Below are 72,089 nucleotides of genomic sequence, written 5' to 3' on the forward strand. Positions count from 1 at the left end.
TCTCAGGGGATTGAACGCGCAGAGAAGAAAAAGGGAGAGTGTGTATTTCATAGATCCTGCATTAGCAAATGGCACAGCATTAGATGGTAAGGACCCACGGGACTGGGCCGTCAACACGGTCGTCCGTATCTTCGAAAACACGTCCCATGCAGAATCATTTCTCTGGCCATATCATGAATGGTGAGTCAAGTAAACAACCACGCATACACTGATTGTCTTTTAGATTTCGACATCATTCGTAAGTTCATGGCTTTCTTAATATGTAGCAATCACTGGATATTGGTATTCGTTGTTCCAAACAAGAACACAGTTTACTACATCGATTCTCTCAGAGAGTCAACAAACGCTCAGGATCTGACGCATGTTCAGCAATTCTTGGATAGGTATTGAATTCTATGATGTTGAAATTAATTTGCATTCATATCTAGTTCAATAATTGATGTTGTCAAAATTCATCATCATTTGCAGTGTGCTCGCATTGTGGAAAACTAAACCAGGGAACCTGTTCAAGAAGGAACAACCTCTGCAGCATCAGATCGTTTCTCCGGTAACACACCGAAATCCGTTATTTTCAGAAAATTTATCCAACAGTTTGCAAATACCTTTCCTTACGCTAGTCAAATGTTCAAGCTTCTGAATAAACCTCTTTCTATTTTGTCCAAAGAAAAAAATAATACATCTAACACCGTATAGGTTGTTCCTAACAGGACAAATACATGACTAATTTTGTACAAAAAATTTCAGTGTCCTCAGCAAGAAGCAAGGACCAACCTTTGTGGATACTATGTTTGCAGACACATGATCTCCATCTGCAAATCTGATGATAGTTGTGACGATCCTCGCGAATTAGTACCAGTAAGTCTATCTTAATTAATATCTTCTACTCCACTCATATGGCACATTCTGATCTTAAAAATACTGTAGCTCATCTTAAAACCGAGGACCCCTGAACCACTCCCGGCTGGTGAATTGCTTTCGGAGATTTATCAGCGACTTCTTCCTGGATCACTACATCAATCCCACTGGTGATAATGAAGATTTCAGCATGCGTTCTCCTGAAACATTGAGTAAGAGTTAGCCGCTAAACATATAACGCATGGATCCATTGTTTTCCATCTGATGAGGTCTTCGTATTTCGTACACTATGATTAATTATGTAATGCATATATGTGTGGAAAAATCATTGGAATTTAGCTACCATATGTTCAATCGCAATTGTTGCGAAATCTGATGAATGTTCTTCCTGTGAACACTATTTGTTCAATTGAATATTGTGGCGAATTTGCTTTTTGCGTGCTGATTCAAAATGGGATATTTTTGTTTGTTTGTTCAATTGAATATTGTGGCGAATTTTCTTTTTGCGTGCCGATTCAAAATGGGATATTTTTGTTTTAACCTGGCAATTGCTCCGCACACGGTTCAACTAAATGAGTGTGTGCGATCCACACCGGAAAGCATACGTCAATCGTAGCGGAACCGTCGGTGATACACAGTAGATCGCAAACGATTTGCAGCGCTACTATGTGTGCGTAGGGTCTCCGGAACCGTTTGTGATATCGTGTTATCGCACACGAGAACTGGGAGTAAACCGTGCCCAATGCAAAATACAATCCCAGTCGTAATTTTTTCAGGAAACGTGTGGGATCCCAAACGAAAAGCACACGTCACTCTTGCGGCAACCCTGGGTGATACCCAACAAATCACAAATGGTCTGCAGCACTTGTATGTGTGCGAAGGGGCTCCTGAACCGTTTGTGATAGAACATTATTGCAGACGGTAATTGTTCGCAAACGTGTGCGATGGAGTCTGGCATGGCAGACGGGTTACATAGAAAACTTGTGTGCGATGGGGCACAAATCGCATACAGTTCATATGTTGGCTCATGTGCCTTACATACTGTTTTCCAAGCGGTTCGTTATGACAGACCGTATGGTTTCACTACGGCATTAGAAACGCTTAATCACCGATACCACACGTGTGAAAGAATTTAGTGTGTGGTGCATCGCACACGATTACATTTTCGAAGGCCTCTAGATCACTGCTCCATATCCCCGACGGTTTCTGGGCCGTGTGGGAAGGACACCCTATCGCACACACTCACTTGGCGACGGTCCCAAATGTCGTCGCGGAAAGGGGTTAAAACCGTTTGTATAGCACCGACGCGTACCAGTGCCCTTTTTGGTAATTGATGACAACGTATAGATCAAAGCTTCAACAAATGATAATATGAATGAAATACATCGTCGCTTTGAGAAGTATGTGATAAGCAAGAGCTCCCCCTAAATTTGTGCACTATTTTAGATTTTCTTTTGAATGCAAATGCACAATCGATTAGGATCATGGGTCACTCTTCCATGTCACACACATCTTGGTGGAGCGCTCAAAATGATAAGAGTTAAATAACATGCACTCATCACCAAGGGTAAACATGATTGATCATACACGAATATCATAGATATCATCATGCAAGCATACATTAAAGCATAGTATGATCAAATACATGATCACAAGAGTATCTCAACACACATAACACAAATATTGTTGCATGAATCAAGCGAGCAAACGATCAAAGCAAATGATCAAAGTAGCAAGAGAGGCAACAAAAAAGCAAAATGCTCTCTCTCTCTCGAAGCCTAATGATCTATACACGTTCTCCCCCTTTGGCAACAAGTTACCAAAAAGTTTGAAAATGCATAGTGCTATGCGGCACTCTAGGCACGAGCTCCAGGAGCTCCTGAAGTGGTCTTCTGGCTGGTTGCTCCGGTGTGCGTACAAGTCGTGGAGAGGAGTCCGTCTGCAAAAGCTTCAGCTGATGTCTGTGGAGCTGGAGGAGTTGAAACTGGAGGTATAACTGAGGCAGTTGCTGCAGGTGCTAAAATGGTAGTCCTGGAGTCTCTGACAACTGGCACAACTGTAGACCTTTGTGCCCATGGCACTCTCTGAAAAGCATCAGTGGTTGGTCTGTCACTCCTGTCCTCAACTTCTTCCTAGAGCTTCTCCACAGTAGTTTGGATCTCTGTACCCTTCACATCTAGATCATGGAATTTGGTCTCAGTGATCCTCTGGAGTCTTTCTTGATTCTGAGTCAGGGTGGCCAAGCCTTTCTCAATCCTCACAGTAGCCTTAAGCAGATAACTGAGTTGATCTTGCTTGGTCTTGAGCAAAGGCTCTGGATTTTGACATGGTCTTGGAGCTTTCTTTGGCATACCAGGCTTTGTGGCAGCAGCAACATACTCCTTCTTGAGCATTTTCTTCTTTGAGGTGACCTCCTCCTCAACTACAAAATCCTCATCCTCGGATTATGAGGTTCTCTTCTTCCTTTGCCTAGTAGAAGCCTTAGGCAAGTTCCTTGGAGTACTTCTGCTACCATCTTCATAACTGATGTTGGAGGGACTAGTGCCCTCACTGAGATTCACTTGCTCTTTCAGACCTGTTCTGACTGTCACTGCCCTCAGACATCTCTGAAACTAACCATGTGAATAGATAGGTATAGGTAGAGTGCATGAGCATCACAAAGCACAACGATTTTGCAAAAATATTGAGACAAAAACTTAACTTTAGTTTTCTGCAGAAAGCATTTTGGAGCTACCGATATGAAAAACTCGGTGACACCGAAGCACAAACAGAGTCTAAACACACAGTTTCGGTCAGAACGAAATGCAGTTCGATGACTCGAGATGCTAGGGTTTCACAGAGTAAGTGATTTTGGTCACACCGATTAGTACGCTGCGGTCAGACCAAGATGTACTTGTGCAATGGCTTGAGCCAAATCGGTGAGACCGAGATCCTCTGATCGGTCGGTCTGAGATGAGTTCGGCGGAAACCTGACCCTAAGTTTTTGCATCAAATCTATTCTAATGGAACTTTGCGGTGGATAGATTGATCTCATTCGTGGTAAGAATAATGGCAATGATCTTTGTGCAAGAATCAGAAAAGGGAAAGCGCAAAGAGGTCGAGTTCGTACCCTAACTTGGCGACGAACTCGCTACGGCGACAACGGCGGTGAGATTTCCGTTGACGGCAACGAAGACTAGTGGCAGGAGGACACTGGCGACGACGGAGACGATCCGGAGACCAAGGGGGCGGCAGAGCTAGGAGGCGCGGATGAGTGGTATGGAGGAATTTCCAAAATTTCAACCCGCGGTATATATACCCAGTCACTATCGGTGTGACCGAGTGGAACGACTCGGTGGCACCGAGATGCAAAACTGCTAGCAGTTAAAGCAACTCGGTGTGACCGAATTGTTCAAATCGGTTGCACCGAGATGAAAACCTAGATCAACTTAATGAATACGGTGAGACCAAGTGTAATGAGTTGGTCTGGCCGAGATGCATTAAGAGGTATTGAAAGTTTAAGCCCTTGACGGATCGGTGGCTCCGAGTGCTCCTCACCCGGAGGGTCCGAATTCGACTTGTTCAAGCTTTGTGATGTAGCATGAATAGAGTTTGAGATGAGAAAAGCATAGATAGCTAGAGGGAGTACTTAGGCCTTCTTGTCCATCCATTTGGCAAAGAGAAAAACCAAACAATCAAAGCAACAAATGGATGTCCTCAAATGGAGAAAATTATGCAACCAACATGCTCACACAATAAGATAACAAATAAAATATGTGGCAAAGCATGCACAAACACTCTAGCATCTATCAAGCAATTGTCGATGACTAGGTGGTTAGTGGCCACCACTGCTAACCACTGCCCATCCACCAGAACGGAGTCACCAGACTCCAGTGGTTGGGGCAGTTATTGGCCCACTACAACTGCCGCGCGACATTCCTAGAGTAGCAGGGTCCCTGCCGGTACAACCACTTTGCCACTGTTTGGAGGACTGATGGTCTGAGGGAATCACCCCTGGGTAGTGGTTACACGAGAAGTACCAGCCAGGCCGGTACAACCGCTTCAGCAAGCGGTACAACCACCAGAAGAGGAAAACCAACACTTGGTAGATATGGAGGCTCTCTCCTTGAATGGAAGGATAATATATATGTGGGTGTAATATGAGTGTATATGTGCTTTTATTGACCCAGTACCTTCTGATGCGGACCCCCTCTTAATATTACGGATATCCTACGACCAAAGAAACAAAAGCATCGGAAAGGCCGCCTTCGATCTTCTCCATCCGGAGGGGTGCCTAATCGTCTTCTGCCACATATAGTACACCTTTGTAGCTTAGGCACACAATTAGTCCACAAATTGCATTGTCATCAACACCAAAACACATAAGGTGGGAAATGCACTTACAATAGGATTATGGGGTAGCTACCTGACGTCTTCAGCAAATGACATGGTCAAGATTGTGCTTCCAGCTTGAAGCAAGATGAACGTCAACATAAAGCTCAAGGGGAATGTTCAATGCAAAGATATATTATATAGGATTTCCTAGTTTTATCGGTCTCAAGGTGATTGGTGGGGGACTGGACTATATCTTTCATAGTCGTACTATCAAGAGAGGACGTTAGGGGGTGCATAGCTTTTCCACATCATTCGTAGAGTGCTCAAACCTTAGAATTATCAGCATCCTCCTTTTTAGTTGCTCCTAGGTGGTTCTATATGCGAGCACCTTGATTTGTTCAATAGCTTCAAAACAAGCCCAAGATCATCGAAATCGGAGTTTGTATGAGAAAGTTATGCATACATTAGTGTTGCTGTTCAGGATGCTCTTTGTAGCCCAGAAGTTCCGGAGCTACTTCCGGGAAACCTGAATTCCAGGTTTACCTTAGGATTTTACTTCCGAAGATGTCTAGAAACTTCTAGGTCGGTAGAAAGTTGGTTCCGTAACCTCCAGGACGAACCTCCAGAGATGTCACCATAGTTCTTATTTTAAGAGTGAACGCTTGCCACAAAGATTGTGTGTAATTATCAGAAAATAATTTCGTACATTTTTAAACATTGCAACGTTATGAAAAGTGGCATAGGTAGAATTCAAGTGTTAACACTAAGTAAGAATAGATATCAACCTACAAAAATACCAAGAAGCAAGTCTTTTAGTCACACATACCGATGTTCAACAACCTGACAAGTGATTTAATTTATTTTGGCAACTAGATAGCTAATAGCATAACAAGTGTGTGACGGTAATCTAGGAACTGCTAAGAAAAGATTTGTCAAAAACTGCCAACATGAGAGCTGGTTTTGAAGATCTCTTAATGTGAAATCTAACGTTGAAAATGGACCGTTAGTCGAGTTAACTAATTAGCAGATAAATTAACTTCAAATTCGAAAGGATCTTTTACTGATGGCATACCTATATGTCATCGTTGCATGCAATGAGAGATGGACGTGAGGAATGTCTGCTCGGTAGAGTAGCTCTCAACCATGCTCCGCACTCATCTTACGACTGTCGCTCCTGCTAGTGTTACTAAAAAGCCAAAAATAAATGGTTTGCATCGTCTCCCTCTTCCCTGCAACTTACTCATCCGATGGAACAACTAACAACAGGAGCCGTCGACCACCATGTGAAAGCCACTGGTACGTCTTAAACATATCTATAATTTTTTATTGTTTCATGCTATTATATTGTCTCTTTTATATATTTTTATAGCAATTTATATTATTTTGATGGATGAACCAATTAATTTAGTGCCATGTGCCACTTTCTATTTTCTACCTATAATTTTGACGGACGAACCTATTTGGCATCACGTTCGAGACAAGTAGACCGACTCCTGCCTGCATCTACTACTATTACTCCACCAATCGACCGCTATCCAGCATGCATCTATGGTATTAAGTTCATAAAAAGAGAGTGCCGCCAAGATGACATGATGTAGACAAAGTAAACTCAATCAGTATGAATAAACCCCATCGTTTTACCCTTAATTGCAACAATACAAATGCGAGTCTTGTCCCTTTCTTTCACTGGGATAGAGAGCACCGCAAGATTGAACCCATCACAAAGCACCTCTCCAACTGAAGATAAATCAATCTAGTTGGCCAAACCGAATAGATCAGAGAGAAATACAAAGCTATAACAATCACGCATAATAAAGTTCAGAAAAGACTCAATTACTTCTCATGAATATTCAAATCATAAACCAACAATTCATCGGATGCCAACAAACTCACCGCGAAAGAAGATTACATCGGATAGAACTCCAAGAACACCGAGGAGAACATGGTATTGAAGAACAAAGAGAGAGAGAGAGAGAGAGAGAGAGGAAGCCATAGGTGTGTGTTGAACTACTCACGCATCATCGGAAGGCAGCAAGGATGATGTAGAAACCCTCCATGATCGACTCCCCCTCCGGCAGAGTACATGAAAAGGCCTCCAGATGGGATCGTGGAAGAACAGAAGCTTGCGGCAGTGGAAAAAGTGTTTTGGGTGGATCTCTGTTGGTTTGGGAATATTTGGGAATTTATATGCATGGAATTAGGTCAAACGGAGCTGTGTGGGGCCCACAAGCTCAGGGGGCGCGCCCCTCGAGCTTGTGGCTCTCTCGTATCTCTTCTGGTCACCTCCCAAAGCTTCTAGTGTCCCTTCTGGTCCAGAAAAATTAATTCAAAGATTTTTTTTTGTTTGGACTTTGTTTGATTTTGATTTTTTGAGAAGCCAAAAAGAAGCAAAAAACAGGAACTAGCACCGGGTAGTGGGTTAATATGTTAGTCCCCAAAAATGATCTAAAATAGTATAAAAATTCATAGAAAGCATCCAAGATTGATAATATAATAGCATGGAACAATAGAAAAATTATAGATACGTTGGAGATGTGTCAACGGTCTACTTACACGGACGTAATGCCTATATGAGATAATAACATGAATGATCATTGTCATGAATATTGCAATCTTTTGAATGGCCCAACTATAATTTGTTTACCATGGTAATCCCTCCATCTGAAAAAGCTTGTCCCTCAAATGGACGTATCTAGCACCAAGTTAGTGCTAGATACGTCCATTTGAGGGACAAGCTTGGGAAACAAGCTTTTTCGGACGGAGGGAGTACTTTCTATTTTCGAAAGAGATGTCACGAGTGAACCTATGACCCCGGCTCTATTCTATATTTCTTGATTCTTCTACACAATTGCCACTATTTTCTGTTTTACTTGTTGCTATTATCTATCTCTATCACTTGTATTTTACCTTGTAACTAGCAAGACAAGGTGATTGACTCATTTCATATTGGGGACAAGTTTGTTTGTGTTTATTGTGTATGTGTTATTGACCTGTGAAACTTAGAAGCTCCTACTGGTTTGATAAACCTTAGTTCTTAACTAAGGAAAAACTTGCTACTTGCTACTTCCCCTTTCCTCTTAGGGGAATCCCAACAACTCCTGTGCGAGAAGCAAAACTTTTCTAGCGCCGTTGTCGGGAACTTTTCTACTACACAAAGAGGTACGCACACACCGTCACATTACTTTCTTGTTATCTAGTTTGCCTAGTTACTCTCATTTGCTTGCATCTTTGCTTGCTAAAAAAACTTAAAAAGTACCAAAAATACATCTTGTTGCTCTTTCTCCTTTGGTTGCAATCATGTCTACTCGTGAGAATACTAAGTTGTGTGATTTTTCTAGTACCAATAATAATAATTTTATTAGTACTCCTATTGCTCCTCCCGCCACTAGTGCGGAGTCTTATGAGAGTAAATTTTCTTTGTTGGATCTTGTTATGAAAGAACAAATTTCTAGAAATTATGATGAAGATGTCGTTGCCCGTCTTAATACCTTTGTTGAACTTTGTGATATGCAAAAAATTAAAGATGTGGACAATCATATTATGAAACTGAAATTATTTTCATTTTCCTCAAGAGATAGAGCTAAGGAATGGCTAGCATCTTTACCTAAAAATAGCGATGATTCTTGGTCTAAATGTAAAGATGCTTTTGTTGGTAAGTATTTTTCCTCCTACGAAAATTATATCTTTGAGGAATCAAATTATGAATTTTAAACAACTTGATCAATAGCATGTTGCCCAATCTTGGGAAAGAATGAAACTTATGCTAAAAGAATTCCCTACTCATGGATTAAGTATTTGGATGGTAGTACAAAATATCTATGCAGCAGTAAACTTTGCCTCTAGGAATATTCTAGATTCTGCTGCAGGTGGTACATTCATGGGGATATCTCTTGAAGAATACACTAAGCTTCCTGACAACATGACCACAAACTATTCCCAATGGCACACCGAGCGAGCTTCAAGTGATAAGAAGGTAAATTTTGTCGATGAAATTTCCTCTCTAAATGACAAACTAGATATGGTTATGTCCATGCTTGCTACAAAAAACACCACTATGGGTCCAAATGATATGCCACTGTCTAGTTTGATTGAGAAAAAAAATGTTGATGTGAATTTTATGTTTAGAAGTAATTTAAACAATATTGCCTATAGGGTGAACTTTGGTAATAATACTAGGTTGTATCGTGCTAATCCCTCAAATTCTTATGATAACTCTTCTACTTCTTATAATAATAATAATAATACACACTGAACTTGAGAGTACAATTAAAGATTTTATAAGTTCTCAAAAGGCTTTCGATACTATGATAATGTAAAAATTGAGTAATATTGATGCTATGAATAGAATAGTTGATAGGATTGTTCATGAGGTGGATATCTTCAAAATTAAAGCATTTTTGCCTAATAAAGATGAAATGCCTGAATCTTCTAAAGCTATTCGAGCTTCGATCAATTATACTGCTAAAATGATTGCTATTTTAAGAGCGAGAAGGAAGAGAGGTTGAATTGCACTATCATGCTAATAATGATGAGAATGTTAAAACTATAGGTGTGTCACTGATACGTCCATTTTGCATCATGATTTCCTGCTATTATTTATAATGTTTTTGGCCAATATAAGACTTTGTAGTGTCATTCTAATGCATTTTGTCTCTTAATTTGCAAGATCTGCATGAAGAGGGAGATGGACGACAGCTGGAATTCTGGGCCTGAAAAAGCTATGTCAGAGATACCTATTCTGCACATCTCCAAATGAGCTAAAATTTCACGGAGAATTGTTTTGGAATAAATAAAAATACTAGAAGAAATAAATAGCATAGGGGGCCACCCAGGTGCCCACGAGGCACCAGGGCGCGCCCTGGTGACTGGTGGGGCCTCTGGCCAACCTCCGGTGCCCATCTTCTGGTATATAAGCCCATTTGCCCTAGAAAGAATAAGGGGAGGACTTTTGGGACATTACGTCGTCGTCTCCAGGCGGAACTTCGACAGGAGCACTTTTGCTCTCCGATGAAGCGATTGCACCGGGGATACTTCCCTCTGGGAGGGGAAAAATTGAAGCCATCGTCATCACCAACAACCCTCTCATGGTGGGAGGAGCAATATTCATGAACATATTCACTAACACCATCTCATCTCAAACCCTAGTTCATCTCTTGTATTCAATCTTTGTATTAAAACCTCAGGTTGGTACCTGTGGGTTGCTAGTAGTGTTGATTACATCTTGTAGTTGATGCTAGTTAGTTTATTTGATGGAAGATTATATGTTCAAATCCATTATGCCATTCAATACCCCTCTAATCTTGGACATGAATATGATTTGTGAGTAGTTACTTTTGTTTTTGTGGGCATGGGAGAAGTCTTGTCACAAGTAATGATGTGAATTTGGTATTCTTTCGGTATTTTGATGATATGTATGTTGTTGTTTCCCTTACTGGTGTTATGTGAATGTGGACTACATGACACTTCACCATCTTTGGGCCTAAGGGAATGCATTGTGGAGTAGTAATTAGATGATGGGTTGTGATACGTCCATTTTGCATCATGTTTTCCTACTATTATTTATAGTGCTTTTATGCTTTATAACACTTTGTGGAGTAATTCTAATGTCTTTTCTCTCATAATATGCAAGGTTTACACAAAGAGGGAGAATATTGGCAGCTGGAATTCTGGACCTGAAAAAGCTATGTCAGAGATACCTATTCTGCACATCTCCAAATGAGCTGAAATTTTACGGAGAATTATTTTGGAATATATAATAAATATTGGAGAGAAGAACTACCAGAGGGGGGCAGCCAGGTGCCCACAAGGCACCACGGGGCTCCAGCCCCCCTATAGCGCCCTGGTGGGTAGTGGAGGCCCTGGCCCACTTCTGGTGCCCATCTTCTGGTACATAAGGTCTTTTGACCTAGAAAAAATAAGGAGAGGACTTTGGGGACGGAGCGTCGCCGTCTCGAGGTGGAACTTGGGCAGGAGCACTTTTGCCCTCCGGCGAAGCAATTCCGTCGTGGGAACTTCCCTCCGGGAGGGGGAAATCGGAGCCATCGTCATCACCAACAACCCTCTCATATTTGGGAGGCCAATCTTGATCATCATCTTCAACAACACCATCTCATCTCAAACCCTAGTTCATCTCTTGTGTTCAATCTTTGTACCGGAACCTCAAATTGGTACCTGTGGGTAACTAGTAGTGTTCATTACACCTCATGGCTGATTCTAGATGGTTTATTTGGTGGAAGATTATATGTTCAGATCCATTATGCTATTTAATATCCCTCTGATCTTGAGCATGAATATTATTTGTGAGTAGTTGCCCTTGTTCTTGAGGTCACGGGAGAAGTCATGTTGCAAGTAATCATGTGAATTTGCTATTCGTTCAACATTTTGATGATATGTATGTTGTGATTCCCTTAGTGGTGTTATGTGAACAACGACTACATGAAACTTCACCATCTTTGGGCCTAAGGGAATGCATTGTGGAGTAGTTATTAGATGATGGGTTGCTAGCGTGACAAAAGCTTAAACCCTAGTTTATGCGCTATTTCGTAAGGGGCTGATTTGGATCCATTTGTTTAATGCTATGGTTAGATTATTATCTTAATTCTTCTTTCGTAGTAGCGGATGCTTGAGAGGGGGTTAATCATAAGTGGGAGGCTTGTTCAAGTAAGGACAACACCCAAGCACCGGTCCACCCACATATCAAATTATCAAAGTAGCGAACGCGAATCAAATCAACATGATGTAAGTGACTAGATGAAATTCTCGTGTGCCCTCAAGAACGCTTTGCTTATTATAAGAGATCGTTTTGGCTTGTCCTTTGCTACAAAAAGGATTGGGCTATCTTTCTGCACTTTATTTACCATCACCGTTACTTGCTCGTTACAAATCATTTTACTATCAAACTACTTGTTACCGACAATTTCAGTGCTTGGAGAAATTACCTTGCTGAAAACCGCTTGGCATTTCCTTCTGCTCCTCGTTGGGTTCGACACTCTTAGTTATAGAAAGGACTACGGTTGATCCCCTATACTTGTGGATCATCAGTTGCTAGAGTGATGGAAGCTTAATGTTGGGGATGTGATTATGATTGATCTCTTCTACTGGCTAGACCCCTTGGCTTATATACCCGCCAAAGGGCCACCTAGGGTTACATGATGTAAGTGACTAGATGTGTCTTGATCACATCTTCGGTTGCCGCCATGATCTAGAGATGCGTATGGCGGCAACCGAAGATGTCCTTGGAGTACACGTCAAATCTTCGGCAGAGGCTGTCTTGATCACATCGAGGTGCGAGGCTTCTAGAGTCCTTAATAATGAGGGCCCATAACCCAACCCGAGGATTGTGGGCCAACTAGGTTGGTACGCCCTAATCCAGCACACTATTAGTGTTGGGAAACGTTGCATGGAAAATAAAAAATATACGCACACGCAAGATCTATCAAGGAGATGCATACCAACGAGAGGGGAGAGTGTGTCTACGTACCCTCGTAGACCATAAGCGGAAGCATTTAGTAACGCGGTTGATGTAGTCGAACTTCTTCGCGATCCAACCGATCAAGTACCGAATGTACGGCACCTCCGCGTTCAGCACATGTTCAGCTCGGTGACGTCATCGCCTTGTTGATCCAGTAAGACAGGCAAAGTAGTAGATGAGTTCCGGCAGCACGGCGGCATGGTGATGGTGGTGATGCAACTATCTCCACAGGGCTTCGCCGAGCACTACGAAAATATGACCAATGACGAACTAGAGGGAGAGGGGGGCCGCACACGGCTAGGGAATTGTGGTGTGTCTTGCCCCTCTCCCTCCTCTCATATATATAGGTGGAGGGGGAGGGGAGGCAGCCCCTAGGGCGCCCCAAGTGGCCGGCGGCTGCCCCAGGGCGCCTGCCCTGGCTGAACCCCCCTTCCATATTTGTGCATGGGGGTTAGGAAAGGGGGCTGGCTGCCTTTGGGGCGCCTCCCCCTTCCTTGCCTCCCTCTTTGGTGCATGGGCAAGGGGTGGAGGGGCGCACCAGCCCCCTTATGGGCTGGTGTGCTTCCCCCCTTTGGCCCAAAAGGCCCACCGCTTGCCGGTGGCCTCCCGGAACCCCTTCCGGAACTCCGATAAAATACTCGGTACTTCCGAAACCTTTCCGGTGACCAAATACTATCGTCTTATATATCAATCTTTACCTCCTGACCATTCCGGAGCTCCTCGTCATGTCCGTGATCTCATCCGGGACTCCAAACAACATTTGGTCATCAACTCACATAACTCATACAATACTATATCGTCAACGAACGTTAAGCGTGCGGACCCTACGGGTTCGAGAACTATGTAGACATGACCGAGACACCCCTCCGGTCAATAACCAATAGGGGAACCTGGATGCCCATATTGGTTCCTACATATTCTACAAAGATCTTTATCAGTCGAACCGTTATGACAACATACGTAATTCCCTTTGTCTGTCGGTATGTTACTTGCCCGAGATTCGATCTTCGGTATCTTCATACCTAGTTCAATCTCGTTACCGGCAGGTCTCTTTCTCATTCCGTAATACATCATCTCGTAACTAACTTCTTAGTCACTTTGCTTGCAAGCTTCTTGTGATGTGTATTACCGAGAGGGCCCAAAGATACCTCTCTGATACACGGATGACAAATCCTAATCTCGATCCAGGCCAACTCAACAGATACCTTCGAAGATGCCTGCAGAGCATATTTATGATCGCCCAGTTACGTTGTGGTGTTTGATAGCACACTAGTTATTCCTCCGGTATCAGGGAGTTGCATCATCTCATAGTCGAAGTAATATGTATTTGACATTAAGAAAGCAATAGCAATAAACTGAACGATCATATGCTAAGCTAATGGATGGGTCTTGTCCATCACATCATTCTCCTAATGATGTGATCCCGTTATCAAATGACAACTCATGTCTATGGTTAGGAAACCTTAATCATCTTTTAATCAACGAGCTAGTCTAGTAGAGGCTCACTAGGGACACGGTATTTGTTTATGTATCCACACACGTATTAAGTTTCCGGTCAATACAATTCTAGCATGAATAATAAACCTTTATCATGATTAAGGAAATATAATAATAACCATTTTATTATTGCCTCTACAGCATATTTCCATCACTTAAACCCTAGTTTATGCGCTATTCCGTAAGGGGCTGATTCGGATCCATATGTTTCATGCTATGGTTAGATTTATCTTAGTTCTTGTTTCGTAGTTGCGGATGCTTGCAAGAGGGGGTAATCATAAGTGGGAGGCTTGTTCAAGTAAGAACAGCACCCAAGCACCTGTCCACCCACATATCAAATCATCATAGTAACGAACGTGAATCAAACAAACATGATGAAATTGAGTAGATGAAATTCTCGTGTGGCCTCAAGAACGCTTTGCTTAGTATAAGAGACCGTTCCGGCCTGTCCTTTGCTACAAAAAGGATTGGGCTACCTTGCCGCACTTTTGTTACCATCACTATCTATTGCTCGTTACAAATTATCTTGCAATCAAACTATCTGTTACCGACAATTTCGGTGCCTGCAGAAAATACCTTGCTGAAAACCACTTGTCATTTCCTTCTGCTCCTCGTTGGGTTCGACACTCTTACTTATCGAAAAGACTATGATTGATCCCCTATACTTGTGGGTCATCAAGTCTCTCTTCTGGCGCCGCTACCGGGGAGTGAAGCGCCTTTGGTAAGTGGAATTTGGTAAGGAAACATTTATATTACATGCTGAAATTTCCTGCCACCTATTACTATGGAAAACAATCCTTTGAGGGGTTTGTTCGGGGTATCTTCACCTCGATCGGAAGCACAAAGAGTTTCTCCTAAACCTACTGCACCTACCGAAATTATTTATTATGAGATTCCTTCGGCTATGATAGAGAAACGGCTAGCTAATCCTTATGAAGCAGATGGAACACTACATCCTGATATGCAACTAGTCTATGTGGATGAAGATTGTGGATTATTTAAGCTTGCGGGTTTATCCGGAGATGAATTTAAGAAGAAGGTATTCCCTTTATCTTTGGGGGGAGGCATTGACATGGTATAGGCTATGCAATGATGTTGAATCTTGGGATTGGAATCGATTGAATTGGAATTTCATCAAAAGTTTATCCTATGTATTTGGTTCATCGCGATCAGAATTATATATATAATTTTTGGTCTCATGAAGGAGAAAGCATCGCTCAAGCTTGGGAGAGGCGTAAGTACATTATGTACACATGCCTGAATCATGAGCTCTCAAACGAAATTATCTTATAGAATTTTTATGCTTGGCTTTCTCATGATGATCAAACCATGCTCGATTCTTCTTCAACTAGTTCCTTTATGAAGAAAACTATTGAATTTAAATGGGATCTTCTAGAAACAATTAAATGCACCTCTGAAGATTGGTAACTTGACAAAGGTAAAGAGTCAGGTATTACACTTAAGTTTGATTGTGTTAAATCTTTTATGGACACCGATGCTTTTCATAAGTTTAGCACTAAATATGGACTTGACTCTGAGATAGTAGCCTCCTTTCAATCATTTGCTACTCATGTTGATCTCCCTAAGGAGAAGTTTTCTAAATATCATCCCCTATTAAAGAAAAGATTGAGGAACCCGTTAGAGTTAAAAATGAAACTATCATTTACAATGTTGATCCAGTTGTGCCTACAACTTATATTGAAAACCCACCTTTTCCTATTAGGATAAAGGAACATGCTAAAGTTTCAACTGTGGTTAACAAAAGTAATAATAGAGCACCTAGACCCTCTGAGCAAATTAAAGTTGAATCTGATGTTCCTATGGTTAAGGATCTCTTGGTCGGTAACATTGATGGGCATGTTATTTATTTCTGTGATGAAGCCACTAGAATTGCTAAACCCGACACTAAAGATAAGAATAAACCTGTTGTTGGCATGCCCGTTGTCTCGGTTAAAATAGGAGATCATTGTTATCATGGCTTATGTAATTTGGGCGCTAGTGTGAGTGCCATCCTGTTTACCTTATATCAAGAAATTATGAATGATATCGCATCTGTTGATATAGAGGACATTGATGTTACTATTAAGCATGCGAATAGAGATACTATTGCACTGCTTGGGATTGTTAGAGTTGTTGAAGTCTTGTGTGGAAAAATAAAATACCCTACTTATTTCCTAGTTCTTGGTTCTCCACAAGATGATTTTTGTCCCATTATATTTGGTAGACCTTTCTTGAACACTGTTAATGCGAAGATAGACTGCAATAAAGAAACTGTCAGTGTTAACTTTGGTGATATATCCCATGACTTGAATTTCTCTCAGTTTCGTAGACATGCTCATGATAAATAATTGCCAAGTAAAGATGAAATAATTGGTCTAGCCTCTATTGCCATACCTCCTACTGATCCATTAGAACAATATTTGCTAGACCATGAAAATGATATGCACATGAATGAAAGAAATGAAATAGATAAGACGTTCTTTGAACAACCACCCATTCTTAAACACAATTTGCCTGTTGAAGCTTTTGGAGGTCCTCCTCCACCTAAAGGTGGTCCTGTGTTTGAGTTGAAACAATTAGCTGGTACATTGAAATGTACTTATCGTGATGAAAAGAAGATATTTCATGTTGTTATCAGTGCTAACCTTACAGAGCATGAAGAAAATAGATTACTTAAAACTCTAAGGAAGCACCATGCCATTATTGGATATGCTCTCGATGATCTTAAGGGCATTAGTCCCACTCTATGTAAGCACAAGATTAATATGGAGCCTGATGCTAAACCAGTTGTCCATCATCAATGATAATTAAATCCGAAGATGAAGGAGGTGGTAAGAACTGAAATATTAAATCTTCTGGAAGCATGTATAATTTATCCCATAGCTGATAGTAGATGGGTAAGTCCTGTTCATTGTGTCCCTAAGATAGGAGGCATTACTTTTGTTCCTAATGATAAAAATGAGCTCATTCCACAAAGAATTGTAACTGGTCATAGCATGGTAATTGATTTTAGAAAATTAAACAAAGCTACTAGAAAAGATCATTACCCCTTGCCTTTTATTGATCAAATGTTAGAAAGACTATCTAAGCACACACACTTTGGCTTTCTTGATGGATATTCTGGTTTCTCTCAAATACCGATATCACAAGCCGATCAAGAGAAAACCACTTTCACTTGTCCTTTTGGAACTTATGCTTATATACATATGCCTTTTGGTCTATGCAATGCACATGCTACCTTTCAAAGATGCATGACTGCTATATTCACTGACTTTTGTGAAAATATTGTTGAGGTTTTCATAGATGATTTTTCCATTTACAGAACTTCTTTTGATGATTGCTTAAGCAACCTTGATCGAGTTCTGCAGAGATGTGAACAAACAGATCTTGTCTTGAATTGGGAGAAGTGCCACTTTATGGTGAATGAAGGTATTACCTTGGGGCATAAATTTCTGAATGAGGTATTGAAGTAGATAAAGCTAAAGTTGATGCAGTTGAGAAAATGCCATGTCCTAAAGATATTAAAGGTATAAGAAGTTTCCTTGGTCATGCTGGTTTCTATAGGAGGTTCATTAAAACTTCTCTAAAATTTCTAGGCCTCTTACTAAGCTCTTGCAAAAGGATGTTCCATTTGTTTTTGATGATGATTGTGTAGACGCCTTTGAAACAGTGAAGAAAGCCTTAACTTCTGCACCTATTGTTCAACCTCCTGATTGGAACTTACCATTTGAAATTATGTGTGATGCTAGTGATTATGCTGTTGGTGTTGTTTTAGGACAAAGAGTTGAGAAGAAATTAAATGTTATGCATTATGCTAGTAAAACTCTAGACAACACTCAAAGAAATTATGCTACTACCGAGAAAGAATTTTTGGCAGTTGTGTTTGCATGCGATAAATTCAGATGTTACATAGTTGATTCTAAAGTAATTGTTCACGTTGATCATGCTGCTATTAAATACCTTATGGAAAAGAAAGATGCTAAACCTAGACTCATTAGGTGGGTTCTATTGCTACAAGAATTTGATTTTCATATTACTGATAGAAAGGGAGTTGAGAATCCCGTAGCTGATAACTTCTGTAGTTTATACCACCTAGTTTTCCTGATGAGCAACTAGCTATCATAAATGCTTCTTGTAATACTCCTTGGTATGCAGACTATGCTAATTACATCGTTGCTAAATTTATACCACCTAGTTTTAGATACCACCAAAATAAAAAATCTTCTTTGATTTAAGACATCACTTCTGGGATGACCCAGATCTTTATGAAGGAGTAGATGGTATTATTAGACATTGTATACCTGATCATGAACAGGAACAAATCCTACGGATGTGTCATTCTGAGGCTTATGGAGGGCACCATGCTGGAGATAGAACAGCACATAAGGTATTACAATCTGGTTTTTATTGGCCTACTCTTTTCAAGGATGCTCGTAAGTTTGTTTTATCTTGTGATGAATGTCAAAGAATTGTTAATATCGGTAGATGTCAGGAAATGCCTATGAATTATTCACTTGTTATAGAACCATTTGATGTCTGGGGATTTGATTATGTGAGACCTTTTTCATCCTCTAATGGGTATACACATATTCTAGTTGTTGTTGATTACATTACTAAGTGGGTAGAAGTTGTTCCAACTAGTAATGTTGATCATAAAACTTCTATTAAAATGCTTAAAGAAGCTATTTTCCCGAGGTTTGGAGTCCCTAGTTATCTAATGACTGATGGTTGTTCACATTCTAACATGGTGATTTTCGTAAACTGCTTGCTAAATATGATGTTAGCCATAGAATTGCATTCCTTATCACCCTCAATCTAGCGGTCAAGTTGAATTGAGCAATAGAGAAATAGAGCTAATTTTGCAAAAGACCATTAATAGATCTTGAAACAATTGGTCTAAGAAATTAGATAATGCATTATGAGCATACAGAACTGCTTATAAGAATCCTATGGGTATGTCTCCATATAAAATGGTTTATGGAAAAGCATGGCACTTACCTACTGGGTTAGAACATAAAGCATATTGGGCAATCAAGGAACTTAATTATGATTTTAAACTTGCCAATGAAAAGAGCTTATTTGATATTAGCTCGCTAGATGAATGGAGAACCCAAGCTTATGAAAATGCCAAGTTTTTAAAGAAATTGTTAAAACATGGCATGATAAAGAATTAAAATGCGGGAATTCAATGTGGGTGAGTATGTTCTATTGTACAATTCTAGTTTTAGATTTTTTGCTCTAAATGGGAACGACCGTATATCATCAAGGATGTTTATCGTTCTGGAGCTATTAAGATCAATTACGCCGAAGACACTAATCCGAAGGTGGTCCATGGGTGAAGAATTAAGCATTATATCTCAGGTACACCTATTAATGTTGAAACTAACATTATTCAAACTATGACACCAGAGGAATACATAAGAGAAACCTTCCAGAACACTCCAGAGCACTGAAAAGGAAGAGGTACGTGATACGGTAAGTAAACCGACTCCAAAAATTCCATAAAAATATTTTCTGTCAGTTTTGGAATATTAGAAACAATACAAAAATAAGAAACAGTGGAGGGGGCCACCCAGGTGCCCACGAGGCACCAGGATGCGCCCACCCCCCAGGGCGCGCCCTGGTGGCTCGTGGGCCCCTCGTGAGCCTTCCCGACTCCATTTTCTTCCGGATTACTTGTTTTGCAAGATAAAAATTCATTATATATACCCTCGGACGTTTCGACCACCATATCACAGAAATATCCTTAGTTCTTGTTTCGTGTTGTTTTTCTGACAGATCTAGATCACCATGGCTCCACCAACCTCCTCCAAGGACAAGTTCTATGGGAAGGTCATCAACCCCTACCTACCGGAGGTGATGAAACACCCTCAAGACATCGAGATGCGTGAGGGGGTGCTTCACATCCGGGATGTTCAAGGGCCCAAGAAGACAGGGAGCATGGAGGCCAGGTTCGAAGCGGTGGAGCAGGAGACCTTCATGTGCCAAGGGATGGTGGAACATGGACCCAGCGCCAACTACTCCATGATCATGGAATTCACCCGTAATCACAAGGTGGATGGCCAGTCAATGGGGGAGATCGTGTTCACGCTCAACGAACGAATCGACTATCTCCAAGGCCGAATCTATGATCTTCAAAACCAAAATTTCGAGTATGAGGCAAGATTTTGAGGTGTGAGTTTAGCTGAGGGTTTCAGGACTCCAGAGACTCGTTCATCCTTTTATGATGGGGAACCTATGCCATGGAAGCTGGAGGACAAGCCCACCACTTCATCACCACCATCATCACCAAAGAAGGAAACTTGAGTACACGGGTATGGGCACTCCCCTTGGCTTTTGCCAAGCTTGGTGGAGGTACCCCGGTATCGTATCACCATCACTTTTATTATCTTTACCTATTTTTAGTTTGATTCTCAGCTATTTCGTGCTTTAGTTGAATAAAAGTTTATTATGATCTATTTTTGAGTGCTAGTTTCGTTATCTATCTATCTATGTAATCGAGTTGAGAGTTATATAATAAAGAGTAGTTTGAGATTTTGTTTCTTTACTTTTATGTTTCAACCTGAACAATGAAAATAATGGAAAGATCATATGCTAATCTCATGAGGAGTAATGACATCACATAAGAAAAGTATAAGTGGTAAAATTTATTGGAAGTTGACAAACATAGCATTGGTCAATGATGCAATTCATGATAGAATTAATAAGGGGAGAGAAGATTCACATATGAACATACTATCTTGGACATCTTTTATGATTGTGAAACCCCATTAAGTATTTTATGTCAAACCATTGACGTTGGAAAAGGAAGACCACGTAATTAGTTATGGTTGTTAATATTCACATAGAAGTTATTTTGTTGTATATCCTCCAACATGGGGTGCTTGCTCAATATCTTTGCCAGCCAAAAATTCAAACCAAGTAGAGATACTACTTGTGCATCCAAAAACCCTTAAACCTAGTTTCATGTCATAAGAGTCCACTATACCTACCTATGGATTGAATAAGATCCTTCAAGTTGTCATCGGTGCAAAAGGCAATAAAAATCGCTTCTAAATATGTATGATCTTTTATTGTAAGAGAAAATAAGCTTTGTACAATCTTGTGATGGTAAAGAAATAAAAGCGACGGACTGCATAATAAAGTTGTTATCACAAGGGGCAATATAAAGTGACGTTCCTTTGCATTAAGAGGTTGCACATCCAAAAATAAAAAGCGCTTGACTACCTCTATTTCCCTCTGCGAAGGGCCTATCTTTTACTTTTATGTATTTACTTTTCATGCAAGAGTCAAATAGTGTTCTCCTCTATTCCTTTTTATTTTTCTCTTTTGCAAGCATCATGTGGTGGGGAAAGATCTAGACTTATATATCCAGTTGAATATGAGTGATCATGAGTTATTAGTTTTGATATTACCCTCGAGGTAAATGAGTTGGGAGGTGAAATTATAAGCCCATATCTTTCTATGTGTCTGGCTGAAACTTTTGCTCCATATATATGTCGTGAGTGTGAGAAATCATAGAGGACTATATGATAGTTGAGTATGGGGACTTGCTAAACAAGAGCTCCTACATGAGACTCTTCCTGAAAAGATGAAGAATTGCAATTGCATTGTATACTAAGAACATAGTTTGTTAGTTTTCAGGAAAGTTTATGCTTTATACTTCGTTGTAGTGGTGAATTGTTACTCGCTCATGAGAAATTTTGTGATGATAATATATTGCTGCTATGATATGATTCATGATGCTACTATGTCCATATTTTGTTTTTATCGACACCTCTCTCTATAAACATGTGGACATGGTTATCGATATCGGCTTTCGCTTGAGGACAAGCGAGGTCTAAGCTTGGGGGAGTTCATACGTCCATTTTGCATCATGATTTCCTGCAACTATTTATAATGTTTTTGACCAATATAAGACTTTGTAGTGTCATTCTAATGCCCTTTACTCTCTCAATTTGCAAGATCTACTTGAAGAGGGAGATTGCCGGTAGTTGGAATTTTGGGCCTGAAAAAGCTATGTCAGAGATACCTATTCTGCACATCTCCAAATAAGCTGAAATTTCACGGAGAATTGTTTTGGAATAAATAAAAAATAATAGAAGAAACAAATAATAGAGGGGGCCACCTATGTGCCCACGAGGCACCAGGGCGCACCCACCCCCAGGGTGCGACCTGGTGGCTTGTGGGTCCCCTAGCCAGCCACCAGTGCCCATCTTCCGGTATATAAGCCCATTCGCCCTAGAAAAAAATAAGGGGAGGACTTTCGAGACGGAACGCCGCCGTCTCCAGGCGGAACTTGGGCAGGAGCACTTTTGCTCTCCAGCGGAGCAATTCCGGCATGGATACTTCCCTCCAGGAGGGGGAATCGAAGCCATCGTCATCACCAACAAGCCTCTCATCATGGGAGGACCAATCTTCATCAACATATTCACCAGCACCATCTCATCTGAAACCCTAGTTCATCTCTTGTATTCAATCTTTGTGTCAAAACCTCAGATTGGTACTTGTGGGTTGCTAGTAGTGTTGATTACATCTTTTAGTTGATGCTAGTTGGTTTATTTTCTGGAAGATTATATGTTCAGATCCATTATGCTATTCAATACCCCTCTGATCTTGGACATGAATATGATTTGTGAGTAGTTACTTTTGTTTTTGTGGACATGGAAGAAGTCTTATCATAACTAATCATGTGAATTTGGTATTCGTTCGGTATTTTGATGATATGTATGTTGTTGTTTCCCTTAGTGGTGTTATTTGAACGTCGACTACATGACACTTCACCATCTTTGGGTCTAAGGGAATGCATTGTGGAGTAGTAATTAGATGATGGTTGCTAGAGTGACAGAAGCTTAAAGCCTAGTTTAGGCGCTATTCCGTAAGGGGCTGATTTGGATCCATATGTTTCATGCTATGGTTAGATTTATCTTAATTCTTGTTTCGTAGTTGCGGGTGCTTGCGAGAGGGGTAATCATAAGTGGGGGGCTTGTTCAAGTAAGAACATCACCCAAGCACCGGTCCACCCACATATCAAATCATAAAAGTAACGAACACGAATCAAACAAACATGATGAAAGTAACTAGATGAAATTCCCGTGTATCTTCAAGAATGTTTTGCTTATTATAGGAGACCGTTCCGGCCTGTCCTTTGGTACAAAAAGGATTCGGCTACCTTGCTGCACTTTTGTTACCGTCACTGTCTCTTGCTCGTTACAAATTATCTTGCTATCAAATTACTTCTTACCAACAATTTCAGTGCCTGCAGAAAATACCTTGCTGAAAACCGCTTGTCATTTCCTTCTGCTCCTCGTTGGGTTCGACACTCTTACTTGTCGAAAGGACTACGATTGATACCTATACTTGTGGGTCATCAGTCACCCATAGAATCATTGTATAGAAATATTCAACGTGTTGAAAAATGATAAAGGAAGTGGTGAAGAGTCAACTTTAAGTATAAGGAGTCCCAATTGTTCGGAGGGTGAAAATCTTGATGCTAAAAAAAATAAAGTGGGTTTGAAGAGATGAACACTTTTGGTAGCATCACGCCCAATATTTTGGATTTCAAGGACTTTAATAAATGTTCTATGACTGATTATCTCTCCTTGTTGCAATCCATGATTAATTCACCCAGTGCCTATGATCATAACAACGCTTTTACTAAACATATCATAGAAGTGCTTATTAAAGCTAATGAAAAAAAATAAGCTTGAGGTTTCTATCCCTAGAAAATTAGATGATGGATGAGAACCAACTATTGAAGTTTAAGATCAATAATTATGAATGCAATGCTTTATTTGATTCAGGTGCAAGTGTGTCTACTATGCCTAAAGCACTATATGATGTTCTTGGTTTTGGTGCTATGTCTCAATGTTCATTAAATTTGCACCTTGCGGAAACCAGTATCTACCGGGGTCAAAATAAGTTGTCAATTTCCTATGATTTTTTTGGGCAACAAGAAACACACGAAGCTTGGGGACACCCCGAGAGAAGTTGCCAAGGGCCGACAGGAGTGCCCCGCGCGGCCAGGGGGAGTCGCGCCGCCTGCCTGTGTGGGGTACCCTTGCTCTGCCTTGACCTGATTCCACTATCATAAATCCCTATTAATATCGAAATTGTTCGTTGTGCCTACAGCCTACAGAAGAATTTTATCGCTGCTGCAAGTTCCTGTTCCATGAAGATCCCATCTCGAGGCCTTTTTCGGAGCTCCGCCGGATAGGGAAGCCATTGTCGGAGTCTTCTTCATCAACCTTACTGCCTCCATGATGATGTGTGAGTAGTTCCATCAGGACCTATGGGTCCATAGCAGTAGTTAGATCTCTCTCTCTCTCTCTCTCTCGATCTTCAATACAATGATCTTTTCGGAGATCCATCTGATGTAATTCCTGTAGAATGTTTGTTGGGATCCGATGAATTGAGGATTTGTGATTAGATTGTTCATTGAATTTATTTGAATCTCTAGAAGTTTCTTTGCTGCGTAATTTTATAGCTATTTATGCTTTACGATCTATGAGTCTTCTCTGGCCAAGATAGATGAGTAATTCTTCAGAGGGAGTGGTGCATAGTAGTTGGTTCAACCTTGTCTCTGAGCGTCCTCACATGATCTGGATCAATTCAATGTAATCCGTGATGTGTTTGTTGGGACATGATGAATTGTCATTGTATGATTAGATTGTTCATTCAAACCAATTGAATCATCTGAGATTTTATTTGTTGTATAATTAAATAGCTTTGTAAGCTCTCTGATCTATCCATCTTCTTTGGCCAAGTTCGATGGGAGTTTTTCAGATGGAGTGGTGCTTTGTAGTGGGTTCAATCTTGTGGCGATCTAGCCCAGCGACACTAAGGGCCAAGACACGTATTGCATTGTTGCAACGAAGTGTAAAACAATGGGATTTTGTCATATTGATTGACTTCTTTATGTCTACATTATGTCATCTTGATTATTGCGATATTTTGTTTCTTGCAAACTTAATACCTTCAGATGCATGCTTGATAGCGGTTTTGGGGTGGAGTATTGATAGTAGATGCAGTTGGATTAACGGTCTAGTTATCACGCATGTAATGCCCATATGAGATTATACCACGAATGATCATAGTCATAAATATTGCAACCAACTATAATTTGTTTACCATGTTACTTGATGTTTTCGAGAGAGATGTCACTAGTGAACCTATGGCCCCATGGTCTATTCTCTATTGCTTGATTCTTCTACACAGCTACCACAATTTTGCCGTTTTAACTTTTGCCATTATCTATCTCTATCACCTGTGGTTTACCTTGTAACTAGCAAGAAAAGGGGATTGACAACCCTTTGTCGTGTTGGCACAAATTTTGTTTGTGTTTTGTGTGTAGGTGTTGTTGACCTGTATAGCTTAGAAGCTCCTACTGGTTCGATAAACCTTGATTCTTAACTGAGGGAAAACTTGCTACTTGATGCCTCACCCTTCCTCTTGGGGGAATCCCAACGACTCCTACGGGAGTAGCAGCGACCATCTAGCGTCTTCTTCATGCCCCTTCTAGCTCTACTCCTCTACAACCTGGTCAACCCTACTAGCCAGTTGACCGCACGCTACAACCCGTTAGGTAACGGCGTGAAATCCTAGCGCCTGGCCGGAACGCTAGGGAGGCTACATGCGTCGGGCCGACACCACACATACGCCTGCGTCATGTGCCGCTAGGCAATCTGGTTGTATGACATGAGTTTCATTTGCTATGACCGTGTTATTGCATACATAGGAGGCGGATGAACACACGATTTAGAATAGATTCATATTTATAAATTGTGCATTGATGAGATGGCATACCTATGAGATATGTGTTAACAATGCGATTACCGAGTCGTTGTTTATCAATTGTTTATAATGATATTGATAAATTGACTGAGCACTGACATTTTACTACTAAAGCTAATGTATCTCCTCATCGCCCGACAACTTGCACCTAGAGAAGAAGAGCGTCATGTGGGAGGCCAAATGGCCGCTGACACGAAGAGCATGAGCACAACAAGCGAGTGATGCAGATAGATCGATATGTATCGTACTTCAATTCTTATGTTACACCTTTGTACATGTAATTAGTACCACGGGCTGGGCAACAGAACACCACCACGAACGATGTAGAGAGGTCGATCATGTGCATGGGTTGGGCTATGAAGAAGGGCACGTTTACTGGTATTTCCGTCACTGATTTTAGGAAATGCGGGCAGGAGCGAGGATCATTCGATGAGTTCGGAGCACAGATGTGAGAACCTTTGCGAAGCAGGTAAGCCATGTCCGAGAGAGTATGGAAGGAACTACCACATGAGAAGGCATCCATGCGAAGGTGCGATTTCTGGGTTTACATCATTTTATATGTCTATCTATGTTTTGGCTTTAGATTTGAAATTTTGTGATCATATATTGTGTGAATTTATTTTCAGATTTTTTTGAAAATAATTAATTGGTTCATACGGGAATTCGGTGCTCGAGACCGCACCTCCTGCTCAGAGACAAGGTTGTTGTGCTTGCCATCCCTAAAAATAAAAGGTTTTTAGGTGTTAAACATAAAGGGTTATTGAGCTTGAGAGCTCCTAACCAGCGCTTATAGCACCCTAATTGGAAGTTGGCTCGTGGTAGCTATCACCCAATGTCTTAGTCTGTTAGTTTTTTTCATATGCTCAAATGCTTCATCTCGGCTCGTTCTTGGTTGCTGGTTTAGAGGGAAAACTAGCTATGGTTTTTTCATTTACAAAAAAACTTTGTGAATTCCAAGAAAGTTCACGAACTCGAAAATACTTTGTGAATTCAAAAAAACTTTGAAAAGTTGACGTATTCAAAAAATTCAGAATTTCAATAAAAAATGCTACTTCAGAAAGTTCGTGAATTCAAAAAAAAAATGGAATTGGAAAATTTATCAAAATTTAAAATTGTTCACAGTATCCAGAAAATTTCGTTTAATTTAAAATTAAAAAGAAAGAGAAATATGAAAAGAAATTAAAATCAAACATAAAAACAGGAACAAAAATTAAAGAGTATATAAAACCGGTTGGAAGTTTCAAAAGCTGTCTGGAAGCCTCTAGGAGGTTCCTGAAACCTTGTGTGACGAAGGAAGTGAGGGGCGCACCTATACCTCGCTTAATGCCAACTGGAGCGAGCGCTCGCATCAGACATTGCACAATGGGCCGGCCCAGGTAGGATTCAACAGAGTTCGTCTTTACTTCAGTTTTTTCCATTGTTAGGTTTTTCTTTTGTATTTTATTCTTCTTTTCTAAAACATTGCAAATGCATTCATTTCAAAAGATAAAATCAAGAAAAATAAATAAAATCTTGAAATGGAAAAATGTAAACACAATGTAAAATAAATGTTAACTTAATTCGAAAAAAATGTTGAAAGCATATTAAGAAATGTTTGTAATATTTTAAAAGTGTTCACATGTTTCCGAAAACGTATGTGACACAATAAAAATATTAATGATTTGCAAAATATATAACATTGATAGAATACATCACAAATGTTTGTGCTATTTTGAAAATGTTCACGCTTTTAAAAAAAGTGACATTTAGAAAAATGTTAATCATTCATTTGGCCAATATTATACGTATATCAAATAAATGTTTCAGAGGTATGTGAAAATGTAAATTATATAGGAAAAACTAGATATCAAACATGTATTTAAAATAAATGTTAATCATTTATTAACAAATTTAAATGTGTGTAAAAATATTAATGATGTACATGATAAATGTAGAAATAATAAAAAATTCTGAATGAAAACTATAGCATGGAAATCCAATTTGGCTCTTGGGAGCATACACTCCTGCCAACCAAAAATGTTTTTGCAAATGTTAAAAAAAAATTAAAACAAATAGACATGTTCATTGTCACACCAAAACGCTCTTACAATCTTTAAGGAGGAAAGCTCAAGTATTTTGATCTGTGCAAAAAAAAATAAGTCAAACGACAAATGTTACACTTATTTTTTTCACCGACGAAGCACCGTCATCCCGTTTCACATGAAAATTGGCAAGCACACTTGTTACACTAACAAGAACATCTTAAAAAAATCAAAAAATTTAAATTTTGTTTACTATTTGTTTTGGATTTACTTGGGAACATATGCACCCCAGAGCCAAACGGCACTCCCATTAGGGAGCATATAGCATCCTTTACACATCATTGTTGTACAGACAGAGAGGCGGAGCCTACTTTGTAGAGTAGTTAATTCGAGGGGCAGACGGAGAGTGCCAAGTGAAGGAGTTCATTGATTGACAGTGTGTATAGCAGGAGTTAATGAAACGATATCATATTAGAACGTCAGAAATGACAAGTATGCAACAGAACTGATCTCGAGCCACCACGGAGTCATCTCTGGTGACAATCTCTTTTGGCTGGTTTTCACAAGTGGTTCATAATGCACTACTACACATTTTAGGCTGTCAAAACTAACATTTGGTAAAATCGTGTCAGTACTTTATATCTGTGTAATGCACGCCTAGTAAACAGATTCCCTGCGTTTCCTATAACTTCTCATGGACCGAATGGAGGCACGGATTTGCGTACACAAGAGACTCGCCAAATAAAAAAAACATGTTTTCCTACAATGAGAGGCATGGATTTGCTTCCTGCCTCTTGCAAAAGGGAGTAAAAAGCGTGATTTTTTCCTATCAAGAGAGGCTTGGATTTACTTCTCGTGGAGGCACGGATTTTCTTCTGTGGCCGTGCCTCTCGGAAAAGGGAAAAGTGTTTTCCTTTTTATTCTTCGATGAGAGGCACAGCCGTGCCTCTCGAAAAGGAAAAAATGTGCTCCCGGTTTGGTTTTCTTGTCCGTTTTTTCATGATTATTTTTGTCGAAACCTATCAAATGGGATCTACTTTTGAAGATCTCGACATGAGGAATCCAACGGTGAAAACGGTTCGAGATTTATACACACGTTTGAGAGATAAAACGTTTTGAATAAAAGAATTTACAGAAAAAAGAAAAACTCTCAGGCTTCAACCTGGGAAGGTGAGAGTGGCCTTTTTAAAAGAATACTTCTTAATTAGTGATTTTGATCTCGATATAGCTCTCGTGGGAAGAAGTACGTAGTACGGAGTAGTATATTTTTATATGGGCCGGGGCATTATGAAGGTGGTGTAAGCGCCATGTACGAAATGCCCTGTAACTGGCGCCTTAAGCTTGCTATAGATGAGCGGAGAATGGGCTTCAGTACGGGTTGGGGTTTGTGTTAAACCTTAGTTGGGCCTTTATTCGGACGCTGTGCGGGTTGGAAAGTAGAAAAGAACCCCTCGACGACAACAACAACAAAAAGAATAGAGAAAATTAGAAAAGAAGGGCAATATTCACCTTCGCGAAAGGCAATAACAAAACTATAAATGGCAGGGTCTACCTGAGTAGGTTAATAAAAAGTCCACCGATGGCAACACTAACCAAATCTCTTGGCTATGCGTTTGCAAGTCCTTCCCACGTAAAAACAAAAAACAAAATCTGTTCTTGCATCCGTTCCAGGTCCGTGAGCATGGTTGGATACAAATGGAAAGCCCCAAGATTAGAATAGTTACTGTTTCCAGGTCCCCGAGCAGCAGGGACACAAATCATAGAATTGCCACGTTTTTATATTAAGAAATGCGAGTAATCCAGGTTAGTCGGTGCGGTCAGCAGTTTGGGCGAGGAGAGACATCGGCGAGCGAGCAAGCAGGTACTACTACCTAGCAGCATAGCAGGGCACGTACCAGGAAGCAAAGAACAGGGGTGAAACTCAGGGGCTGTTTGGTTCCTAGCCACACTTTGTCATACCTAGCCTTAGGCAACTTTGACCAAGTTAGGTACGTGTTTGGTTCTAGTCACACCTAAGGCAAGAATTTTTTTATGAGCAATGAACCCCACATGTCATAGACACAAAAAATGTGGTAAGATCCCTTAGGCAAGCCAAAGTGTGGCTGACAATTTGAGCAACTCAACTAAAGCAAGTGTCGCAAGTGTGGCTAAAATCATGTGAAATCATATGACAAAGATAGTCACAATCCAAACAGCCCCTCAGTCACGCTGAGCGACGCATGTTTTACACGCATTTTGCCCACCCACCCTGCGACCGTCGAGGCCGTACCATGCGTAGCTCAGCAAACTGTTACGGGCTGCTAGGATCAGCGGCTAGACTCGGAGTCAAGAACCCACTGATGACAACGTACCTTATCATCAAAATAGCAACGTGCGGGTTCATTCATCGGCTCCCTTCGTGCTGGTAATTTAGCTCAATGATGGAGTCCTAGTATGACTAGCTTGCGATTCACTGATGCATCTCCTCTGGAACATACTCTTCTCTCACCCTCCTCTTTGTGCACGATGTCCATGAGCGATCGATCCATGCCGCTATACCCGACGACCCCCCCTCGCATGCGATCATCGTGCCCACAGTGAGCTCTGCCGGCAGACGGCGCCTAGGATTCTCGTTGCTCGCGGCATCGCCCGTGGTGACGCAACAAAGCACCCACTTCATTTCATTTCTGTTAGGTAGAGAAGTGGTAGTGATGGCCTCAAAAGCGTGCGGTCTTATCACCAGATGCTGCCGGCCGGCCGAGGTAGCAGTACGTATATAGTCTTTGGAATAAAGGCCAGCATCTCATCTCCTCCCTCAAGTTTCATGGTACGCAGCTACAGTGAGGATCGGCAAATTCCTATATTGTTTCTGTGCCAGGATCGCCCTGTGCGTAGGGCAGACCGTTTTTGTTTTGGGCGCGTGTGCGAGGAATATAGGGTACGTACTACTACCACTGCTGCTGCTGGGACTGCTGACGCCGAGAACAACAACCGATCTGGACCACGCCGTTCGTGGAATAAGATGAGAGGAATCGGAGGTCTCATTGGACGTCGCCCATTATTGTATGTAAACAGTTGTAGGGCCGACCGATCGCAAATGCCTCCGCTTATTACCACTATAGATCAGCAGCGCAGGGATGCCGATTCCCTAGCTGCTTTTCTGACAATTATTGTTGTGAACTTGCCGCCGGTGGCAACGTCGGAGCAGCCACACTACTGGACAGGAATCCATAATTGAGGCAACTTCCTCATTTACTCTCATGCAAGCTCCACTGTCCCCTACACCACACTCTTTTCTGTTTTTGAGGTAAATTACCTGATATTCTGACCTTTGTACTAAACGGTATGAAGTGCTGCACTTCCGTCCACTTGGGACACTGAGACCTCCCAATAATGCCGGGGAATGCTTCCACTAGTCTCTTGACAGACACCAAATCAACCAACTTAATTATAGTACGTACGATATACAAAACAGCAAGCAAGCAAGCTGCCAATGTGCCGTTGCCATGGCGTGCGTCGAGTTGAACGTAGTACGGGGCCAATAATTGGGCAAATTAACTAGTGCATCCAGCATGTTAAGTCAATAATATACCCACATGACGGCACGAGCTTAGCACAGAAGGTGCCATTGCCGTGGCGTGCGGCGAGTAGGTCCAAAAACGGCACTCCCAGCCCCAGCCCCAGCCCCGGGTCACGACAGATCGCAACCAAACGGTAAACAACAGCTCTCATCCCCCGAAGCATGCACAGAAGCTTGGCTGGAATCCTCCACATGCTCCCAAACTGTCGCATGCCCATAAGAAACTGGCAAAAAGGTAACGTCATGGCCGGAGTAACTTGACTGACTAGTGCCAGCATTAAGAATTGACACGAGCCACACGACTACGTAGACGGCATGTGCATGGATGCGTGGCTCCACAGTCGATCGTAATTCGTACCTAACGGCGCCGGCGTATGGATACATTGCTATATAATTTTGGGACACCTACGTACGTCCCACATGCATACACGAAAAATACTACTGTGCCACTAACCACACCGGCCAGTGACACACACCAACCACATCCTTATGCTATACTAAGACTAGTTTCTCGGGCCGGCTACAATCATGCAAGCAGCTAGTATTTTTCTCGAACAAAAAGTATAGTATTGCCGTAGTGGGCCGGTAACCCGTGCATCAATTGCTTATACGTCCCGAGGGCCCAACAAAATGGGACGAACATACTGTACATAATGCTCAGCCTGAGGACAAGAAGAGACAGAACGGTGGGTGGCTCCGTTCATCGTAAAATAATCCCCATGCGCTGCACGCATGATCGCGTTGCGTTGCGTCCGTCGCAATTCTGCATCAGCAAAAGTTGAGCGCATACATACATCGTGCCGTTACTGTTAGAGATGTTGCTTCATACGCTACTAAGTAGCACTGTGTGTGTGGAGACCGATCGAGCTGGCCTGATTCTTCAGGAAATTTAATACGGAGTAGTAGTAAGAACAAGACGCAAAATGCAGGCAAAAGCCAGGAATTCCGGGAAGAAAATACTCTGATTTACACCCAATGAAAAGATGGGAAAACGGATCTTACACGTGCAGAAACGCTACCAGAAAAAACCCTGCTGCTCGGCCTCGAGCTGCAGGGCAAAAAAGAACTGGCAGCAGCTAGCTAGCTAATGCACCCATCGTTTGTACCCTATTACAAGCTGAACCTCGCCTCAGCTGGAAAAAAGATGAAAGCGGGAAACCAAAGTTGCAGTCAGGTCTTGAAACCTTGACCGCAACCGCATGATATGATATCGCCTCCTAAAGCGACATCAATTTTATTTGACCTGTAAAGTAACAAATTAAACGAATTGGTTCCATCTTTAGCGAAGATGTTAGTGTAGATTGCCGAGGTTAGTAAGTTGTAACACTAGCATGCATATCGACCAAGAGATCCAGCAAGAGAATCTGGTCCATGCATGCATCCGGCCGGTTGTATCGTCGATCGTCAGTGCTCCCAGAGCAGCAACGGTTCCCCGAAGAAGAGATTGTCGTCGAGGTCATCCCACGGCGAACCGCAGTAGGACGGCGGTTCCGGCGACGCGAGCCCGAACTCAAGGAGGAAGTCCGGCACGTCGAGAAACGCGTAGTCGAGCCCAATGCCGCCATATTCGGGTCCTGCATTCTCGATCAACAGACAATCCGGCGATGGTGCCTGCTCGGGGGCTGCCGGCTCCGAAACCTCCTCAATCTCCTCCTCCTGCTCCTTCGCAGCAATGGTGTCGGGCGAGAGCGCGTCGACGGGCGACGGCGTGGCCGCGGCGAGCGCGGCGGCGGCCTGGACGTCCTTGGGCGCGGCCGAGGCCGCGCGGGGCAGCTCGTGCGCGAGGCCCGGGAAGTTGAGGTGCGCGGCGCGGCCCTTGATGGCGATGGCGGCGACGTCGTGCGCGCGCGCGGCCATCTCGGCGGTGTCGAAGGTGCCGAGCCAGATGCGGGACTTCTTGCGGGGCTCCCTGATCTCGGACACCCACTTGCCCCAGGTGCGCATGCGCACGCCGCGGTACGTCGGGTGCTTCAGGTCCCTGCGCGGCCGCTTCTTGCCCGCGGCGACAGCGCTGCTGTCGTCGGAGCTCGGAGACGACGCGTTCAGGGAGCCGGAGCTCGTGTTGCTACAGGTGCAGCAGCTGTTACCGGACACCTGAGGCACCACCAGCACTTGTTCCTGCTCCATTTGATCGATCGATCGACGTGACAACTGACAAGTGGTGGCGGCGGCGGCGACCAAGCTGGATGATTACGAGCTACGTGCTCAGCTATAGCTTGTTACTAAACCTTGGAGCTTCGAAGTGATGGAGCGAGTTGGGTGTTTGATGATGAGTGCGATGCGCGAGGCAGCGTTCATATAGTCGCCGCGCCCGTACGGATCTCCCTGCCCTCGCCGGAAGTCAATGTGGAAGCAGGATCGTCGGGGGCGCATTTGTTTTTGTCTCCCCGGCGAAATGTGAATGACATGCAGAATACTACACCAGGCTACGAGCGAGCGCATGTTGCGTGCGTGTGCTTACGCGTTTGTTTCTCGATCGCCGATGGTCAATAGCGACTACAGGGAGCCAGGCGTGCCATCACGCTGCTACATGCATTCTTTATCATTCTTCGCCTCCTACTACCACCCCATGGAAATGGAAATGGAGTGGCTTTTCCATTGTGCAAAATGTGTGTGCGTGTTTTGGTGTAGTATTCCCTTTCATTGGTAGGAGTAGGACGATCGAGCAGGAGTAGACTAATGATTAAAGTGGCGGGAAAATCTCCCCGCGCAGGCACCTGTCTGTCTGTCTGTCTGTCCCTAAAGCGAAAGTCCCACCCCCACCAAATTGGCCTCGTGCCAAGTATTAAAAACGCATCGAATCACTGTTCTTAGATCCAAAAGATTTCGATCTGCGCCTGCTTACTTATATTATCACAAATGCAAATTAACTAATGCATAGAGTTCAATAATGCAAACGAGTGCCTTGTCAACTAGCACAAGAGCAAGGCACAAGGCAGATGGCAGAGGAAAATGGGTTCGTTAGAGGGTAAAAGATGGAATGATATGCATTGAAAAAACGCACATAATGCAAAGCAAAGTAAAGTAAAGCGAAGCTGCCTAGCCGTGTGTGTTTTTCTATCATGTTCACGACATATCTGCATTTCTAAACTAATGCGGCTCTCCCTGCATAATGCTATCTGGAGGAATAGTTTAAGATGAACGCTGCGGTATTCCAGCGCGGGAGGATTAAGAAAACCTAATTGGGCGAGCTCGTGGCGCGCTTTTGAGATTCGGGCGTTTCCTTTGATCACACTTTGGAGCTTTATACATGGTTTCTTAAGTTGCCATGCATCTAACAACCAAAAATCCTCCGAACAAAAGCCTGAAATAAACTATCGTTTCCTTCTCTGAGCTCAACCTTTCATTAAGCTTTTTTTTCCGAAAGAAAGAAAAACATTTTGCTCCATGAACAACCATGACATATGTATAAATTATATGTGCTTCTATGTCTATACTTGAGCAACCCTGGGTGAATGTTTTGATGGAGACGTCCTAGAGAAGGCCCTGAGCATAACAGCAGCTGATTTGCTTCTCCTCCCACACACAAAAAAGGGAAAAGAGCTTTGTTTCTACTTGAGTAACTCTGCACCTTAATCATGGGAATACTCTGGATCTTAGTTATTAAGCCATATCAACACGTTAACTTGGTCAAAAGCACATGCTATCAAGCATCGACGAAAACTTTGCACGAAATCTATCCGAGATACTACGTTGAGTTATTAGCATCACCTAATACGCAGAGCGCGCATGAGGATTCATTCCGATGGATGGACGCGGCAATGGAAAACTGAAAGCACGTACTGCTACATCATTATAATCATCTACGGCATAATTACAACCAAGATCGTTCTTTTCTTATAGTATCATCAGCACCTTTTGTTGACGGCGGGGAGCTAGCTTCATATGGGACTTGCTTCAGTTCCAACTTGACCTTCCTGCTGCTCCGTGTCCCATCGCGCGCGTCCTCCAAAAGCCACCACGACGACCAGCAACACGCAAGGAACCTGGCACCTCGGCGATGTAAAGACTGGCAGTAGAGATCAACGGGGCACATTTCGGGCCTCTTTGACTCGTAGGATTTCTACAATGCAAGAATGGAAAAAACACAAGCATAGGATGACATGTCGTCGTTTTTTCTTTAAAACGGAGTCAAAAGATTCACCTTATCAATTAATTAAGCAAAAGGAATTGCTCGGTTAATTAATAGAAAACAAGCGAAAACCGATACAAACTGGCCACATATGAACTACTCACAGAGCATGCAGCCCCATAAGCTCACGGCCAGCCCGACAACCAAACCCAACCCACAATGACCACCAACCCTCCTCACACTGCTGCATCGCAAAGAAACCATCAACAAGTGAACCTCGGCCGAAGGCCACGGGCATCCCCAAATCCACGGAGACAGGTCAGGCCATAAGAACAACCCAACAGACTGATGAGTGGTAGTTGTCTTGGCAGATCCAGTGCTAGTTGCCTCCAAACGTGCGACCAACCTATGAAGCTCTATCTGGAAGAGAATCCCATCAACCTTGTCACGCGCAGACTCCACCTGTCCAACGGTCACGGTCAAGTGGGTGACCGCAACGTCGAAACCTCCACGGTCCACGAAGGCAAGCGGTTGGCTGGTCTTCAAAGGATCATACGTCAACATACTAACCGCATCTACATCATCAACCACTGATACCACCGACATGCCATCTTTAATACTACAAGATTGCATCGATGTCGGATGGAGCACAAGAAAATCATAAAATCGTCAAATGGGGTTCGAGTGGACACAAATTTTCCTATGAAATCTAGTACAAATGAATCATAAGGCAAATTCTATGAACTGCATTTCCGCAAATCAAACAGCAATTCATTTATTTTGGTCATGCCCGTTTACTATCTTGATTTGGCGCACTATCCACGTTACCTAAAAATTTACTACCACCAACGAGTATTTCAAATTTATTTGAAAACTGGTTAGGTGGTATTCACCATTATCAAAAAGGTCAAATCCGTATGGGAGTTTGTGTTTTTGAGCAATTTGGAATTGTTGGGATGAGTTTTCTTTATACTAGATCATCTATTCCTAATTTTTGCAGGTTATCTAGAGAGTTACGGTGTGAAGCCATATATGGTCATCACTATAGTGTGTGGATGCGCGGGCCCTTATGGCCTTTAGGTGCAACTAACTTAAAATGGTTGCACGGGGTTGAGTTGCCAAGCCATTCGTAGATTATATGGATTGGCTATGTAATCTCGTTTCTGCCAGATGCAGTCAATTTTTTTGTTCATGTTTGGTGCTCGGTACTTGAATTTAGTTTAGTTTCATAAAATGGTTGTTTGCATCGCATGATGCAGAGCCGGGGTACTCCCTCTTCTTGAAGAAAAAAAAAGAATCAAACAACACTCGTAGGGAAGATTTGTAAGGATGAGAAACCTCCAAAATTTTGGAACAAATAGTTGCTCTGCTATAACAATATCTATACTAGTCACAACGCCCAAAAAACATGAGTGCATATGAGAAATAGCAAACTTATCCTTGTATAGTATATGATTATGATATTATTAACTTAGAAAAAATGCATGTTTGTAAGACATTGACATATGATCTCCACAGGAAAAGCGGTTAAACTTTTATTTTAAAAATGTGTTAATATATTAAAAAATAAATTATACCTGGACTTTCCACCAAGACAATAACAAGAGCTAGTGAAGACATGATGAGGAACACAACAAATTATATTGAACAATGGACCTAAAAGTCATGCCAAAACCATCCGCGACAAACAACAACACAAACCACCGCCCTTGGCAACACATGAACTACGAGAGAGGTTCCTCAACAATAACACCTACAGAAAGGGAACAACACACGTGTGCCACTGATGTCGGATCCGACCACCGGAAAACATATCATGGGTTATCACCTAGAGATTAAATCTGGACATATTCCAAGCAATAATGCCCTCAAGAAGGAACCCTCGAGATTTTATTGGGAAACGTAGTAGAAAAAAATCGCGCCTACGACCACCCAAGATTAATATGAAGATGCATAACAGGTTGAGATCACGATCGTTATCGTCACCGAGTTGCAAGAGAAGAAGAACGTGTCTGTGTAGATTGTACTTGGAGTCCCTCGAACCGTCGATGAACAATCCCTCGTACCGCCCACGAAAAGTCCCACGAACCGAAAACCGAAAGCACAACCTCTCTACTTGGTTGCAAGCGTGCAACCTTCATGATTCGGCAGCGCTTCGCCGTCCAGAGCTAATCTTCGCCGAAGAATTAGAGGGAGAAGATTAGAACCACACAGGGCTTCTAATTATGAGGACAACAGGATTCTCCCTCCTAGCTCTAATTACTCAAATAGGACCAACTAAAACTATAACTAGAAGAACTAGAGGAGGCTCCAAAATTTGTATGACCAATAGAGCAAAAAAACCTAGTGTGTGTGTGTGTGTGTGTGTTGGAGGAGGAGGAAAGGGCAGCCACCAAAAGGGGGAAAGTCCCCCTTTGGGGCGCCAACCATGGGGGAGGAGTTGGATTCCTCCCCTAATCCAATTCACCCCCCCCCCCCCCCCACAAGGAACAACCAAGCAATCAAAACAAGCAAACAAAATTATTTTTGTGTTTTTGTAAAATTGTTTTAGAAGTGGGGGGGGTGGATGAAAACGATAGGAAAATGACAAATGAAAGTAAGAACAAGTAGATGTGATAGTTTATGCGAAGGAACTTGATTGGTTTTGGTGATGTCTCCCTGGCAACGGCACCAGAAATTCTTGCTACTACTTGTGAGCTATGTTGGGATTTCCTCGAAGAGGAGAGGATGAAGCAGTACAGTAGAGATAAGTATTCCCCTCAATCAACGTTATCAATCCAGTAGGAGAACCACGCAGAACCTCATTAGCAGTACCTGCACACACAAAAGCAAATACTTGCACCCAACGCGATCAAGGGGGTTGTCGATCCCCTCGACGGTTATTTGCAAGGATCAAATCTCGTAGCAGTAGATACAAAATAAAATAACGGTAATAACATTGCAGCAAAGTATTTTTGGATTTTATATATGATAAAAGTAGACCCGGGGCCTATAGTTTTCACTAGAGGCTTCTCTATTAAACAAAAAACATACGGTGGGTAAACAAATTACGGTTTGGCCATTGATAGAAAAGCGCATAGTTATGATGATATTCAAGGCAATGATCATGTATATGGGCATCATGTCCGAGACAAGTAGACCGACTCATGCCTGCATCTACTACTATTACTTCACCCATCGACCGCTATCCAATATGCATCTAGGGTATTAAGTTAATAAAAACAGAGTAACACCTTAAGCAAGATGACATGATGTAGATAAAATAAATTCAAGCAATATGAATAAACTCCATCATTTTATCCTTAATGGCAATGATACAAATACATGTCCTTTCCCTTTCTATCACTGGGATGGAGCTGAAGGAAATATGCCCTAGAGGCAATAATAAAGTTATCATTTATTTCCTTAGATCATGATAAATGTTTATTATTCATGTTAGAATTGTATTAACCGGAAACATAATACTTGTGTGAATACATAGACAAACAGAGTGTCACTAGTATGCTTCTACTTGACTAGCTCGTTGATCAAAGATGGTTATGTTTCCTAGCCATTGACATGAGTTGTCATTTGATTAACGGGATCGCATCATTAGGAGAATGATGTGATTGACTTGACCCATTCCGTTAGCTTAGCACTCGATCGTTTAGTATGTTGCTATTGCTTTCTTCATGACTTATACATGTTCCTATGACTATGAGATTATGCAACTCCCGTTTACCGGACGAACGCTTTGTGTGCGACCAAACGTCACAACGTAACTGGGTGATTATAAAGGTGCTCTACAGGTGTCTCCGAAGGTACTTGTTGGGTTGGCGTATTTCGAGATTAGGATTTGTCACTCCGATTGTCGGAGAGGTATCTCTGGGCCCTCTCGGTAATGCACATCACTTAAGCCTTGCAAGCATTGCAACTAATGAGTTTGTTGCGGGATGATGTATTACGGAACGAGTAAAGAGACTTGGCGGTAACGAGATTGAACTAGGTATTGAGATACCGACGATCGAATCTCGGGCAAGTAACATACCGATGACAAAGGGAACAACGTATGTTGTTATGCGGTCTGACCGATAAAGATCTTCGTAGAATATGTGGGAGCCAATATGAGCATCCAGGTTCCGCTATTGGTTATTGACCGGAGATGTGTCTCGGTCATGTCTACATAGTTCTCGAACCCGTAGGGCCCGCACGCTTAAAGTTTCGATGACGGTTATATTATGAGTTTATATGTTTTGATGTACCGAAGGTTGTTCGGAGTCCCGGATGTGATCACGGACATGACGAGGAGTCTCGAGATGGTCGAGACATGAAGATTGATATATTGGAAGCCTATATTTGGATATCAGAAGTGTTCCGGGTGAAATCGGAATTTTACCGGAGTACCGGGAGGTTACCGGAACCCCCCCGGGGGCTTAATGGGCCATAGTGGGCCTTAGTGGAAGAGAGGAGAGGCGGCCTGGGCAGGGCCGTGCGCCCCTCCCCCCTAGTCCGAATAGGACAAGGAGAGGGGGGCGGCGCCCCCCCTTTCCTTCCTCTCTCCCTCCTCTTTCCCCCTCCACTCCTAATCCAACAAGGAAAAGGGAGGGAGTCCTACTCCCGGTGGGAGTAGGACTCCTCCTGGCGCGCCCCCTCCTGGCCGGCCACACCTTCCCCCTTGAACCTTTATATACGGGGGCAGGGGGCACCCTAGAGACACAACAATTGATCGTTTGATCTTTTAGCCGTGTGCGGTGCCCCCCTCCACCATAGTCCACCTCGATAATACTGTAGCGGTGCTTAGGCGAAGCCCTACGTCGGTAGAACATCATCATCATCACCACGCCGTCGTGCTGACGAAACTCTCCCTCAACACTCGGCTGGATCGGAGTTCGGCGGACGTCATCGGGCTGAACGTGTGCTGAACTCGGAGGTGCCGTGCGTTCGGTACTTGATCGGTCGGATCGTGAAGACGTACGACTACATCAACCGCGTTGTGCTAACGCTTCCGCTTTCGGTCTACGAGGGTACGTGGACAACACTCTCCCCTCTCGTTGCTATGCATCACCATGATCTTGCGTGTGCGTAGGAAATTTTTGAAATTACTACGTTCCCCAACAGTGGCATCCGAGCCTGGTTTTATGCGTAGATGTTATATGCACGAGTAGAACACAAGTGAGTTGTGGTCGATATAAGTCATACTGCTTACCAGCATGTCATACTTTGGTTCGGCGGTATTGTTGGATGAAGCGGACCAGACCGACATTACGCGTACGCATACGCGAGACTGGTTCTACCGACGTGCTTTGCACACAGGTGGCTGGCGGGTGTCAGTTTCTCCAACTTTAGTTGAATCGAGTGTGGCTACGCCTGGTCCTTGCGAAGGTTAAAACAACACCAACTTGACAAACTATCGTTGTGGTTTTTGATGCGTAGGTAAGGACAGTTCTTGCTAAGCCCAGTAGCAGTCACGTAAAACTTGCAACAACAAAGTAGAGGACGTCTAACTTGTTTTTGCAGGGCATGTTGTGATGTGATATGGTCAAGACATGATGCTAAATTTTATTGTATGAGATGATCATTTTTTGTAACCGAGTTATCGGCAACTGGCAGGAGCCATATGGTTGTCGCTTTATTGTATGCAATGCAATCGCCCTGTAATGCTTTACTTTATCACTAAGCGGTAGCGATAGTCGAAGAAGCATAAGATTGGCGAGACGATAACGATGCTACGATGGAGATCAAGGTGTCGCGCCGGTGACGATGGTGATCATGACGGTGCTTCGGAGATGGAGATCACAAGCACAAGATGATGATGGCCATATCATATCACTTATATTGATTGCATGTGATGTTTATCTTTTATGCATCTTATCTTGCTTTGATTGACGGTAGCATTATAAGATGATCTCCCACTAAATTTCAAGATAAAAGTGTTCTCCCTGAGTATGCACCATTGCCAAAGTTCGTCGTGCCCAGACACCACGTGATGATCGGGTGTGATAAGCTCTACGTCCATCTACAACGGGTGCAAGCCAGTTTTGCACACGCAGAATACTCAGGTTAAACTTGACGAGCCTAGCATATGTAGATATGGCCTCGGAACACTGAGACCGAAAGGTCGAGCGTGAATCATATAGTAGATATGATCAACATAGTGATGTTCACCATTGAAAACTACTCCATTTCACGTGATGATCGGTTATGGTTTAGTTGATTTGGATCACGTGATCACTTAGATGATTAGAGAGATGTCTATCTAAGTGGGAGTTCTTAAGTAATATGATTAATTGAACTTAAATTTATCATGAACTTAGTACCTGATAGTATCTTGCTTGTCTATGTTGATTGTAGATAGATGGCCCGTGCTGTTGTTCCGTTGAATTTTAATGCGTTCCTTGAGAAAGCAAAGTTGAAAGATGATGGTAGCAATTACACGGACTGGGTCCGTAACTTGAGGATTATCCTCATTGCTGCACAGAAATTACGTCCTGGAAGCACCGCTGGGTGCCAGACCTGCTGCAGGAGCAACACCAGATGTTATGAATGTCTGGCAGAGCAAAGTTGATGACTACTCGATAGTTCAGTGTGCCATGCTTTACGGCTTAGAACCAGGTCTTCAACGACGTTTTGAACGTCATGGAGCATATGAGATGTTCCAGGAGTTGAAGTTAATATTTCAAGCAAATGCCCGGATTGAGAGATATGAAGTCTCCAATAAGTTCTACAGCTGCAAGATGGAAGAGAATAGTTCTGTCAGTGAGCATATACTCAAAATGTCTGGGTATAACAATCACTTGATTCAACTGGGAGTTAATCTTCCGGATGATAGCGTCATTGACAGAATTCTTCAATCACTGCCACCAAGCTACAAGAGCTTCGTGATGAACTATAACATGCAAGGGATGGATAAGACGATTCCCGAGCTCTTCGCAATGCTAAAGGCTGCGGAGGTAGAAATCAAAAAGGAGCATCAAGTGTTGATGGTCAATAAGACCACTAGTTTCAAGAAAAAGGGCAAAGGGAAGAAGAAGGGGAACTTCAAGAAGAACAGCAAGCAAGTTGCTGTTCAGGAGAAGAAACCCAAGTCTGGACCTAAGCCTGAGACTGAGTGCTTCTACTGCAAGCAGACTGGTCACTGGAAGCGGAACTGCCCCAAGTATTTGGCGGATAAGAAGGATGGAAAGGTGAACAAAGGTATATGTGATATACATGTTATTGATGTGTACCTTACTAGAGCTCGCAGTAGCACCTGGGTATTTGATACTGGTTCTGTTGCTAATATTTGCAACTCGAAACAGGGACTACGGATTAAGCGAACACTGGCCAAGGAGGAGGTGACGATGCGCGTGGGAAACGGTTCCAAAGTCGATGTGATCGCCGTCGGCATGATACCTCTACATCTACCTTCGCGGATTAGTATTAGACCTAAATAATTGTTATTTGGTGCCAGCGTTGAGCATGAACATATATCTGGATCTTGTTTGATGCGAGACGGTTATTCATTTAAATTAGAGAATAATGGTTGTTCTATTTATATGAGTAATATCTTTTATGGTCATGCACCCTTGAAAAGTGGTCTATTTTTGATGAATCTCGATAGTAGTGATACACATATTCATAATGTTGAAGCCAAAAGATGCAGAGTTGATAATGATAGTGCAGCTTATTTGTGGCACTGCCGTTTAGGTCATATCGGTGTAAAGCGCATGAAGAAACTCCATACTGATGGACTTTTGGAACCACTTAATTATGAATCACTTGGTACTTGCGAACCGTGCCTCATGAGCAAGATGACTAAAACGCCGTTCTCCGGAACTATGGAGAGAGCAACAGATTTGTTGGAAATCATACATACAGATATATGTGGTCCGATGAATATTGAGGCTCGTGGCGGATATCGTTATTTTCTCACCTTCACAGATGATTTGAGCAGATATGGGTATATCTACTTAATGAAACATAAGTCTAAAACTTGAAAAGTTCAAAGAATTTCAGAGTGAAGTTGAAAATCATCGTAACAAGAAAATAAAGTTTCTACGATCAGATCGTGGAGGAGAATATTTGAGTTACGAGTTTGGTCTACATTTGAAACAATGCGGAATAGTTTCGCAACTCACGCCACCCGGAACACCACAACGTAATGGTGTGTCCGAACGTCGTAATTGTACTTTACTAGATATGGTGCGATCTATGATGTCTCTTACTGATTTACCGCTATCGTTTTGGGGTTATGCTTTAGAGACGGCTGCATTCACGTTAAATAGGGCACCATCGAAATCCATTGAGACGACGCCTTATGAACTGTGGTTTGGCAAGAAACCAAAGTTGTCGTTTCTTAAAGTTTGGGGTTGCGATGCTTATGTGAAAAAAGCTTCAAACTGATAAGCTCGAACCCAAATCGGAGAAATGTGTCGTCATAGGATACCCAAAGGAGACTGTTGGGTACACCTTCTATCACAGATCTGAAGGCAAGGCATTCGTTGCTAAGAATGGATCCTTTCTAGAGAAGGAGTTTCTCTCGAAAGAAGTGAGTGGGAGGAAAGTAGAACTTGATGAGGTAACTGTACCTGCTCCCTTATTGGAAAATAGTTCATCACAGAAACCGGTTCCTGTGATGCCTACACCAATTAGTGAGGAAGTTAATGATGATGATCATGGAACTTCAGATCAAGTTGTTACTGAACCTCGTAGGTCAACCAGAGTAAGATTCGCACCAGAGTGGTACGGTAATCCTGTTCTGGAGGTTATGTTACTAGACCATGACGAACCTACGAACTATGAAGAAGCGATGGTGAGCCCAGATTCCGCAAAATGGCTTGAGGCCATGAAATCTGAGATGGGATCCATGTATGAGAACAAAGTGTGGACTTTGGTTGACTTGCTCGATGATCGGCAAGCCATTGAAAATAAATGGTTCTTCAAGAAGAAGACTGACGCTGACGGTAATGTTACTGTCTATAAAGCTCGACTTGTTGCGAAAGGTTTTCGACAAGTTCAAGGGATTGACTACGATGAGACCTTCTCACCCGTAGCGATGCTTAAGTCTGTCCGAAATCATGTTAGCAATTGCCGCATTTTATGATTATGAAATTTGGCAAATGGATGTCAAAACTGCATTCCTGAATTGATTTCTGGAAGAAGAGTTGTATATGATGCAACCGGAAGTTTTTGTTGATCCAAAGGGAGCTAACAAAGTGTGCAAGCTCCAGCGATCCATTTATGGACTGGTGCAAGCCTCTCGGAGTTGGAATAAACGCTTTGATAGTGTGATCAAAGCATTTGGTTTTGTACAGACTTTTGGAGAAGCCTGTATTTACAAGAAAGTGAGTGGGAGCTCTGTGGCATTTCTGATATTATATGTGGATGACATATTGCTGATTGGAAATGATATAGAATTTCTGGATAGCATAAAGGGATACTTGAATAAGAGTTTTTCAATGAAAGACCTCGGTGAAGCTGCGTATATATTGGGCATCAAGATCTATAGAGATAGATCAAGACGCTTAATTGGACTTTCACAAAGCACATACCTTGACAAAGTTTTTGAAGAAGTTCAAAATGAATCAAGCAAAGAAAGGGTTCTTGCCTGTGTTACAAGGTGTGAAGTTGAGTAAGACTCAATGCCCGACCACTGCAGAAGATAGAGAGAAGATGAAAGATGTTCCCTATGCTTCAGCCATAGGCTCTATCATGTATGCAATGCTGTGTACCAGACCTGATGTGTGCCTTGCTATAAGTTTAGCAGGGAGGTACCAAAGTAATCCAGGAGTGGATCACTGGATAGCGGTCAAGAACATCCTGAAATATCTGAAAAGGACTAAGGATATGTTTCTCGTTTATGGAGGTGACAAAGAACTAGTCGTAAATGCTTGCGTCGATGCAAGCTTTGACACTGAACCGGATGATTCTAAATCGCAAACCGGATACGTGTTTACATTGAACGGTGGAGCTGTCAGTTGGTGCAGTTCTAAACAAAGCGTTGTGGCGGGATCTACGTGTGAAGCGGAGTACATAGCTGCTTTGGAAGCAGCAAGTCAAGGAATCTGGATGAAGGAGTTCATATCCGATCTAGGTGTCATACCTAGTGCATCGGGTCCAATGAAAATCTTGAGTGACAATACTGGTGCAATTTCCTTGGCGAAGGAATCCAGATTTCACAAGAGAACCAAGCACATCAAGAGACGCTTCAATTCCATCCGGAATCTAGTCCAGGTGGGAGACATAGAAATTTGCAAGATACATACGGATCTGAGTGTTGCAGACCCGTTGACTAAGCCTCTTCCACGAGCAAAACATGATCAGCACCAAGGCTCCATGGGTGTTAGAATCATTACTATGTAATCTAGATTATTGACTCTAGTGCAAGTGGGAGACTGAAGGAAATATGCCCTAGAGGCAATAATAAATTTATTATTTATTTCCTTATATCATGATAAATGTTTATTATTCATGCTAGAATTGTATTAACCGGAAACATAATACTTGTGTGAATACATAGACAAACAGAGTGTCACTAGTATGCCTCTACTTGACTAGCTCGTTGAACAAAGATGGTCATGTTTCCTAGCCATTGACATGAGTTGTCATTTGATTAACGGGATCACATCATTAGGAGAATGATGTGATTGACTTGACCCATTCCGTTAGCTTAGCACTCGATCGTTTAATATGTTGCTATTGCTTTCTTCATGACTTATACATGTTCCTATGACTATGAGATTATGCAACTCCCGTTTACCGGAGGAACGCTTTGTGTGCGACCAAACTTCACAACGTAACTGGGTGATTATAAAGGTGCTCTACAGGTGTCTCCGAAGGTACTTGTTGGGTTGGTGTATTTCGAGATTAGGATTTGTCACTCCGATTGTCGGAGAGGTATCTCTGGGCCCTCTCGGTAATGCACATCACTTAAGCCTTGCAAGCATTGCAACTAATGATTTTGTTGCGGGATGATGTATTACGGAACGAGTAAAGAGACTTGCCGGTAACGAGATTGAACTAGGTATTGAGATACCGACGATCGAATCTCGGGCAAGTAACATACCGATGACAAAAGGAACAACGTATGTTGTTATGCGGTCTGACCGATAAAGATCTTCGTAGAATATGTGGGAGCCAATATGAGCATCCAGGTTCCGCTATTGGTTATTGACCGGAGACGTGTCTCGGTCATGTCTACATAGTTCTCGAACCCGTAGGGTCCGCACGCTTAAAGTTTCGATGACGGTTATATTATGAGTTTATATGTTTTGATGTACCGAAGGTTGTTCGGAGTCCCGGATGTGATCACGGACATGACGAGGAGTCTCGAGATGGTTGAGACATGAAGATTGATATATTGGAAGCCTATATTTGGATATCGGAAGTGTTCCGGGTGAAATCGGAATTTTACCGGAGTACCGGGAGGTTACCGGAACCCCCGGGGGCTTAATGGGCCTTAGTGGAAGAGAGGAGAGGCGGCCAGGGCAGGGCCGTGCGCCCCTCCCCCTAGTCCGAATAGGACAAGGAGAGGGGGGCGGCGCCCCCCTTTCCTTCCTCTCTCTCTCTCCTCTTTCCCCCTCCACTCCTAATCCAACAAGGAAAAGGGAGGGAGTCCTACTCCCGGTGGGAGTAGGACTCCTCCTGGCGCGCCCCCTCCTGGCCGGCCGCACCTCCCCCCTTGCTCCTTTATATACGGGGGCAGGGGGCACCCTAGAGACACAACAATTGATCGTTTGATCTTTTAGCCGTGTGCGGTGCCCCCCTCCACCATAGTCCACCTCGATAATACTGTAGCGGTGCTTAGGCGAAGCCCTGCGTCGGTAGAACAACATCATCGTCACCACGCCGACGTGCTGACGAAACTCTCCCTCAACACTCGACTGGATCGGAGTTCGAGGGACGTCATCGGGCTGAACGTGTGCTGAACTCGGAGGTGCCGTGTGTTCGGTACTTGATCGGTCGGATCGTGAAGACATACGACTACATCAACCGCGTTGTGCTAACGCTTCCGCTTTCGGTCTACGAGGGTACGTGGACAACACTCTCCCCTCTCGTTGCTATGCATCACCATGATCTTGCGTGTGCGTAGGAAATTTTTGAAATTACTACGTTCCCCAACAGGAGCACCTCTCCCATCGCAAGATAAATCAATATAGTTGGGCAAACCAAATGGATAGATCAAAGAGAAATATAAAGCTATAACAATCATGCATAAAAGAGTTCAAAGAAGACTCAAATAATATTCATGAATAATCTGATCATAAACCCACAATTTATCGGATCCCAACAAACACACCGCAAAAAAGAATTACATCGAATGGATCTCCAAGAACATCGAGGAGAACATTGTATTGAAGATCAGAGAGAGAGAGAGAGAGAAGAAGCCATCTAGCTAATAGATAGGGACACATAGGTCTATGGTAAACTACTCACGCATCATTGGAAGGGCAGCAAGGTTGATGTAGAAGCCGTCCGTGATCGATTCCCCCTCCGACAGAGTACCGAAGAAGGCCTCCAGATGGGACCGCGGAAGAACAGAGGCTTGCGGCGGTGGAAAAAGTGTTTCGGGTGGCTCTCTGATGTATTGGGAATATTTGAGAATTTATAGAGGCGGAATTAGGTTAAGAGGTGCCCACAAGCCTAGTGACTCTTCAGGTCTTCTCCCGAAACTTCTAGGGTCTCTCTGGGTCTAGAAAAAATTGTCAAAAAGTTTCGTAGCGTTTGGACTCTGTTTGGCACTGATTTCCTGAAAAACAAAAAACATGCAAAAAAAACAGCAACTAGCACTGGATGCTAGGCTAATAGGTTAGTCCCAAAAAAGATGTATAAATGCATGTAATTGCATATAAAACATCCAAGATTGATACTATAATAGCATGGAACAATCAAAAATTATAGATACGTTGGAGACGTATCAACTATGAGTTAGTACACAAAAGCAACGAACAATACTTACCATACCATGGGATCACTTGATCCCTCTCGGTAAATCATGTACTCTTTGTGTGTTGATAAACTTGATTCATTTTTTGACTTAGTCTTGATCAAGCTTGTATCATGTCTTCTCTGTGACCAATCTTTGGATAATTCCTTGAATAGCACCTTGGTCATCACATAATCTCCTTGAAACCAACAAATGGACTTCAATAAATGCCTATGGACAAACACTTCAAATATAACTCAAGCCAACCATTAGTCCATAAGGATTGTCATCAATTACCAAAACCAAACATGGGGCACCATGCTCTTTCAGCTGCAGTTGTGTGTTGGACCATCTGGAAAACCAGAAACAATGCATATTTTGGACACAAATTTCCTGATAAGCCTGTTGGAGTGCTTTATTACTTATCCAGTTTGTTAATGTTTGGAGATGTTTACAAAAGGGACAAGATGGAAGAAACTATGAGGCTGGGGCAAAATTGATCATGACTATAGTCCTGGAGGCATATGCTAGGATGTTTGGTTGGCCGCCTTTGACAATAAGGCTGGTAGGCTGAGGTGGTGTGGATGTTGATGCTCTTTCCTTCTCGATTTGTCATTGCTACTTGACTCCAGCCTTATTTTGGCCTTTGAGTTGATGTCTGCTTCACGGTATTTTAGGCCTTTCTCCTCTCTACGATGGCAGGTAGGGTCTTACTTGCTTATTTGTGCGAGGGAAGTGTAGTTGGCCATAGCTACCCTTTAGTTGTGTTTAGCTCTAGTCTGCTTTTGCTTTTCTTCCGTGATTTGGAATTTCTAACAGTGTGGTTGGTTTTTTTGTGTGTGAAAACCGACAAGGGAGTCCGTTCTTTAAAAGACGTGACGGGCCAGCACTCCAGCACCATAACAAGCATCGGCCTCCTCGGTAGGTATGCTTGGTTGGGAACGACGAGTCCGGATTACACTCCCTTACATTTGGGCCGGTCTAACCTCTTGTGGGTGTCACCCATACTCTGCAGGTCCTGGTTGTGGCACACTGAACTGTCGGCACACCAACCATCGCCATTTGTGTGATCTGCTACCATGTCTCGCGGCGTAAGCACTAGAAACTCGGCGGATTACCGTGTGGGCTTTGCCCGTGGGTGGCTAGGTAGTAACCGACCAAAAGGAGGTCGAGTAGGATCTAGATCTGGATGTCGCTTGTGTGCAGTTATCGATCATTGTACTAATTAATATTGATCTGTACAAGTGATATTAGAGAAAAAGTCCCAAAGCACACGAGTTTGGCTGGCTTATGCGGAAGTAGAAAGTGGTTAGCACGTCCTGCTCATTCCCAAAGCCCTAGTAAAGAGTGGTTAATATGTCCATGGCTTGTTAACTTCCATAGGAGCTAGCGGTCATTTTCCAGCATGAGCTATACTAGTCCTATCATGCATGTTTTCATGCCTGGTGCTTAATACGATTTCTTGATATTGCTAATATAGAAATGTTAGAAGGTTTTGATTGGAGTGGATCTATCACCAATGGAAAGCTAGCCACCCTTCCAACCTTGCTTTTTTCAATCTTTCCAATCATCGGATCCCATGAGAGTTACTAACCCTCTTACTGCCATCATGCAAGCCCAGGTATTGGAAAGGCAAATTACCAACATTCCAAGTAAAGATCTCACTATAAGCATCCTTCTTATCCACAACTTATCCAAGACAAAAATCTCACTGTTATGTAAGTTGATTTTAAGCCCAAACATACATAAGATCAACTTAAGATTCTTGGTGCTCCCAGAATCATCCTCAATCAGAAGGATGGTATCATCAACAAAATGTAGTGTGGGGAAAAATTTGACCGACACTATAGTCCTGGAGGCATATGCTAGGAGGTTTGGTCGAGCACCTTTGACAAGAAGGCTGAGGACCTGAGGTGGTGTGGATGTTGATGCTCTTTCCTTCTCGGCTTGTCGTGTGATACTTGACTTTAGTCTTATTTTGGCCTTTGAGTTGTTGTTTGTTTGACGGTATTTTAGGCCTTTCCTCTGTATGTTTCCTTCTTGTGGCAGGCAATGTCTTACTGCTTGATGTTTGCTTATTACTGCGAGGGTCAAGTGTAGCTGGCCATGTTTACCATTTAGTTGTGTTTAGCTTCGGGCTACATTTAGTTTTCTTCTGTATTTTGTATTTTGAAATGTGGATGGTTTCTTTAGTAGAAATTGGCGGGGGAGGCCGTTGTTTAAAAGAACTGTGACGGGCCAGCACTCAAGCACCATGGCAAGTATGGGTCTCCATGGTAAGGTGTTCTTGGCTGACAATGACGACGTCCAGATTAAGCTCCCGTACATCTAGGTCAGTCTTGACTTCTTGTCAGTGTCAGCCGCACTCTGCGAATCCTGATTGTGGCACACTGAATTGTCGACACACCAACCACAGTCATTTGTGTGCTCTGCTACCATGTCTCGTGGCAGAAGCACTAGAAACTCCGCCGACTGTCACGCGGGCTTTGCTAGGGGTGGCTAGGTAGCAACCGAACGAGAAGGCCGAGCAGGATCTTGATCTGGACGCCGCCTGTTTGCGGTTATGAATCCCTCTACTAATTAATATTGATGTGTGGAAGTGATATTAGAGCAAAAAGACATATAGAAGTACTAGGAATTGTCACAAGGTCCCAAAGTACACGAGTTTGGCGCGCTTATGCGGAAGTAAAAGAGTGGTTAGCACGTCCATACCCTCCTGGTCATCCACAAAGCCCCCAGGCGAAGTAAAGAGTGGTTAACACGTCCATGGCTTGTTAACTTCCATAGGGAGGAGATAGCGGTCATTTTCCAGCATGAGCTATACTAGTCCTATCATGCATGTTTTCATGGGGGATGGCTGGCGAAGAATAATTGAGTGGTGCTTAATTAGTGGCCCGAAAGCTATACTTGTACTGATCGTCAGCGATGGATCGATGCATCAATTGACAGGCTGAAATAATGCGAATATGGTTACCAGTGGCCACATGCGTTTCGAGTGAAACTAACACCTTGATGGGAGCGAGGCATCGTTGTCACATGCAAGAACAGCACGATCAGCGATCGTCATCTCCGTTGTGTGGTAGTGCCCGGTTACAATTATTCGTGGCTCTTTGAATCCAATAGACAATGACTTTGGCTCAATTATGGCCATCTGTAGATCGCCCTTCTCATAGGGCAGCCATCGCTTTTACGTGCCCTCCGCCTGGCCTTTATTTTGCCCCCACAACTGAGATTCGAGAGGTAAATCTTTTCACTCTTTGGTTGTCAGAAAAGGCATTGCTCAGTCGCGATTCCTGGTTGGTAAAATCGTCGTAAAGGCCGGAGAAGAAATCTCCGGACAAACTATCATCTATTTCTTTGCCATAGTTTGAGACTACTTATGCCATCATGTGTGTGTTCTTATATTGTTTAGTTTCTGTTAACTGACGACTCACAACAACAACAACAACAACAGTAGCTTCCTCCTTTCGCAAAAAAAAAAAAAAAAAAAAAAAAAAAAAAAAAAAAAAAAAACCAACAACAACATTAGCTTCCTTGGACCGTATCATCCAGCGGCATCAAATCAGTCACAATATGGTATATACCCCCATTCCATACTCGAGGCACGCACGAATCATAAATCAAGCAATAAATGTCGAGAGCAGGGCTATGTCGATCGATCGGCCGGTTGCACCAACATTCTGTTGAGTGCTAACTAACCGATTAGGTGCCACATTGGCCAGTCCGAATCCACGCAGATATCCCCATCCGGCAATTGAACGGGCAACGTACGTACGAGCCAGCCCGGTACCACCCTACCTACCGCCCCCACCGGAGCCGCCGGCCGGCCGGAGCGGTCGTCGACCGGTCCCGGCCGGACGGCGACAAGACCGCGGCGGCATCGGATCCTCCCGTCAGCATGCACCCCACGAATCAGCGACCCGATTCGAATTGATTAGTGCCGCTGATCGTACGTACGCGTTTGTTATTGTTAATCAGGGAAGGACGCAATCAGCCAGCCCGGCTTATTAGCGCTGCTTGCATGCGTCGTACGTCGCTAGCTGCGCGCGGCATGTATGCAAACCATATGCGGTGCAGTGCATGATCGCCTGGCCATGTGTTGGGCATGTGAGGCGGTCCGTCGACGCGGCCACTCAGGCCTCGGCTACGTGTACGTACGTACTTAAGATCCTTGATCACGTACCGATTTTATGTGGTGATTGATTCAACTATAACTAGTTCGGGGAAGGTAGATGGGGAGGCAACTGAACCTGGAGTTTATTATACCAGAAAAGAACAAGGAAATTGATTAAAACTAATCAAACTTGGCGCTGCTGGTGGAATACATGCATACGGCTTGCAATTGGGCTCGTATCATGTGGGAGCCGGTAACTGGCGTGCCTGTGCTGTGTACCTAACTCCTAACCTGGTTGTCATTGGCTTTGCGTTTTTAACTAACCTCCGCTGCTAGGAGACAAGGGAATGATGTGCGCTCAGGGTTGGAACTTTCTTTGATCCTTCCATCTCCTTTGTTTTTTCTCCTCTTTCCGCCTCTGGACTGGGCTCCCTTTATTGTAACCTAGGATAACGTGGGTCTTGTACCAAACCCAGCAAAGATATGACCTTCTACAGCTCAGTACTTCACCTACGGAGCAGTTAAATAAGCCGCAGGTAATTAAAAGGCCATGTTGGCATTGGAGTAGTGTGTAAGATTTCCCCCCTCCGTAATTCTAGAGATCCTCTCATAATGGCGACGTAAGAGCAGCAAGAGTGAAGTCAGAGCTCTGTGGAAATTAGGTTGTTTGTTCGTTAAAAGTGCACCTCTGCTGTTAGAGTGAGGCAGTATAACACGCTAACACAAGACTCCATTCCTCACTGCCAAACTCGTTTGTGAAACCAGCAAGGAAACAGTCCACAGTTCGCTCTGGTTTGATTTTCTTGCTTGTAGCTGTTTCACCGGCCATAAAACGACTTCCAACCGGCCGGCAACTCACCAGGCAACAGCATATGAATATCACCATCAAAATAAGAAAAATAATTGCAAACGCATCGAGCTCATTAACTTCTAACAGCTACCAGTAAACGGCGGCCCACCATGTAGATGCAGGAGTGTCCATCAACTGAGCAATCATCTAAAGCAATTGCAAACTTGTAGAGTAAACCTGCGTCTTCTTTTCCAGGGAAGTCCATCGTGTCTGGCAAAGCTTCTTTTGTTGATAGCAATAAAAAAAAAGCACACATGTTTCATGGACGAGTGAAGAAGACTCACAAACAGCTGACGATAACTTTTTTCCAATAGCAGTGCTACCGCTACCACTAAATCTTTTTATCCTTGCTAAGCAATTCATGAGGTACAGTAAAAAAAACACTCCTACTCGGCCCACAAGAGTGGCTCGCTGAGCCCGACGCAGCAGCCGCCGTCGTACTCCTCGGCGGCCAGCGCCGCCGGCCAGACCGGCGACCAGAAGAGCCCGTCCCTCAGGTCCAGAAGAAGGTCGGGCAGGTCGAACAGCGCATTGTCGACCTCGCCGCTGTCCGCGGGCACCGCTTCGGCGCAGGCGGCAGGCTCCGGTGACTCCGAGACGGCGCCGGAGGACGACGGCGTCTCGGGCTCGTGCTCGGCCTCGGCCTCGCACTGCACGGCGGCGGTGGCGGCGGCCTTCGCGGCGGCGGCCTGGATGTCCGCGGGCGACGTGGAGTCCGGGCGGGGCAGCTCGTGGGCGAGCTCCGGGAAGTTGAGGTGCGCGGAGCGGCCTTTGATGGCGAGCGCGGCCACGTCGTGGGCGCGCGCCGCCATCTCCGCGGTGGGGAAGGTGCCGAGCCAGATGCGCGACTTCTTGCGCGGCTCGCGGATCTCGGACACCCACTTGCCCCAGCTCCGGCGCCGCACGCCGCGGTACGACGGGTGCTTGAAGCCGCTCTTGGACACGGCTGCCTTGACGCTCGCGGCGTGGTCTTCGTCGGTGCTGCAGCAGCTGCTCTCGTCTCCTCGGGCGCCATTGGTGGCCGCGGCGGCGTCCGGTTCTTGGTCGGCGGCGGCTCTCTTGCGCTTCTTCGGGTGCTTGGGCTTGGGGTTCTTGGGGAGCTCTAGCACGCTGGTGGCGAGGGAGGAGGAGGAGGAGGAGGTGGACAATGTCGACGACGAGACGGAGGAGGAAGAGGTGGTGGGTGCATGGCTCGCGTCTGCCTCCATGGCTCGGCAGCAGGGATCTGAAGGCCTGTAGCTAGGTGGACTAGAAGAAGCGTGGGGACTTGGGGGAGTAGAGAGTGCCTTCGGCCGTATATATAGGGGTGGCTTCTTCTTTGGCCTCTGGCTGGGGCCATTGAGTAGAGCGTTTCGTTTGTTTTCCTTTCTTTTTCAACGTGCTAGTACTATTCACGATTTTTTGAGGATACTATTCACGATTTTATTTATTTATTAAATAAACAAGGTGAAGTGAGGATTGAGGAAAGAAGAATTGGTAGGAGCAAATGTTTCGCCTTTTAATTAATGTTTATTTACACAAAATAAAGCAATCTCATAATGTTTTTGCAAAGAGAAGTATATATGCATGCAAGTAGGAAAAGTTTTATTCATGTGCTGGATGCAGTCAATTGGTCAATTAAAATCAGAGGCCACTGAACTTTATTCATGTGCTGGGTGCAGTCAATTGGTCAATTAAAATCAGAGGTCACTGAACTGTATTTAAATCATGCTACAATCAACTGGTTTACTAAGCAGAATGAAATTTCTAACCATTGAAACAGCATGTGAACCAATGCCAGTTAGGTAACACGTCTGATTCGGATTTATTATGACACTATTTGCTTGTAGAATCTGCTACGGCAAGCTTGTTCTCCTCCTCCCGGGCATCATCGTCAGATTGGGTAGTATTGGGGTTCATCGGAGCCCCCTTGAACTTGATTGGATAGTGATAGCATGAAGGTGATATCCCGGTAGGGTTGAGGGGATCTAGACTCGGAAACTAATTGAGATCTTTTATGAAAATCCTATTGAGCAAAACTCTACCATGGTTTCCTATAAAGGTCTCTAATCAATATAGTCCTTACAAAATAGAGGTTACAGAAGCAAAAAAAAACACCCACCCAGATCATCATATCGAGAAACCCGAAAATCACTAGAAAACCAGATACCCCTCCTGCAAAGGTCACTCTCATGAAATATGGTGGTAACAAATGATACACCGCATGTGCTCCACTTGTCGCCCCCTGAGATTTTTCGTGGGATTTATTCCCACGCCTTAGAAGGACGGGCCGCCATCCTTTTGGCACTATCTAATAACATGGCCAAAGCATCAACAGACATGTCAAAGATAATAGGGGGTTCCGATCTATCGAACGGAACCCTAGTTTTCCTCACTTTAGGGTTTCTAGTAGGGCTTCATGGCAACACATTGTCGGTGGTGGCGACCTCGTCGATCTGGTGAGTAAAGTTACATCGAGCCTCCCCATCTCGACCGTGTTGATTGTAGTTGTGTCGCTGGCTCGTTGACATAGATTGTTGGCCTCTCTAGATGTTGACGTTGGGGTTGTCGGTGTGGCGGCGGATGCGGATTCCTTTTGAAGTTCGGTCCTTCGGCCTATTCTCCCTCGTGTTGGTGTAGCCTCGATCCAGTGCCAACATGAGCCTATGATTATTATTTTTGGAGGGTGTGATCTTGGATTTGTGGATCTTTCGACGGCTTCTTCTCTATGCCGTTGGCCCAACAGGATTGTGGCCTTGATGACTTTCCATCCACGGTCAACAATGACTGGCAGGCTCTAGCAATGGAGAGAGGCAGCAACAAGGCCACACCGTCGACCCGTTAAGGACAAAGAAGACGATGGGCCTTTAGGGACCTCGACGCATTTTCTTTAACTATTAAGGGTGTATGACTGCTGGACCAACAGATCCGGTGTCCTTTTCTGCACAAGAGAAAATTCAGACAAAATTGTTAACCATAATATATTTTTTGCCCTTCGCATTGAGAAAAATCTCAAGTGAGCAGTTGAACTGGCACCACACCAGGCCATGTTGCCGGCTTATTCCACTCAAAAAAAGAAAATCTCGCCGGCTTACGCGGAATTTTTGGGCATATGTAGACGTATATTGTTTTGCTTGACGGAGCATGCTGAAGAACCCTACATCATCAGCAGCTACCGCGGGCAGGTCCAAAACAAAACTCCCATTAGATTAATGGTTGCAAATACGAAATAACTTCCGGCGCTATTTATTGCGCTAGTAGATCCCTCTAGCCTGTTGGCCGATGGACGGTTGACTGGTTGTTAAGCCTTAACTAACGGAGCCGAGGCATGCAATGCTGGTCAGTCTTCTTCTGCTTCTGAAACAAGGTCAGTCTTCTTCTGGAGAAACCACTCCTAAGTAAATTAATCGTCCCAAATACATCAACTAATTCAGACCGGATCCAGCGAGTCAAGTGGCGCTGCTTGCATGCATTAGAAACGGTTAATTTGGCGGCATGACGCAGTACGTGGGGTGGCACATGGCTGTCAGTCTTGGTCATATTGGCTGGGGGCCAAACCGGCAAACCCTCGACAGCCGCAGGCTGGAGGTCGTCGGACTCGGGCAAATCTCAACGAACGTTCGGCCGGAATCCGGCAGCGCCCGCGCCCGGTTCGAGAGCCGAATTTGGCTTCGTTTTGTCCGGTTTCGGCTTTGACTTCCAACGGCGCGTTATTACTCTCTCAAGTTCGTTCGTTCGTTCGTTCGTAATAATCCCCTTGGCCCTGCGAAATTTCAGGTCTGATGCCACAAACGGACACGGGAGAAAATGAAAGGGGGCTACACCGATTGTTAGGCCACGGCACACCATCGTCGCTCGCTGCGGAATTGCAGCTCTGATTGATCGCGATCGGCTCCCCCTCTGTGTCCGTCCGTCCGCCAATTAAACCGTCCAAGCTAGCTCGTGGTACGGTCCAATAACTCCATGCGGATCGGCGAAGATATTTCGCATGCAAGTAAGAGAGATCAAACGAGGCTTCGCCACGTAGTATCCGTACTACATCGCCCGTCCCCCCGATGGAACGGAGAGGAATTAAACGCCGTCGCCGCCAGTAGCAGTACCTCGCCAGGAACCTGCGCCGGGATTAATTCTCCTTCCTTCCTTCTACGCTTTGCGCTGCGATCCCCATCCCGCGAGCACGACGCACATGGCCCCGTACGATACGAGCTCCAGACCAGACCTGCGGCGGGCGTGCGTTGCCGCACGAAATAGTGGTTTCAGAAGGTTCAGAGGGCTAGACTACAGTAGCAAGCCAGCATCACGCTGTGCTTACGCTGGCTCGCACCGGCTGACAGGGAGGCTCCGCCGGCCGGTTAAGGACCCGGCCGGGCCCCCGTTGTCAGCGCGCGACGACCGATGGCACATTGTAGAGCGCGTAGCGTACGACTATTACAGAGCTTGGGAGACAATGAGGTCGGGCCTGGAGATGGAACCCCGGGCCGGGCCGGCGTGCAATCAACGCAAATCGAGGGGCGATCGAGGCGCTAATCCCCTCGTCAAGCGTTTTTCGTGAAACACGTTGGATGCTTTGACCTCACTGGAGCTTCCCCATGAGCTGTGCCAGAGAATTAAGCAGCCACGTGAGGTGAGACCGCTCCCTGCGGCGCCCGCGTCGTCGGGTAGATCCCAATCACAACTAAACACGTCCGTACGTCGCTCGTCTCAACTCTCAAGCGATCCAAAGGCACGGGAAACCTGACGAAATTCTTGGAGTCCGATGGAGATCGACCGTGCCGATCGAGTAGATCGCAAGCATCAGCCGACCTGTGATCTTAGCCGATGAACCGCACGGCTGCGTACGTACCCGCGGTTGCGCCTCGCGAGAGGCTAGCTTGAAATCTTAAGCATTAATCTTCTTCTTGTTTTTGTTACACCAAGCATTGTTCGTGGGTACAGCCCAGAGATAGCGGGGTCGATGCAGCGATAGGCTGATCGTCCTGTCAGCGATCTCGGCCGTTCGATCAGCGAGATGGTGACAGTACTACTATCTGGAGTGTTGTTACTATCGAACGTCCGGCATTTGGCTGAACAAGGAGCCCCCATAATCAAAGGCACCGGCCGGCGGGGTTTGCTACTTCGTCGTTGTACAGGAACGTCGTCCTACCGATATTGGCCTATTATAGTGGCGGATCCATCGATGGTACGTCACCTTGGTACACGTACGCACTGTCACACATCACGCATTACTTGTAAGTTATAGGTCTCATCTGCCCTGCCCAGGGTGCATTTATGTTCTCTATCACGAGCCCGGCGCGTACGCACAATAGCCCTCTCGTCCGGCCATAGACATACCTCAAGGTGTCTTACTCTTTTTTTTTTTTGAACGTCATGATTTTATTCCTCAAATAATGGCAAGATCATTTACATAATGGTGAAGAACAAAGTCAGGGACGGAAGATTCCCAACTGGGTCAAGGTGTCTTACTCTTAACCCTACTGGCAAGCAAGCATTCAACGTTGGAGCACCCAACTCGTTCCGTGTTATGGTGAGCTAGTCTCTCCTCTGGATCTCCAAATATAGTAAACAAGTTTCGAGTCTTCTACCTCAACCTATTGCCGACCAAAGCCGCACCGGCCGTCCGAGTCCAGCGCCCAGTCGCCGAAAATAGTAGCAGTGTCAACGAGCCACTGGAAACCGATGGTTATTCTGACGCCGAAAACCATCTTAATTGCATGCGAGATCCAGAACTTGACCGGAGGTTAACGACTCTAGTACCAAATGGAAGGAACCAGCTGCACACTAGCTAGTGTACGAGTACTATACACTTCACTAGTCCACCATAGTCGCTCTGACCCCGGAGGCCGGAACCTTAATTCATTACTAATCGCGACCTCAGGGACAGAGATGAACAGTCTTTATATGAGCTACTGTGGACTACTAGACGGTACTGCAAGCTGTCCAAGATGCCAACGGCAGCCCCATTCAATGCCAATGCCAATGCAATGCAATGCAGCCCGTTGTAACAGCAAATTACTGCGTACTATTACCATAATATAATGGTTACCAGCAGTTGAATAAGCTACAGGAACCACACGTTACATACGGTTCTGCAGTCCTAGTTTATATGTACAGCAGGAGGAGGAGGAGGAGTATCGGTATCTTCTGAATTCTGATCCTCTCTAAATGTCAAGCGGAGTGGATGGCAACAGGCTGTTGCAACCGTAGTTTAGTGGTACACCCATGCCGATAACAGCTGTGTGTATGTACTAATGAAGTGCCAGTAGTGATGCTAGTTTAAGATGGCCGATGAGCATTTAACCATGCCCATGGACGGACAAAGGAGAGCGTGCGTGCGCTCCTAGTTTTACATAACCGATGATGCATTTAACAACCATCTTGACCAGCTTAGTGGTAATTTTACCAGCAAGTGAAGAGTGACTACTGTTCTGGAACCAACCATTTGCAGAGTTCTTGTATGCTTCAGTCAACAGCAAGTTGGCCGCAACGCAACGGTATTGTATGGCGGAGCCGGACGTGAGCACATGCCATCAGTACTCGGACACCGGATCTGGACGAACGAACACATGCGTAATGGAAGCAGAGCCGAATACAAAAAACTTTGGGCAGGAGAAACGGGCTGATGGTGACTGTCTGACAGAAAGAAGTGGCAGGTTTAAGCAAGTAAACCTGCACTAGCAGCAAGTTTCGAAAAAGGAAACAGCAGACTGGATGGAAGTGGCTTAAACGTTCAGCTGGAGTTTCAGCAAATTCAGGGGTCAGGATGTTCAGGCCCTTTAAATCCTCCACTGCTGCCATGGCAGACAACGAAAGTAACGTTTGCTGAAGAACAGCGGTTACTTTGTAGTAATATATGATCTGCTTACCCGCAAATCACTAGAGCTCTGCCGTACCTTTCAGGAAACACCCAGTCATTTTTTTCCGGAAACACCCAGTCATGTGATTTCTGATGTATGTATGGCCAATAGAGGCCAGCTAGTTTCTGGTATTCAGGCCAACCTTTTGACTCCTTTCACGAGGAAGTATAAGTCCACTTTGAGCGTAAAAGCATGCTGATCAGGAGCTTTCTCGGTTGCCTTTTACCGTAATTTCATACTCTAGTTCGGCTTCTCGGACAGAGACGCGTCCAAGTCTGTCTGAAGGAGCACACCGTACGTGTCAGTAACGCATAATAAACATGTAAAATTGTACACCATTATTACCTCTGTTTGGGAATAACTGACGTTGTTTTAGTTCAGATTTCCCAACAGAGGGAGTGGTACCGTGCAGTGTATGTGAGGTGTTATCACCTACTGTAGAACATCACATCTTGGAGCAGCGTCGTCCATCTACTCAGTCTTCATCACACGCCTCTTGCACTTGCGAAAAAATACACCTCCCCCTGCCTTTTAGGACTTGTACAATGGGAGATGCTTAGAAAAATAAATCGAGTTTTTCTGAAGCATCGGTGCCTATTTCTACAGGATAGACGCTTAGTTAAGCGTCTATCCTATACAAATAAGCACCGGTACTTAAGAAAAACCTGGTTTATTTCTCTAAGCACCTCCCCTAAGCACCTTGCATTGTACTAAGGCCTTAGTAGACTGCCTGGTTGCTTGAGCCTCGTCTTCTCTTCGATTTTGACACCATGCATGATGATCTTCTCTCACTGATCAAGTACATCTTCTTTTCCTTTGCGCTGATGTGTGTGCCTCGTTTTTTCGGGCTGGCTTCCAGGCCTGTGTGTTAGGATCTTCTCAAGTTCTTTTGTTTTTGAGGGGTAGGATCTTCTCAAGTGCTCAACATACATGGTGTGGGTGGTTTCTCTGGGAGCTCCAGACTTTTTGTTTTGTTTTTTGAGACAAGCTCATTGCGGCAGATTGACAGGGAAACACACAGGCGGCCCGCCCGATTAGGGCCGGCACAGTGGCGCACGCAGCGAAGCGAGCGGGAAAACCTGACCGGGTACTCTACGAATTGATCGAGATGCTGTAGCAAAGCGACCAAACTACTGTAGCAAACCAGGACGAACACTGTAACGAACCACTTTTAAGGAAAAACATGAAATTATATTTTTAGAAAACGTTACTAGTTTTTAAAAATTTGAATTTTATTAAAATCATGATCATTTTTCGAAAATCACGAACAAATTATATAGTTCTGAACAATTTTTGAAACCTGTGTGCACTTTTTGAAATTTCTACACATTTTCTAAGAAACACGAACAAAATTTGAAAATTGTTATAAAATTACTATTTTTTTTGGAAAAACAAGGTTATTTTTGTTGAAATAGCAAACATTTTTTCCAACTTTGTGAACATTTTTTGAAAACCCAATTTTCGAACAAATTTCTGAATATTTTTTAGAAAGAGAAATGTTTTCCCCTCAAAAAAAAGAAAGGGAAAAAAAATAAAAACAGTTAAATCGATACAAGAAAACAACATAAAACACAGGTCCAGGAGTTCCCAAAACAACAAGGATTCCCTCACAACATACTAGTCGGAACGACGACTACCTTAACCCAAAGCACGTTAAATAGGAAATGCCGGTTTCTCTAGCGTTTCCTATTTGGTGCACTAAGCGCCGGTTTTAAGGCGAACCGGCGCACACCCCACCACTGCAATAGTTTCTAACGTTCTGCTAGCTCTGCCGGCCAGCTAGCCCACCCGATCGACCCTTCCCTGTCATGCCCCGTTCTTCGGTATGTGGATGACACATTGATCCTTTGCCGCGCGGACCTCCCCTCGGTGGTCCATCTTAAATCTCTCCTCGACTCGTTTGCCCATGCAAATGGCCTCGCGATCAACTTTCACAAGTCTGTGTTCGTTCCTATGCACCGTGATAGCGCCAACGTTGTCGCAATGGCGGCGGCACTCGGCTGCCCCATCTCCTCGTTCCCCCAACCGTATCTGGGACTTCCACTCTCCCCTCTCAAGCTCCCCATTTCCGCGTACGACCCTCTTCTTCGCTCGTTTAACTGTTATCTCTCCGGTTGGCGTGCTCTCCTTCTCTCATCCGGCGGCAGGCTCGTCCTCTGCAACGCGGTTCTCAACAACCTCCCCACGTACTTTATGTGTTCCTTTCTTCCCCCCTGGTGTGGTTGAGCAAATCGATCGTAGGCGTCGTTCTTTTTTTGGACCGGCAAGGATACTTGCTTGCGTGCTCGCTGTCTAATTGCTTGGGATAAGGTGTGTGTTGATGTGCAGGAAGGTGGCTCTTCGTCGGCAAACCATATGCTTGCTCCTCAACTTCGTCCACAAGCTTCACCTCCCGGAGTCCCCGCCTTGGAAGCAGTGGTTCCTCCGCTGCTCCCGCGGCGACATCGGTGATTCCACGTCGTCCACGTCTTTTCTCCAGAGCATCGTCGACATGGGTCTGCCGACGTACAAGTCGGTCACCCGTGTTGAGCTCGGGGATGGCTACACTACTTCTTTCTGGCAGGACAGGTGGCTCCCCGGATGTGCACTGCGCTTCCAGTTCGAGGCGCTCTTCTCCCATTCGACGCGGCCGAACACCACCGTCGTGGGTGTCCTTCGTGACGGCATCACGCTCCAGCCACGACTGTCCGCTGTGGCCGCATCGGAGCTGGAGGCGGACCGTGCGGTGCTCCACTCCGTCCACCTCTACCCTAGGGCGGATCGTCGGGTCATGGCCTGGGGCCCGAAAACGCGGTTCTCCTCGCGTGCAGTGTACCGGGTGCTCTCTCTGCATGGCTGCACCGACCTCACCTCCTCTGAGATTTGGGCCTCCCGCCTCCCCTCGAAGATCAAGGTGTTCGCGCGTCTTCTCACCGGTGGTTGCCTTAGCACGCGGGTGAACCTCCACGCCAAAAGCTGCTCCCCCACCCCGTCATGCGAGTCTTGTGGCGCCGATGAGACCACTGACCACCTCTTCATCACCTGTGCGCGCGCAGCCGAGGTCTGGGGGCGGCTCAACATGGGCTCCCTACGTTGTGTCGGCGAGGCTCTCTCCTCTGCACCCCCGGAGTCTGTCTCTAGCTCGTGTTGGAGAGACGGGCTGTTTGTTCTCCTCTGGCAGGTTTGGAAGGCACGGAACGACGTTGTTTTCAACCGCCGACAGTGTACTGCGAGTGCAGTTCTTCAGAAGGCGTCCGACAACCTCCTTATCTGGAGTAGGCGCTTTCGTGACCATGAGCGCCACCAGCTGATGGTCGTTCACACCTTGCTCCTTGCTTGTGCTTAGCATAGACGAGTCTCTCCTCTCCCTCCGTCCTTGTTGTTTTCTTTTACCTTGTTGTTTTTATCATTTCGATGAAAACATTGTATGACTGCCGAGTCCTTCGAGTAATATAACAAACTGCGGGGCCCCCCCCATCATTCTCGAAAAAATAAGGTTGTGCCTGATGAGAATCAAAAATCATTTTCGCAAAAGAAAATACAATTGAAAACCAAATCTCTTCGCTCAGTACAAGACGAGGTAATGAGCTGGTACATCGGTCGTGTTGTGCCTATTCTACCTTTGTTTTCCTTGTTAAAAAACAACGCTAAAAAAATGGAACAATTTTTTCTTGTTTGGTTTTCTTCTTTTTTCTTTTTATGCCTTTCTTGACCCTTTTTATTTGTTTTTTATTTTAATTTTGTGATATTCATTTTCAAAACCCGTGAACATTTTTAAAATTTTTGCAAATTATATAACCTTTATAAAATAGATGCACTTCTAAAAAATTTAAACACTTTTTGAAAATTGATGAATTATTTATTTTTTTGATATTTTTTAAAAAATAGATAAACATTTTTTTTTCAAATTTGTTTAACATTTTTCAAAATCGATGAATTTTTGTTCCCATCGATGATTTTTTTTCAAAATAGATGAAATTTTTGTCAAAATCGATATGTATTTTTCAAAATCAACGAATTTTTTGTCAAAAGCGATGAACTTTTCTAAGTTTTGTGATGTTTTTTCATAATTGATCAACTTTTAATAAAAATCAATGATAATTTTTTTCCAAATGGTAAATTTTATAAATTTCGTAAACCTTTTTTTGATTTCAGATATTTTTCATAAGTATTGAAAAATCAACAGGTTTTTTCTACCAGGCCAACAACATAAAACACGACAAAAAAAAGGCTTGGCCGAGCAAGCGGGCATGCAGTTGGAGTGAGCGGGTGACCGAAGTCCTGTTGCTAGGCTATGGCCCGCTTGGGCGCGCGTGAGTGTCAGGTTGTTCCACGGTGCAAAAAGCGTCATATAGGAGCTTGTAGTTTGACTGCAACATGTCGAGGGCAGTCTGGGCTTTGTCTGACGAGGAGATGGTCAAGCAGTTGATCATAAATTGAACAGAAGATGCACGGCTTTGGCTTTTCTGGCTTTTTGATACAATGAAAAAACATGAATAGAAGTGGTGCTTGTCACCTTGTGGGCAATAGGGTGGGCAAGGTGACGGGCTATACATGATGGAGAGTTTGAGAATCCAATATCTACTTTTGGCTTCATCACAAGCTATCTAGAAGAGATTGAAGTGCCGACAAAGTTAAAGAAAGAAGTGAAGTCTGAAGGAGGACTAGCAGGACACACTAGAAAGTGGATTCCACCAAAGCCAGGGTGGTGCAAAGTCGGTGTGATGGAGATCTACCAAGGGATGGTCGAAGAGGGGCAGCTGCAGCAATTTGCCGCGCTGAGTTTGGGGAGTTTTTGGGAGCTTCGGTTGTTGTTCTGGATGGCCACACAGACCCACCCTGCCTTGAAGCTATAGCATGCAATGAAGGTCTTGCACTTGCCCAAGATCTTGCTATTTTTGGCGGTTAAGGCTGCTTCAGATTGCCTATAAGTGGTAACCAATCATCATAGGAAGGTGATTTGCCCCTATGCAATGATCTTGCAAGAAGTGGAGGATAGAACTAAGCATTTTAATCAAGTGAATGTGGTGCATGAGAGGAGATAGGCTGTAGCAAAAGCTCATAGTTTAGCAAAGGCCACATCATCTCTGGACGTAGGTCGTTATATTTGATTGGGTTTATTACCTGATATTTGTATTATACCTATGAATGTTTCGAATGAATAAAGAACCTTTCGCCACTAAGAAAAGGAGCTCGTGGTTTCTCTGGGAGGTCCTATGACTTGCTCTGTTCGACGAAGTGTCGGTCAATCGCATAAAGCGACCCGTGACTACGCCTGCCCATGTAGCAAACACTCCTACCATTTATTTTCATTTCTATTTTCTTCTTGATTTTTTGGATTTGATTTTAGTTTCCATAAAAAGTAAAAATAATTATTAGAAAAATCTTTTTAAATTTCATAGAAAAGTAGATTTTTTAGAAAACATTTGAGCATTTATTTCTACACATGAATATTTCTAAAATCCCGATCATTTTTATATTTTGGGCACATTTTCAAAAAAAAATTCAAAGTCATTTCAGTAAATCAAGCTTTTTGAATAAATACGAAATTGAAACTGAAAAATCCGAAAATAAACTGAAAAAAAGCCTTCTAGAAGGTTCCCAAACCCTGGATTCCTGTAGCGTGTTCCAGGCTAAATGGGCTGGCTCACTCTGTTAGTGACAAATAGGAATCAATGGTCTCTCTCTCTCTCTCTCTCTCTCTCTTAAAGAAGAAAAAGGCGCCCTGTCAAAAAAAAAGGTGTTCAACATTGATCACGGGAGAGCTACTCAGTAAAATGCTCCATAGAACCACGGACATGGCCCTGTAACTCATAATTATTTTTCATATATTTTAGAAAATATATTTTTAATTTAACAGAATTTTAGATAATGTCAAATCAGTTTACATATCAAAAAAATCATATATTACAAAACTGGAAAATGTTCATGTATCTCGATATAATTTTTATTATATATGAAATGATATATTCATATCATTTTTCATTTTTTATATACAGAAATATATTCGTGTATTAACAAAAGAGTTTGTATTTTTATCTAAAAGAGTGCATTTTATAAATACTTTTATAAAAAAATATTTTATTGGCCATAAACGGAAAACATAACTGAGAATTGAAAATTTAAAAGCATATACAATATTTGAAAAAATATGGAAAGAAAATGAAAAAAATAAAATAAAGAAAGAAAACAGGAGATTGTCATGTTTTGAACCTTACAGCACTGGACGACACCCTTATAAGAATGTGGACATTGTAAGTATGCTCTCTCTAAAATCATATGGTATCGATCGGTAAATACATAGATTCATAACTTCTTGATTTCCTAAGTAAATCTATTTATGCTAATGACCAGAGAAAAGTCAAATCCATGAATGTACCTATCAGATTCTAAGCTTATGAGCAACGTAATTATTATGATGCGAAGCGGTGATTTGACGCCTAGGTGCATGTGCACCTGGCCATGAGCAGTAAATTCAAATAAAATAGTAAAAACATTCAAAAACATCTGCATTTTTTTGGCATAGAAGATGCTCAAGTGCACTAGGTGCATGCGTGGTGAAATGACATTCTAGGAGCTCTCGGCAAAAAAAAATGGCTGTCAAAGAAGTTTTCAAATAGAGCATTATTTAGACCTGATTTTGTTTTTTGCCGAGATTTCCTTGAATGTCATTTAACCACGAAAATTTACACAAATCTAGTGCACTCGAGCATCTTTGATGCCTAATAATAATAATAAGTTTCTTACTCAGGTTACTATTTTATTTGAATTTACTGTCCATGGGAAGCAAATGAGCCTGGGCTCAGTGTTGAATTACCGGCCATGATGATCCTCCCCGAAGAAAAAGAGTGTTCATTTATACCAAATAAATATATTTACATAACATATAGTGTACTAAATTTCAGAAACACTTACACACCATACTAACTGCATTTACTTGGCAACACTTCGAAAACAAGTTCCAACTCGAAGCATTGGAAGAACGCAAGTCTGTTGCAACTTAGGCTAAACTACAACACTCATCAATAGGTAATACTACTAGTCAGCTGTGCCAGAACAGGTAGTCCAATTAGACGCAGAAGAATAATACAGCCACGACGGTCGTCCATCCAACCTTACTTAGAGTTCAGAGTTGGTCGCCGACGGCGAGAACGGCGGCGGCACCTGGTCAAAAGAGTCGAACACGTCCGGGGGCAGGTCGTCGAAGAAGTTGTCCCGAGTCTCGACCTTGATGGCATCACGCGAATACTCCATGCCGAAGAACGGCATCATCATCGGCGCGGGATGCAGAGGCGGAAGCAGCTCCTGGTACGCGAGATCATCCATGGCGCTCGCTCCGACGAACCCGGGATCGATGCTGCATCTCTCCGGCAAGCCCGGGAATTCCAGCAGATGGTAGGGATGATGATAAAACGACGATTCCGGGGCTAACTGATAATAAGCTGCGTTCGACGAGCTCGCTTCGCCTTCAGTGGTGGCCGGTGCTGCTGCCTGCAGCGGCAACGGCTCGAAACTTAGGAATCCAGAGCACATCTGATCATGCGAGATTCTCGCGGCGTCCTGGTACTCCATGGGCGGTGCAGCCGCGAGGCTTTGGCCGCCGGAAGAGTTGCAAACGGACGGAACATGATCCTGGCAAGAACCCTGGCGTTCAAAATTCAGAGTTTCAGACAGAAAAACGATTGCATACCGAGCAAGTTACCATTTTATCTGCAGAATGCGAACGAATACTGAAGAACGGATCAATTGCAACTTTGCGAGTACGTACTCACCATGGCGGACTCGAGAGAGGATGCGGACGCTTTGGTGTTGCTGCTCCTGGTCTTGCTGGGCCGGGCGCGGAGAGGCGCGCGCAGCAGCCTGGCGAGCCGCTTCTGGCGGGTGCTCCAGAAGTTCTTGACGTCGTTGTCCGTCCTGCCCGGCAGGTAGGTGGCAATCCTCGCCCACTTGTTGCCGAACTGCGCCTGCAGCTCGATCACCACCCGCTCCTCGTCGGCGGAGAACTTGCAGCCACTTCAGGAAAAAAAAATGTCAGGTTGCAATTGCATTGCCGTTGTGAACTCTCAGCCAAGGTTGATAGCGCAAACTGCAGAGGATAACACGACGCTTTGCACATCACTGTCGTTGTCTCTCTCATCTGGCCATTTTCTTGTTAACAGTTCGTTAAAATATGCATTTGTTGGTAATCATCTCTGGTAGAAAACAATCGTTGGCACTTGCTGTCTCTGTTCTTGCCGGTCAGACAATTAGTGCCGGGCACGGGTCATTGTTAATCAGCGATGAAAACCAGAGTAAATTGGATTATACTAGCGCAAATGCAGCCTGACTTCTTAGAACGTGCGCACATATACAAGTTTAACCGAAACCCAGCGCGATCGAACAGTGCCAAGAAGAAGAAGGAGAAGAAGATGAAGAAGAAGACGACGACGAAGAAGAAGAAATGGGGAGGAATGGCGGTTGCTGCTTACGTACGTCTTGAGGTTGGGCCGGAGCTTGTTGACCCAGCGGAGGCGGCAGGACTTGCCGGTGCGCTGCAGGGCGCCTTTGGATCGAATGGAGCTCCAGTCGCGCGGGCCGTGCGTGCGCACGTGCTCCAGCAGCACCGCGTCCTCCTCCGCCATCCACGGCCCCTTCCGCACCGCCTCGCCGCCGCCGTCCCTCCTGCCGCCCCTCCGGCGGGCGGCGCCGCCGGGTGCTCGCGCCATTGCCCTGCCTGATCAGCCGATCGAGAGGAGAGAAGACGGCAGACGCAGCGCATGCGAGTAGTGTCCCGGAAGAGGCGCGGGCGCCCTTTCTGTAACTTCTATGGCGTGCGGACAGGGCGCGCGTAGCGGGGCGCGTGGCGCGACGGGGAGCGTCGGGTGGGGATCGGACGGTCGGGCTTTATTCGAGAGGGGAGCGGGCGCACGACCCCGCGGGTAACCGCCTCACGCCCCCCACGAACGCCGATTTCCGCGGCCCTGGCCTGGCCTGGATGCTCTCTCTGTCAAAACTCGCCACTCCGCGTGCCTTCGTGCGCAAGATCTTTTCTTGCAAGCATCGTAGCGGAAGAGAAAGTAGCCGCCTTGCAGTTCTTTTATTTCAACCAAAATTTATTTTTCTTTTTTAAAGAAATTCCCACATGCTATTAGATAAATGTCAAAGTACAACATGACTCGTGGAAATCACGAGACATGGAGGGAGGACCACATTTGTAGAAAGAACCATGAAAAATTTAGCTGCAATAAAGCCCTTGGAGTTTTTTTTACAACTGTCTTCCTTGCCGCTTGTCGTCATCGGACACCAAGGGACATCATCGCCACGTGGGCTTTGTGAGTCGAGAAGAGGCCCACCGCTAGAGGAGCCATAGTCATTATGGCATATTAAGTGAGGATCGTCTCCATACTCCTCAAATCTCGAATCCGTTGCATGTCTAACATTGACACCACCCTCAAATCTTCAACCTTGTTCTTGGGCAGTGGCGAAGCTTAGTACAAGTCTGAGGGGGCCATGCCCCGCCCCCTCCCAGCTCTAGGCAAAACAATGAAGAAAATATACTATGCACGGCTTAGATAAGTAAAAAATATCAATTCTTTGCCCTCCTAGTTGTTCATATTTTCGCTTTGCCCCCCCCTCCCTGACGATTCCTATCAAGCTCCGCCACTACTCTCGGGCCTTGCCATCGCTCGAAACGCTAACCGCCAGTGCAACCTTCGAAGACTGGGTTAGTCATTGAGGAGTAATGGAATCTCTCGACAACACCACCAGGGGCGCTGCCAAGATGGGTGTAGGACCAGGGAACATTTATTCCAATTGTGTTACCATCAAAACACCGCTAAGAGACACGCTAAATCTAACCCTAAATACAACAAATGCAAATAGGGTCCACCATCTCGTCACTCGAGTGGTGTCCGGAAGGGGAGAGAACTCACAACCTCACACGTGAGTGGCCTCCCTTAGAGCACTCCAACTGGACTTGGAAAATATGACCCCCCCCCCACACACATGTTGCGAACGTGTCCGCGGACAGGAGACATTCATCCCCTATATGCCCACTGTCGGTGTCAAAACCGGCGGATCTCGGGTAGGGGGTCCCGAACTGTGTGTCTAAGGTCGATGGTAACAGGAGACAAGGGACACAATGTTTACCCAGGTTCGGGCCCTCTCTATGGAGGTAATACCCCACTTCCTGCTTGATTGATCTTGATGAATATGAGTATTACAAGAGTTGATCTACCACGAGATCGTATTGGCTAAACCCTAGAAGTCTAGCCTGTATGACTAAGGTAATGAGTCTCTCCTCCCCCAGACTAACTCCTCGGTTTATATAGACACCGGGAGGATCTAGGATTACACAAGGTCGGTTACAAAGAAAGGAATCTACACATTTGATCGCCAAGCTTGCCTTCCACGCCAAGGAGAGTCCCATCCGGACACGGGTAGAGTCTTCGGCCTTCGTATCTTCACAGCCCATCAGTCCGGCCCATGGCTAACAGGCCAGACGCCCGAGGACACCTTAGTCCAGGACTCCCTCAGTAGCCCGTGAACCTGGCTTTAATGACGAGGAGTCCGGCGCGCAGTTTTGTCTTCGGCATTGCAAGGCGGGTTCCCATTTTAGAATACTCCACGATGGTCTTCGGACGAACGTGTCCGGCTCTGTAACATGAGTTTTGTATACTTCCACAGAGGGCACAATAATTTATAAATCCAATCCACCGACAACTGTTCATAGCGTGACGCCATGTCACCACCGGGTCATTATTTTAAACCGTTTGTTGGCCTGCCGCCCCGGGTTTTGAGGCGCGGCTTTATTGGCACGTCTTATCCAAATCGAGATCGTGTCCCCTTATTAAGGGATTCTTATCGACACGGACGTGGGTAACCCAACCGTCTCTAGGGTACAACTCCTTGGGAACAGGCAAGTTTTAAGGCCCGGGAGTAGGCGTTAGATACCCACAACCTTTATAAAGGGGTACAGACCCGTCTCTCTCTCTCTTCCACGTTTGCTTCTTCCTCAGCCCTTGCTATCTCGAGTTCTAACACCCAAGTTTCGACCGCCACAAGCCTCAGTCATGTCCTGATCCAGCCTTCCCGGCCGGTGGGTGGCTTCTTCTGTTACAGAGGAGGATATTGCGAAGCTTAGGGCGGCAAGATATCTGACCGCAGAAATTCTCCATCGGCTCCCTGCTGAAGGGCAGGTTATCCCTACCCCCAGATCTGGCGAGAGGGTCATGTTTGTCTCCCACTTCCTCTGAGGGTTAGGCTTCGCCCTTAATCCCTTTGTTAATGGGCTCATGTTCTATTACAGGCTGAATTTTCACGTTCTGGCCCCGAACTCTGTTCTTCTCATCTCGGCGTTTATCGTCGCGTGCGAGGCCTTCCTCCGGATCCCTCCACACTTCGGCTTGTGGCTCAAGACCTTCAATGTGAAGCCGCAGATGATAGAGGGGAACCAGGCGGAGTGTGGTGGTGCCACCGTGAGCAAGCTTAATAGTGCTCTTTGGCTAAAAGGATCCTTCACCGAATCCTCTGACTTATGGCAGCGACAGTGGTTCTATATCACCGAGCCCCGTGGTTCCAAGTGGGCGGCTGCGCCTGTGTTTCGATCCGGCCCTCCGATTCAGCTCGCATCGTGGATTAATAAGGGGTTGGATTGGGGATCAGTTTACGAGGTGCAGACTCTGCAGAGCTGCATCCGGAGCCTCCTCGAGAGGGACATTGATCTCATCAACGTTATTCAAGTAATGTTGGTTCGTCGGACCTTGCCGTGCCAGAGACGGCCTCTCCGCATGTGGGAGTTTAATCCAGAAGGGCCACGAACACTTCAACACTTCTTCGGCACTACGCACAAAGGGATGTGGAAATTATT

The 72,089-nt window shown here is 44.3% G+C and overlaps 4 protein-coding genes across 4 annotated transcripts; 1 reads left to right on the top strand and 3 right to left on the bottom strand.

Annotated features, from left to right (window-relative positions):
- The first annotated feature begins 19,927 nt into the window (after window positions 1–19,927).
- Window positions 19,928–20,308, top strand: LOC109750013 (uncharacterized). The gene has a single exon (XM_020308957.1). The coding sequence runs from the start codon at window positions 19,928–19,930 to the stop codon at window positions 20,306–20,308; it is 381 nt and encodes a 126-aa protein (XP_020164546.1).
- A 12,212-nt stretch (window positions 20,309–32,520) lies between these two features.
- On the bottom strand, window positions 32,521–33,760 carry LOC109750012 (uncharacterized). The gene has a single exon (XM_020308955.3). It carries the CDS (start codon window positions 33,635–33,637, stop codon window positions 32,915–32,917), a length of 723 nt encoding a protein of 240 aa, XP_020164544.1. The 5' UTR covers window positions 33,638–33,760; the 3' UTR covers window positions 32,521–32,914.
- Window positions 33,761–53,638: 19,878 nt separating this feature from the next.
- Window positions 53,639–55,688, bottom strand: LOC109750041 (ethylene-responsive transcription factor ERF024). The gene has a single exon (XM_020308989.4). The coding sequence runs from the start codon at window positions 54,635–54,637 to the stop codon at window positions 53,816–53,818; it is 822 nt and encodes a 273-aa protein (XP_020164578.1). The 5' UTR covers window positions 54,638–55,688; the 3' UTR covers window positions 53,639–53,815.
- Window positions 55,689–67,141: 11,453 nt separating this feature from the next.
- On the bottom strand, window positions 67,142–68,946 carry LOC109750011 (probable transcription factor MYB58). Its single transcript, XM_020308954.3, has 3 exons — window positions 68,714–68,946; window positions 68,014–68,254; window positions 67,142–67,885 (listed from the first exon to the last, which is right to left on the bottom strand). The coding sequence occupies exons 1-3, from the start codon at window positions 68,944–68,946 to the stop codon at window positions 67,361–67,363; spliced, it is 999 nt and encodes a 332-aa protein (XP_020164543.1). The 3' UTR covers window positions 67,142–67,360.
- Window positions 68,947–72,089: the final 3,143 nt, after the last annotated feature.

Source organism: Aegilops tauschii, chromosome 2 (assembly GCF_002575655.3).
Source record: "Aegilops tauschii subsp. strangulata cultivar AL8/78 chromosome 2, Aet v6.0, whole genome shotgun sequence".
Classification (NCBI taxonomy): Eukaryota; Viridiplantae; Streptophyta; class Magnoliopsida; order Poales; family Poaceae; genus Aegilops; species Aegilops tauschii.

What these genes read in the sequence shown, in the direction of transcription:
- LOC109750012 (XM_020308955.3), bottom strand. Translation starts at nt 33,637, where the DNA reads ATGGAGCAGGAACAAGTGCTGGTGGTGCCTCAGGTGTCCGGTAACAGC.
- LOC109750041 (XM_020308989.4), bottom strand. Translation starts at nt 54,637, where the DNA reads ATGGAGGCAGACGCGAGCCATGCACCCACCACCTCTTCCTCCTCCGTC.
- LOC109750011 (XM_020308954.3), bottom strand. Translation starts at nt 68,946, where the DNA reads ATGGCGCGAGCACCCGGCGGCGCCGCCCGCCGGAGGGGCGGCAGGAGG. An exon ending in CTCCGGCCCAACCTCAAGAC is followed by an intron (nt 68,255 to 68,713) that starts GTACGTAAGCAG and finishes TTTTTCCTGAAG; the next exon opens with TGGCTGCAAGTTCTCCGCCG. An exon ending in CCTCTCTCGAGTCCGCCATG is followed by an intron (nt 67,886 to 68,013) that starts GTGAGTACGTAC and finishes TTTGAACGCCAG; the next exon opens with GGTTCTTGCCAGGATCATGT.
- LOC109750013 (XM_020308957.1), top strand. Translation starts at nt 19,928, where the DNA reads ATGGCTCCACCAACCTCCTCCAAGGACAAGTTCTATGGGAAGGTCATC.